Source organism: Podarcis melisellensis (assembly GCF_964234715.1).
Source record: "Podarcis melisellensis genome assembly, chromosome: W".
In the NCBI taxonomy this organism is placed as follows: Eukaryota; Metazoa; Chordata; class Lepidosauria; order Squamata; family Lacertidae; genus Podarcis; species Podarcis melisellensis.
The window spans coordinates 30518956-30590668 of record NC_138535.1 but is presented as its reverse complement, the minus strand read 5'-3'; the positions used below and the strand labels follow the sequence as shown (position 1 = coordinate 30590668).

The window sequence follows — 71713 nt, the reverse complement described above, 5'->3', positions numbered from 1 at the left end:
CAGCTGCCATGCTAACAGCTTTCCACATTTATTTGCCGATTCAAAAGATCTTTGTTTCATTAGCTTAACTTTCCATTCCACTTCCTGATTTATCAATTTAGCATATTGTGCTTGGTAGAGTTTAATTTCTCTTAAAATCTCCTTTGACTTCGGTCTCGATCTTAACTTCTCACATTCTTTAATTTTCTCCAGGATCTTATCTTTTTTCTCATTCTGTGCACTTTTCTTTATGGTGTTCTGTTGTATCAGAAACCCCCTCATAACCGCTTTACTTGCGTCCCAGACGGTTCTTTTTTCCACTGTAGTGTTCAAATTTATCTCAAAGTAGTCCTTCAAAGCTTTTGGGGCCTTTTTGATAATTTCCTGATCTCTAAACAAATTGTCATTCATCTTCCATCTGAAGGAGCCGGTTGGAGTTAGTCTCATATCCATCTCCGTCTTAGGTGCCAGACCTCTAGTTATCCATATTTGGTCGATTCTTGTCCATGTCAGTTGGGCTTCAGAAAAAAATGTTCCTTCTCTTCCCAGGGGATGCTTTGTTCTCCAAATGTCAATCAAGTCCATATTGTCGGTCAGTTCAAAAAATGTTTTAGGTAGTCTGCCATCTTTTGTCACATTTTGACTATGTGACTTATCCATGTTGGTCGATGCCACCCCATTCATATCTCCCATCATGATGATGTTGTCATAGTTCAGATAGTCCAGCATTATCTCATGCAGCTTCTTATAAAATTCCGATTTCCCCTCATTTGGCGCATAAATTCCTAATATCAAAAACTTTTCTCCTTGGTTTTGTATCTCAATTGCCAAAATTCTTCCTTGCTCATCTTTAAATAAAAATTTTGGTGACAGGCTCTCTTTTGCATATATCACCACACCTCTTTTCTTGACTCTGTCCGAAGAAATAAATTCTTGGCCTAATCTTTTGTTTATTAACACTTTTCTGTGGAGCCTGGTCACATGTGTTTCTTGCAGGCAAATAATGTCCAATTGTTCTTTTTTCAATATATGAAATATTCTTCTCCTTTTTTCCGGAAAGTTGGCGCCATTGATGTTCCAACTCAGAAGTTGCAGAGACATCCTGGACAAATCTGTTATTCCTCTAGTGGTGGTATCTTTTCCTCCTGGTCTTCTGACCCTGAAGGTGTAGGTGTAGGTGCAGGCGCTGGTCCAGACCCAGAAGGTCTTTCTATCCCTTTCTGAAGGTCCTCTCCGTAGGCACTCAAAAATTTATCTTTATCCTCAGCTGTTTTAATTTTCACTTTCTTCCCTCTGAAAGTAAAAGATAATCCTTAATAATAATAATAATAATAAATTTTATTTGTATCCCGCCCTCCCCAGCCGAAGCCGGGCTCAGGGCGGCTAACAACAATCAAAACAATCAAACAATCAGATAATTGCACATTCTAAAAATATTTCATTATAAAAATCAATTGAAATCAAATTAATGGCAACTGATTAAGCAAGATTCTGTGCAGGTTGCCAGAGGAGGGAGTCAGGCTGTGCCCTGACCAAAGGTCTGGTGGAACAACTCTGTCTTGCAGGCCCTGCGGAAAGATGTCAGGTCCCGCAGGGCCCTAGTCTCTTGTGACAGAGCGTTCCACCAGATTGGAGCCGCAGCTGAGAAGGCCCTGGCTCTAGTTGAGGCCAGCCTAACCTCTCTGAGGCCTGGGACCTTGAGGGTGTTATTATTTGCAGACCGTAGGTTTCTCTGTGGGGCATACCAGGAGAGGCGGTCCCGTAGGTACGAGGGTCCTAGGCCGTATAGGGCTTTAAAGGTTAAAACCAGCACCTTAAACCTGATCCTGTACTCCACCGGGAGCCAGTGCAGCTGGTATAGTACCGGATGAATGTGATCTCGCAGCGAAGACCCCATAAGGAGTCTCGCCGCGGCATTCTGCACCCGCTGGAGTTTCTGGGTCAGTCTCAAGGGCAGCCCCACGTAGAGCGAGTTACAATAATCCAGTCTGGAGGTGACCGTCGCATGGATCACAGTGGCTAGGTCAGGGCGAGAGAGATAAGGGGCCAACTGCTTAGCTTGGCGGAGATGAAAAAATGCCGCCTTTGTTATAGCTGTAATCTGCGCCTCCATAGAGAGGGAGGTATCGAAGATTACACCCAAACTCTTAACGGACGGTGCTGGCACTAATTGCACCCCCGCAAGAGATGGGAGTTGCCCCCTCAATCCCATATCGTCCCGCCCCAGCCAGAGGACCTCTGTCTTCGAAGGATTTAACTTCAACCGGCTCCCACGTAACCATCCAGCCACAGCTTCCAGACATCTCGCCAGTGTGTCTGGGGCCGAGTCAGGATGGCCATCCATCAACAGATAGAGTTGGGTGTCATCAGCATACTGATGGCAACCCAGCCCAAAACTCCGGACAAGCTGGGCGAGGGGGCGCATAAAGATGTTAAAAAGCATCGGGGAGAGAATCGCACCCTGAGGCACTCCACACACCAAGGAGTGGCGCGATGACAATTCCCCCCCAAGCGCCACCCTCTGTCCCCGACCAGAGAGAATGAGCGCAGCCATTGAAGGACTGTGCCCTGGATCCCCACGTCGGCAAGGCGGTGGTCCAGGAGTTCGTGATCGACCAAGTCAAAGGCTGCTGACAGATCTAGAAGAATCAGCAGCCCCGACCCGCCTCGATCCAGCTGCCTGCGGAGATCATCTGTTAGGGCGACCAGAGCCGTCTCGGTCCCATGACCAGCGCGGAAGCCGGACTGGAATGGATCCAGAGCAGATGTTTCATCCAGAAACCTACCAAGCTGTTCAGCAACCGCTCTCTCAATCACCTTACCCAGGAATGGAAGATTCGAGACCGGGCGGTAATTGGATAGATCTAAGGGATCTAATGATGTTTTCTTTAAGAGCGGACGCACCACTGCCTCCTTCAGTTCCCCTGGGAATATCCCGGTGCCAAGGGACAAATTGATGATATCCCCCAGGGGGGCCCGTACCTCGTCTGGACACGCTCTAATCAGCCATGACGGGCACGGGTCAAGAGGACAGGTGGTGGCCTTTCCAGCTCGGAGGAGTCTGTCCACATCGGCTGGAGATATCCGGTCAAAATGGTCCAATACTGGACCCGAGGACAGTCGAGGGGCCTCCAGTTCCTTTATTGTATCCAAATTGGCAGGGAGGTCATGGCGGAGCAACAGGACCTTCTCCGCAAAAAAGCTCGCAAATGCCTCACAGCTGTGTGTCAGATTGTTATTTAAATTTGGCTGTCCTTCAAGGGACGTTAAAGACCTAATTATACTAAATAATTGTGCCGGGCGAGAGCTAGCGGAGGCAATGGAGGCCGAGAAGTAAGACTTCTTAGCGGCCTTCACTGCCATCTCATAGGTTTTCATAAAAACCCTATAAGATGTTCTTGAGGCTCGGTCGCGGGCACCCCGCCATACTCGCTCTAGCCGTCTGAGGTCCCGCTTCATTTTCCGAAGCTCCTCGGTAAACCAGGGAGCCCGGTTTCTGCGGGGTCGCAGAGGGCGCTTAGGTGCGATCTCATCGATGGCTGCCAGGAGCTGGGTATTCCAGCCCTCAACAAGCTCAGTCAATGAGTCGCCAGGGGGAGCAAGGTCCCACAAGGCTTGACGGAATCTATCAGGGTCCATCAGCCTCTGCGGGCGAGCCCAAATTGGCTCGCCACCTAAGCGGGGTGGGGGTGGAAAGTCAATCCTGGCTTTCAGAGCGTAGTGATCAGACCATGGCACCTTCATCGAAGGAGACATGATCACATCTATACCGGCACCAAAGATCAAATCCAGCGTGTGGCCTGCTTGATGTGTGGGGCCCGAAACAAACTGGGAGAGCCCTAGTGTCGCCATGGAAGACACCAGGTCCAGAGCCTGTGAGGAGGGAGTGGCATCAGCATGGAAGTTGAAGTCTCCCAATACCAATAGGTTAGGGAACTCCAAGGCCCAGCCAGCCACCGCCTCCAGCAGGCCTGACAGGGTGGCTGCTGGTGCGCTAGGTGGCCGGTACACCAGCCAGACAGCCAAGCTCTCCTCGGAGCCCCACACTAGGCCAACACATTCAATGCCGGGGATCGATGGCGATGGTAGAGCCCTGAAAGAACAATCTTCCCGGATTAGTAATGCCACCCCTCCCCCCCGGCCCACAGTCCGTGACTGGTGGAGGATGGAGAAACCCGGAGGCGCCATCTCTCGTAAGGTAACAGTTACCCCTTCGCGCACCCAGGTCTCCGTCACACAAGCCAGGTCAACCCCCTGCGAGGTAAAGAAATCTCGCAGGGTGGCGGTTTTGTTGCCTATAGACCTGGCATTGCACAACACCAGTGAAGGAGGTGAGTAATCCTTGCTCACCCTACCCTCGTCTCTCGGGATGGGGCGCAGATTGGAAGGGGTACGAGCATATCCGTATCTCGATCCCCTTCGCCTATAACATCTGCCCCCACCGCCATACCTCCCTCGCCCCTCCACGGTAGCAATCCCAAGCCTCATAATAACCTCCATTTACAAAATAGAGAAAACAAAACAACCAAAAAACAATTATGCAAAACAGAAACCAATCCCCACCCCACTCAGCATCCCACCCCAAAACAAAACAAGATGGAACAAAACAAAAATACATAAATAAAAACCACCATTCACGGTGGTACAACAAAATAAGCAATAAAAACACGTTTAAAACATCTTAAAATATATAAAACATCTTTAGCATTTGCTGCAGCAGCACCAGTGTCTTTAAAATTATCATGGAGGTGAGCCTGGGCCCCGCCCCCTAGGCCAGATGGAATTAGCCTGAGGAGGGAGAGGCCTTACACTCCAAACGCTCACGATGCAGCAGCAGCGATGTCCCTGGCCTCAATGAGGCCTCTTAAAGCCGTGGCGAAGGTGAGCCTGGGCCCCGCCCCCTAGGCCAGATGGAATTAGCCTGAGGAGGGAGAGGCCTTACACTCCAAACGCTCACGATGCAGCAGCAGCGATGTCCCTGGCCTCAATGAGGCCTCTTAAAGCCGTGGCGAAGGTGAGCCTGGGCCCCAACCCTAGGCCAGATGGAATTAGCCTGAGGAGGGAGAGGCCTTACACTCCAAACGCTCACGATGCAGCAGCAGCGATGTCCCTGGCCTCAATGAGGCCTCTTAAAGCCGTGGCGAAGGTGAGCCTGGGCCCCGCCCCCTAGGCCAGATGGAATTAGCCTGAGGAGGGAGAGGCCTTACACTCCAAACGCTCACGATGCAGCAGCAGCGATGTCCCTGGCCTCAATGAGGCCTCTTAAAGCCGTGGCGAAGGTGAGCCTGGGCCCCGCCCCCTAGGCCAGATGGAATTAGCCTGAGGAGGGAGAGGCCTTACACTCCAAACGCTCACGATGCAGCAGCATCCTTGGGGAAATTCCCACCTAAAGACAATTGAGTTGCTCCTCAGCAGTCTTACTAACTCAGTGTAGGTGGATCTAAGGTCCAAAAGTTGTTTAGGGATATCTTTATAGATCTCTGCTCTTCTGTCCGAAATTTCAAGTGACTTTTCGTAATGTAGGCCTAATATTTTGTCTCTTTCCTCCTTAGATCTCAAAGTAATCAAACAGTCTCTGGGCCTGTCTTTCCTTGTCAATTTTCCCAGTCTAAAAGCAGTCACAATTTTAAAGTCCTTTTCTTCCTCCAAGGGCCAAAACTTGGAAAATTCTTTTGTTAGGAACTCAATTAAATTCCCTTGTTCAAGTTCTAATATTGACCTCAATCTTAAATTATTTTCCCGAGCCCGTAGTTCAATCTCAATAGATTTATTGCATTAGCCGTATGGCCATAGCATAGTATACATAGAAATAACAGCATAAAATGGAGGTGGGGAGGTAAAAGTAGATATCGTCCTGGGCGAATACTTAAAATAATAATAATAAATAAATAAATAAATAAAATGGGGTTAACAAAAGTAACAGGGGATTTAAAACATCAAGTGACAGAGAGAGCCCGTAGTTCTATCATAGACAGATAGGCCTGCTGTTCTCCAATTTGCTTATGCAAAGGTTTTACCTCCTGCTTTAGTTCTTCAGCTTTTTGGTTGGCTTCCTCTGCCAATTTTCGGTTTTCTGCGGTGGCTTCAAATAATTTGCCAATAGATTGTGCATTCAAAGTGACTTGTTCAGTTAGTTTGTTAACACTGGCTGTATTTTGATCAATCTTAGCCGTTTGCTCATCCACTTTTTTATCCAAAGCTTCCAATTTTTCAAAGATTTTATCTAGTACTGAGGTAGATCCTCCTGCTGCCATATCTTCCGGCAAAGGTTGCACAATTCCTTCTTCCCCTTCCAAAACAGCAGGGACAGATGATCTACGCAGCTGTGAAATTAAAGTCAAAGTTGTTTGTTTAGCTTTCGCTTTAGCCGCTCTTGTTCTCCCAGTGCCACTCATTCCAGTTCTGTCTTCTAGTCAAGGTCAAACTGAGTGAGTTCCCATGGGAAACCACCAGCCCAGAGAGTAAACAGCCAAACAGGAGGAAAGGAAAGAGAAAGCAAAGTCACTTACAATTGTAAATCCAAAGTCCTCTAGAGGGAGTTCGAATATATTTTGAGGGAAGAAACCAAGTTGTTAAAATCAGTTGTTCAAAAGTCCAATCATTTCAAAGTTCCAATACTTTTAAAACAATGTCCAAACAGCCATTAATTTCCAGAGAACCTTCAGTTTTCCTGTAGTTGGCAGAGTTGGTCTTAAAAGCACGACAATGTTTCTATCAAGTGCCAGAAAAGATGGTTCAATATAACAGTTCCAGTAACACTCAGCTGTAGCAAACCAAAGTAACAAAGTGTCAAAATTTGCAATCTGACAGCTCTGTTAAACAGGCAGACAGCCTGCCTGGGTCTCTCTGTAAGATTGTAATTCCAAAAGAGGAGGTGAAGCACAGTCCATACTAAAGATTAAGTCACTTAAACAGTTAAATCCTAAATCTCCATAAAAACAGCTCCGGTAGATGCGCAGATTGGTAGCTTTTAACGCCTCATCAAAGGCTCCAAGCTTCAAAGTCCTTTGCTTTAGATCTTGAGCAAAGACGGGAAGACGGACTTCCTGGTTGCGTCTCCCACTTTTAGCCGAATTGTCAGTAATTTAGCCTCCAGTTAATTCTAACTTTTTCTTACTCACGGGTTGGTGATTTTTGGATCGAATGTTCCCAGGAAAAAAGGTCAGCGCTCACCGACAGCGGCCATGCAGCTTCACTCCACGGAAAGAGCGATCGACTCACAGCACCGCGCCAGCCCCTCCGCGCTCCGAAACCCCTTACGGGGTCTCTTCACCGTTTCGGGGGGCGCTTCTGGTGCCCGCCGAGTCCCCACGACCACAGGCTTTCGCTGCCTGTGGGTTTCTGATGCGGGTCTCCGCTTTGCCGTAGCGGACGACCCGTTTCCGCGGAGCTCCCCCTTCACCACTGGAAGAGGGCAGCCATTGCTGTTCGCGCCACCTCCGGAAGCCTGATCATATTTTATTCTCTTGGGAATTCTGCTGTTTTAAATGTGCATTTTATATTTGACTTTACTTAGCAATGTTGGCTTGGGGGGGATGCTTAAGTTTTTTGTTTTGTTTTTGTTAATGTTTTATTCTGAAATCTTTAATATTTCAGTTTTTTGTTAACTATGTTGCTTTAAGTGTATACTCTATATTTGACATTCTTCAGATTGTTTTATTTATGTTTTAATATGCTGTAAACTGCTTTGATTTTTTTCTTGAAAATCTAAAGCGCTATAGAAATGAAATAAATAATAATAATAACAACAACAACAACAATAATGTTCATTGAAATGTTGTGTCCAAAGACTGCAGCCGATGGAGAGATCACCCCTCCCTCAATTTTCTATCAGATTATTTAGATTTGGTAAATAATTCTTATTGCTATTCTTACTGTATTGATTATTATAATTGATTTATGTAGCTCTGACGGTTTAGCTGCCTTGAGCATGAAAATAGAAAGGCAGGATACAAACCTAATCTAATAAAGAGCCCTCCTCCTCCTCCTCCTGAGCCTGGGGCAGGACCGTAGCCTGAGAGAGAGAGGGTTGCACAGTTCCCTGATTCTTTTGGAGGAATTCCACACCACACATTTAAAGCTCTTACACCACTTGAAAGAGTCCAGGCTTTCCCTCAAGAATCCTGGGAACTGTAGTTTGCCAAGGGTGCTGAGAGATGTTAGATCTGTAGCAAACAGAGGTTCCCAGGATGTGTTGGGTGAATCTGTGACTCTTAGTGCAATGCTTCTTGAAATGTGTGGTTGTGACCATTGCCCTCATAACAGCACTGGGGTTCGGATTGTAGTGTGTGTGTGTTGCAGAATGGTTTAATTAGCTCATTCTTCTCCTAGCACATCGTCTTCATTCAACTCTGGCTGTTGAATGAATGCTTTCTTATAATCATTCTGATGTTTAAGTGGGCTTTGGCCTCCTTCCAGACAGCAGCTTGAAAGGGAAGCAGAGGAAAGCTCAAATGATGACAGAAGGCAGGGACATCCCACAACCAAGAGTTTTGGTTTGGATGTGACACTTTTAGACTTCCCCAAGCCATCCCGAAGCCCCCATTTCACTCTGGTCCATCTGAGTATCTCCTTTCCACCCATGCCTCCCCTCCCCCCCAAATATTCACAATTAAGAAATCAGAAAACTACCCCCACCTCTCTTTCGACAGAACTAGATGGAATGATCAGGCATAGCAACTCCTGCAGAGAGAATAAAACCAAAATGTTTCCAAGGGACACATTTATCAAACAAGATATCTGCCCATAGCTCAGTCAGTAGAGTGTGAGACTCTGCATCTCAGGGTCGTGGGTTTGAGCCCCACGTTGGGCAAAATATTCCTGCATTGCAGAGGGTGGACTAGATGACTCTTGTGGTCCCTTCCAACTCTACAATTCCATGATATCCTGTGAGGAGTAGTCAACTGAGTTTTACTCAGAAGAGATGCGTCAAAAACAACACAGCCACGTAATTTGTGCCCATCAATTTAAATAGGTCTGCTGTGGAAAGGACTGATGTTGACTACAACCCTGATGTTTTCTGATTATTTTATAGAGCGTTTCCCTCAATACCAAAAAATGGAGGCAGAGACAATTTACTGAATTTCAAAACCACCGAAGCTTTATTGAATGAATGAACGAATCAGTTTATTACAGCCACAAACCAGAATATGGACTTCTACAGAGATAGAGAACATGTTGTAGAAGAAGAAGAAGAAGAGTTTGGATTTGATATCCCGCTTTATCACTACCCTAAGGAGTCTCAAAGCGGCTAACATTCTCCTTTCCCTTCCTCCCCCACAACAAACACTCTGTGAGGTGAGTGGGGCTGAGAGACTTCAGAGAAGTGTGACTGGCCCAAGGTCACCCAGCAGCTGCATGTGGAGGAGCGGAGACGCGAAGCCGGTTCACCAGATTAGGAGATTACCGCTCTTAACCACTACACCACACTGGCTCTCATATATATGTAGGTTAAAATCAAAATCTATAAGCTAGAACACAGTAAAGAATACAGATGTGAAACTATTAAAATGTGTAGTTTAAGACCTTAACCGCTAATTTAAAATATGCATGTCAATGCTTTATTATAATTAAGGCAGGTAAAATAATTATTACTCTTAATATTATTCATTGCTATGAGGCTTCTTGAAGCAATTCAGAATACAATCAACATTAGCAGAACACTTTCCTTTACAAGGACAACTTAAAAAGCAACAATTTAAAAGCAATAAAAAAGTAATATTGCATAGGAAAGAATTCTAAAACAACAGCAATGATCACAATTAGCAACAAGACGCAATGAAACAGCAAGCAACAATTGCCACTCCATCATCGCTGAGCCTTGAAACTTGTGTCTTCTCCCCATAATCGAAACTGACATCAAGTCTTATGTCATCTGGAAGAGAATGAAGGAGAAGAGAGATGAATTTCTGCCACATTTACTGATTCACCAAATTGACCTGGCCCCCATTTACAAGGAGGCTTCCAGGGCTGGGGTTCTATTTATGGATCCTGTCTTTGGTGGCAACGACTCCTTCCAAGCCTGCAGTTTGGCCATCTTTGTGCTGTGGCAGGATTGCACAGCCACATGACCCAGGAGGTCTGCATCAAGCAAGGATGCTGCAGCTCTCCTTAGTCTGGTGTTACCGGAAAATCCGAGGGCTCCCTTGGACAAAATAAGGACACCAACCAGAGCAATTCAGAGCAAAACAGCAGCCAGTAGGCTCGGTCTTTATTTAAGGAAAGACTGTCGCGACAGGACTCCCACAGCCCACGAGGTGAAGCAAGATGGAAGCCTTGAACAAAAGAAGAGCCCAACTTTTATTAGCTCCTAATCCTCTAAGCTACACCCCTAGAAATACGTCATATTTACATCATGACTATATTAAAAATAGGAGGAGTTGAGGAGGGGCTGCGCAGGTAATCCGAGTATCCTGACACCTGGCCGGAGCCTCCTCTCCCCTCCCCACATGAGTCACTTTTAGGAACAAAGGAAAAGGGCGAAGTTTCCTGCCCCCTGAGGGGAATCCGGCCACGGTCCTTTGTCAGAGTCCGAGTGGAATACACTAGTGTATGCAGTTTATTGTGTTCCTGATAGCCTTCTGTCTGAGCTCATCAAGATGGCTATCAAGGTTGTCACGCCAACTGGGAGAGGCCGCAGAGTACGTGACTGCTCGGTCAAGGGATTATGGCTGTTCAGCATCAGGCCACCCCCCTTTGATAGTCCTTGTAATATGCAATAAAATAAAAGTGGTCCGGTGACAATCCGAGGTACAGCTGATTTATGGTGAATTTATAAAGAATACTGTTCTTGAAGTTCAAAGTACTTTCGCCTTCCGGAAGCAGCTTGCAACATTTTGATTAAATCAGTCACGGTCAATTGAACTCGGAAACTTTGTATTGAGGGCTGTCAAAGGTAAGGGAAAAGAGCGCCTGTAGCCTGCAGTACCTGCGTGGCCGCCGCAAGGGACGCTGTTCGACAATGCTGATTGGTTGAGGTGGCCGGTCTATTCGTAATAAAGATAGGGCGATGCGGAGTGTTGCAGGGAAATATACGAGGAATTACGGGGCTTTTTGAGGAGCTGTCAAGCTAGAGCCTCCTTATTTATGGAAGGCTTTTAGGGGATGTCCCTCTAAAGGGGCATTTCCAGGGTCGGGATGGTGGGAGGTGTGTGTGTGTGGTGCTTGTGCATTACAATGTAATGAAGGGGGGTGTCTCCTGCTACAGTTCCCCCCTTCGGAGATAAGATTGCAAAGGTGGATACCGCACAATCCTTTTATTCTGCACAAGCTAGTAAAAGTCTGAAGTGCCGTACCTAGAGTCCGGATTGTGCGAGGCTCCTAAGGGTCCCATCTCTATGAAGGCGGCGGGAACTCCTGGCGGAAACGTCTAGTGTGAGGTGGACGTGCGGGAGCGGAGGGACGGAGTGCAAGCGCTGCAAGTTTGACAGCAGAGTGGGAAGCAATGGATCGCGCAGCAGAGAAAAGCGATGCAAAGGGCGACGGTGATCAGTATTAAGAGGCCGTTTCCTAAGAGTTGTTTTATCCATGCAGATCCGGGTAGCCAGCTCCAGAATTGATTATCTGACAGGCCTTCATGCTGGATATCCCTAAGTTCATCTGTCAGTTTATGGATATTATTGAGATGACCCGTGATGTTCAAGGTCTGGTCAGAGACGTACGTGCAGCACTCAGTTCCCACGAGGGCACGTACTCCTCCGGTCGACGCCAGGATGTAATCTAAAGAAAGGCGGTTCTGTATCGCCGTCTGTCTGACCTCTGTCAACTCTGTTAGGATGGACTGGGTTGCCGCGTTAGACTCTTCCATAAAAGTTAGTAGAATGTCAGTCAATTTAAGAATATCAACATGGTTGGAGCCCGCACCGTAGGCGGGGAAACGGGCTCGGCCGTAAGTTTCCCCATTGGCGGACACATCCGAAAGCTCTGACAAATCTTTCGCCCTCTTATTGCGTCTCCTTCCAGGGGGAAGGTGTGGGGTGACTCTGATCCCCGGTAGGATAAGTCCGAGGTAGCAGGTGCCTCGGGAGTGGGGGGCTGGCCCATACATATCCGCGATGGCCACACACCCAAAACAGTCCTTGTAGGCAGGAGTCTATGTGGCCGGTGAGAAAGGCTCGGAAAAAACACTGGGCAATGGGGGAGGGGTCCCAGGAATCAGGCAAATCCATCACTTGTTTCCAGGCAGACTACAGATCTGGATGGGGAGAGGGGGTGTCTTGCTGCCACACAGTGATTCTACCCGTGAGGGTGATGTCAATAACATACTTACAAGTACTTTCTCCGATCATCCTATCGTTGCCGCTGAACTTCCGACAGAGGTCACCTTTCGTAGGTCCGGTTAGGTGGATGTATTGGTGAGTTAGGTTTACAGCTGTCAGGTTCCAGGATCGTACGTCAGCAGAGAGGTGTTGCTGTAGAGTAAGGGGTATTCCAAGAAAGGGGATGCCGCTGTGGAGATGAGCTGGGGCATTAGCGCAGATCCAGCAGTCATCGGTGGTCGTTTGTTTTGCAATTTTGGAGATAAGTTTAACGTAGTTGTTGGAGTGCCAAGTTGATAGTAGGTCATCGTTGAAAGGGGTTTGAGATATCAACAGTTCCCCCCTTTGTCGAGGTGCCGTGCCTGTGGGGTGGAGGGGGTCTTGTCGGTGTAGGTAGGTGAGGTTTGTGGTCACACCTCCACATCGTTGGGGTCCGGAGGTATCCCACTGGGTGGGTGGGGTGGCGGGTTGATACCAGCCTTCAAGGTACACTTTGCCATCCCAGGTGGAGGCATAGCCGATGTCCCAGACGCAGCAGTACCTTCGGAGGCAAACACCCTGGAGGTTGGTGGGGCGAGGTACAGTATCTACTCTCTGGCAATAGAATCCATGGATGAGGCGGTCGGTTGCGTGATTTTGGTCAGTGTAAACTGATTCCCTTCCGCCGCTGTCCAAAGTTGTCCAGTTCAGTGATTGTTGTGGCACACCGTCAGAAAATAGCGTATAGGAACCATTTATACAGCGGGCACGGTTCCAAGGGCCATCTCTGCTGAGTATTAGTTTGGATGTAGTTTGGAGAACGGACAAAAAGTTCCCAAGTCTGGTGTGTGTTTAGGGTAGGCAGTATAGAATGGCGTAGGAGGACACGGGTCTCAGGTACACAAAGGTCGAAATCTCCAAGGCGGTCCAAAGTTCCTGGTTTTACCATGTCTACAATCCCGAAATCAAGGTATTGGTGCTCAATTTGTAATCCTGGGCATGAAACATGCGTTGTCATGGAAGTGAGAGTTGCGGTGAGAATGGGAAGCATGAGTAGAGCGGAGGTAGGAGGCATGATGTACGTGTTGGGGAGCATGGCAATCAGGAACAGGGCAGCGGTAGGTTGCAAAGGAAAAGTATCGGAAGGACGAGCTGTCAAAGCGGAGTTGTCAAAGGAGAGTTGTCAAAGCTGAGCTGTCAAAGCTGAGCTGTCAAAGCTGAGCTGTCAAAGGCGAGCTGTCAAAGCTGAGCTGTCAAAGGCGAGCTGTCAAAGCTGAGCTGTCAAAGGCGAGCTGTCAAAACTGAGCTGTCAAACGGTGAGCTGTCAAACTGCAGAGCTGCCAGACGTGTGCGGGGGTGTTTTACGGAATCTGAGGCGGATTGGGGGTCGGTCCTTTTCGTCGGTTGTTGTGATGAGTTCGGAAGACCAATGTGCTGATGTGTGCGGTGTGTCAGGTCTGGTCTGTAGGGCCCGATTCGTGCCCCGGTCAGGTCCGGTCTGTTGGGCCCGATTCGTGCCCCGATCTGGTCCGGTCTGTTGTTCCTTCTCTATGTCGGTGTCGTCGTCTGCTGGTCGGGCTGGGATACAGTAGGGTGTGTTGTCTGAGGCGGGTTCGGGTGGCGAAGTGGGTTTACAGCGGGTGTGATGTATCCAGGCTGTTTTCTCTGCTACCTTAACAGAAGTTGGAGTGGTTAAAAGTACTTGGTAGGGGCCCTCCCAAGTGGGCTGCAAGGGTACCTTATGGTAAGTTTTCGCCAGTATCCAATCCCCTGGTTGGTACGGGTGGATGTTCTCGTCTAGGGGAATGTTTTGGCTCGCGGCAGCGTATCTATGGAGAAGAATGAGTTGCTTCTGGAGCTGTGTTATATATTTGGATAATTCTGACTCACCCACCTCTAATTCCGAAGTAGGAAATTGAGTATTATACACCGGGGAGGGTCTTCCAAATAGTAGTTCATAGGGAGACAGTTTGAGGTTTCCGCGGGGGCATGCCCTTAGATTATGCAGAACTAATGGAAGGGCATTGACCCATTTGATGCCAGGGTCTTTACAGAGTTTTCCCAGCTGAGACTTAAGCTGTTGGTTCATCCTTTCGACCTGCCCGGAGGAAGGAGGATGATATGGGGTATGCAATTTCCATTTAACCCCTAGGGCGCTGGCCACTTGTTGGATTATATGTGAGGTGAAATGTGAACCCCTGTCGCTGTCTATGTGTCTGGGAACTCCGAACCGTGGTATGATCTCTTGTAATAGAATCTTTGCGACAATGTGCGCAGTTGCCCTGCGAGTAGGGAAACATTCCACCCACCCTGTCAACTGTTCAATGATGACCAAAGCATGCTTGTAGCCTTGGCAAGGGGGTAGATCTATAAAATCCACCTGAAGACTTTCGAATGGGACAACAGTCCATGGTCTGGCCCCTGGTGGACATCTGGCGGTATGTTTTGGATTAAAGGTCTGGCAAGTATGACAGTTCTTTACAGCAGCCTTAGCGGCGAGAGTGAGACCTGGGGCATACCAGCAGCGTTGCATTGTAGCGATAAGCTTGTCTCTTCCCCAGTGAGTACGTTGATGGAGAACCCTCATATGTTTGTGTGATGGGACGATGAGCTGCTTGTGCGTAAAATGCAAGTCCCTCAGAGTTTGATCAGGCTTTCAAACCTCTGCCTGTGACGGAGCCCCTCCAGCATGGCTGCGTCAATCACTAGTAGAATCCGAAAGTGGCTGCTTTCGGAAACGTTTCCAACATAAAAGCTCCTTAACGGAAACACGTCGTCTGGCCTCTCGGCGTGACAGTTTCCGTCGAGGTGTGGGTGTCCCTATAGGAGGTCCTGAGACCTCCCCACTGGTTTCGCTTGAAGCGTCTCTGAGCCATCCCTCCGACTCACTTTCCCTTGGAGTTCTTGCTCGCCCTCTACTGGTTCCCTCTTCCGCTGCTACTGCTCTCTCACCCTCAGTGAGCCTTTGCGCCTCCGGCGCTTTAGATGTCAGTTCCCTGACATCCACCTCCCCTCCAGGGCCCCCTTCACCCCCTCCCGTCTCCTCTCCTACTGGCGGTGAGGAGGTAAAACCCTTGAAAGAACCTCCCTCATCTTCCGACGTCGCGAACACTTCCTTCCACTTGTTGCTGTTCCTACTCTCTAGGTACTCTTCGTCATCAGAGTCCACTCCCTCTTCCAACTCCGACTCCGCGAACCCTTCCATTTCCTCTTCCTCATCGGTGGTGCCGAAATACTCCCTCCTAAACCTTGCTATCGGCTGAGGTTTCCTCGGGAACCTTTGATGGAACGTTTCTGTTAAAACCTCGTCATAGACTTCCTGCGCACTTACCCAGGTGTTTTCTGACTCCGGTTCCCCTTCCCACGCCACTAAATACTCCACCTGATTTCCCTTCCACCTGGAATCGAGGATTTCCGCTACATGGTTGCGGCGTTCCCTCTCTTCCAAGGCTGGTCCCCTGACGTGCTCCCCTTCACCTCCTCCCCTGTATGGTGACAGTAACGACCTGTGGAACACTGGGTGCAATTTCATGTGATTGGGTAATCGGAGTTTGAAAGCTACCGGGTTGACCTGCTGAATCACCTCAAAGGGTCCCAATCTTCTGGGCCTCAGTTTCTTACAACCCCCTTTGAACGGCAACCCTTGGGTTGACAACCACACTTGATCCCCCACCCTTATGGTTTCACCTTCCCTTCTGTTCTTGTCTGCCTGCTTCTTATATTGTGCCTTAGCCCTTTCTAAGTTGAGCTGGAGCTGCTGATGGATGGCTTCCATCTCTTCTACAAAATGTTCAGCCGCTGGGACGCTCCATCTCTCCCCTCCTTCCCCTGGAAATGCCCTGGGGTGACACCCGTAATTAGCCAAAAAGGGACTCATCCCTGTGGACACATTCTCCGCATTATTGTAGGCAAATTCTGCCAACGCCAACTTTTCGACCCAATCGTTCTCTCTGTCATTGACATAACACCTAAGATATTGTTGAAGAATGCCATTTGCCCTTTCCGCCTGCCCGTTGGTTTCAGGGTGCCGGGCAGTTGAAAAATTGACTTCCACGTGTAACAAGCTCATGAGCTTCCTCCAGAACCTGGAAGTAAATTGTTTGCCTCGATCTGAGATCACCCTCGAGGGAGCCCCGTGCAACCTAAAGATATGTTCCACAAACAACTTCGCCGTTTCTTCCGCTGTGACTGCATGTGAGCATGCTACAAAGTGGCACATCTTAGTTAACAGGTCTACTACTACCATGATGGCTGTTTTCCCCTTGGACCTTGGCAGATCCGTCATAAAATCTATTGATATCGCTTCCCAAGGCCGTTCTGGTGTGGGTAAAGGTTCTAATAACCCTGCCGGCGCCCTTCTTTCCCCTTTGGCTCGCTGACATTGGTCACACCCTCTTACATACTCCCTTACATCTTCCCTCACCTTAGGCCACCAAAATTCCCTGGTAACCAACCACATGGTCTTGTGTTGCCCAAAATGTCCCGCCGTGGGGCTATCATGCAACTGCTTGAGTACTCTCCCCCTCAATTCACCTTCGGGTATATACAGTGCCCCTTTGTAATACAATGCCCCATTTCTTTCCTCAAAACCTCCGGGGCTCTCGCCCTCCCCCCTGAGACCTCTGAGCTTATCCTGGGCATATTCATCATTTTCCGTTTCCTCCACCAGTTCTCGTTGCCCCACCATCGCCGCCCCACACACCCAGCGGTCCTCCGGGATGACATGTCTCTCTTCGATCACCCCCTCCCCTTCCCAATATTCTGGTTTGCGTGAGAGCGCGTCCGCCCTGACGTTTTCTGGGCCTGGCACATAACAAATCTCAAAGTTAAATTTGGAGAATTCCTGTGCCCATCTCACTTGTCGTTGGTTGAGCACTCGAGCTGTTCTCCAATACTCTAAATTTTTGTGGTCGGTGCACACTTGCACCTTGTGTTGTGCCCCAATTAATAAATGTCTCCACCTCCGGAATGCTTCGTGAATGGCAAGTAGTTCCCTGTCATACACCGTGTAATTCCTCTCGGACTTATTCAGCTTCCGCGAGAAGAAGGCACACGGTCTCCACTCCGACGCACTCCTCCCCGGTTGAAGAAGGACCGCCCCTACCGCCCGGTCGGATGCATCTGTTTCCACTCTCATGGGTTTTCGTAAATCCACATGCAGAAGTTGTTCTTCCGAGGCGAAAGCCCTTTTCAGTTCTTCAAAGGCTCGATCCGCCTCTGCCGTCCAAACAAATTTCTTCTTGCTGCTCAGACAGTCGGTGATGGGCGCCGTCAAGTGGGCAAAGTTCTTGATGAACTTCCGATAAAAGTTCCCAAATCCCAAGAATCTTTGCACGTCCTTCTTGGTCTTCGGTGTCTTCCATTCCAGTACCGCTTGGACCTTGCCTGGATCCATGGCCAATCCCTTGTCTGACAAGCGGTACCCCAGGAATTCCACCTCCTTGGTATGAAACTGGCACTTGTCCAGTTTCACCCACAGCTGGTTGGCTTGCAGCCTGCCCAACACTTCTCGAACGTCCCTCACATGCTGTTCCTCATTTTCCGAATACACCAACACGTCGTCTAAAAAGGCCACACAATTCTTGTAGAGCAAAGGTCCCAGAACGTGGTTTATAAAAGCTTGAAAACACGCGGAGCCCCCTTGTAGACCGAAGGGCATAACGAGGTATTCAAAGGCTCCCAACGGGGTAAACATGGTGGTCTTCCATTCATCTCCCTTCCTTATGCGTATCAGATTGTACGCCCCCCGCAGGTCCAGTTTTGTAAAAATCTTTCCCTTCCTTACTCTGGTCAAAATGTCATCAATTCGGGGCATAGGGAAAGCCAGGGGCTCCGACACTGCATTGAGGGCCCTGAAGTCACACACCAGTCTCGGTTTGTCTGTGTTCTTTTTGTCCACAAAGAACACTGGGCTGCCCCCCACCGCTCGGGACTCTCTGATGAAACCTCGCTTCAAGTTCTTGTCAATGAACTCCCTCAGCTCCTGCATCTCCCTGTCTGACATGGCGTACAGCTTGCCTACTGGGAGTTGGGCCCCTGGGAGTAGGTTGATTTGACAGTCAAAGGGTCTATGCGGTGGCAGTTTGTCTGCTTCCCTTTCGCTGAATACGTTGCTCAGATCTGCGTATTGCGGGGGCACCTTCCCTTTGTCCATCACTTCCATCCCCGCTAGGGTGACTCTGTCTCCTCCCGAAACCTTCCCCTCCTTGCAGTGTTCTAGGCAATGCGCTGACCCAAAGGAGACCACCCTCTGATGCCAGCCCACTAGCGGATCGTGTAGCGCCAGCCAGCTCATCCCCAAAATGATGGGCGCTCCTCCCAGGATGGCCACATTAAACGCTATCTGTTCGGTGTGCCTTGCCACTCTCATTATCATCGGGACAGTCTGTTGGCTAACTTCTCCCCCCAACAGCTCTCTGCCGTCAATCGTAGTCACCTGCAAGGGGTTACTTAAAGGGATAGTCTGTATCTGGTGCTCAGCTGCAAACTCCTTACTCATGAAATTACAGGAGCTGCCTGAATCCAAAAGCGCCTTGACCTTTAGTGGGTGTCCGTTTGGCAGTTCTAGTAACACCTCTATCACTAAAGCGGGTCTGGGGGGTTCTGGCATGGGCACTTTCATTGCTCTTTGGCCTGGCTGCTGTGCCCCAACGGTGGCAGCCAGGCGTTGGCTTTTACTTGCTCCTTGCCTTCCTCTTCCTTTCCCCCAACAGCTCCTGCCATCCCTTGCCATTCCTTTCTTTGTGGGCAAACTCTGGCAAAGTGCCCTGGCTGTTGGCAGAGATAACATCTCTTGGCGCTCTTTCCCTCCTTTTTCCGCCCTTCACTGGGATTTGAAACTGCGCGCGCCCGCGCTGTTCCAACTTCCATCGGCTCTGCCGGCGGGAAAGGTGGCTCTGGAATGTCTGGAATGCGGAACTCCCTCCAACGGTCTCCTTTCCCTTCCCGCTTTTCCATAGCCCTCGCCTCCTGGCGCGCTCCTATGGCCAGCGCAGATTTGGTTAACTGGTCCATAGACTCCGCCCTGGGGCCCCGGGAAAGCTCATCTTTGACGGTTGAAGAAAGCCCCTCTTCGAAAAGCATTTGGATGGGCTCCGCCGATAGGTCCCACCCCAATTTGTGAATCAACATGGTAAATTCAGTCCAGTACTCACGGACAGATCTGCTTCCTTGCTGGCAAGCCATTAACTGCCTTCGCACCACCCCCTGCTCAATATCGCTGGAAAACATCAGGTCCATGGCACGAAAAAACTTCCTCGTGTCCTTTAAGATCTCATTATTCGCTGCCATCAGGGGTCTAACCCAATCTTTCGCCCCGGATTCGAGATGGCCAATCACATACGCCACTCGCGATTCCTCATCGGGGAAGTCATCAAACTGCAAGTTTAGAGCGTATTGCATCTCTGTTCTAAAGGCATGATAGTTCCTGGGATCCCCCCCGAATTTCTGCACCAATCCTGGCACCTTTCTGGCGAGCGGGGTGGTTTTCTCCTTTCCCTTTTCTGCATCCTGAGCCCTCCTCTCCTCAAGCCTCGCCGTTTGCAGCGCCAACTGGATCTCCAACGCCCTGTACCTTTCTTCCAGGCTTGGACCTCCTCCAGCTGCTCCTGCTTCCCCGGTTCCGGCTGGATTGCTCATGATGCTTCTCCCTGCACAAGCTGGCTTTCGGAGACTTTCGGATTGCTGTGATGGGACGATGAGCTGCTTGTGCGTAAAATGCAAGTCCCTCAGAGTTTGATCAGGCTTTCAAACCTCTGCCTGTGACGGAGCCCCTCCAGCATGGCTGCGTCAATCACTAGTAGAATCCGAAAGTGGCTGCTTTCGGAAACGTTTCCAACATAAAAGCTCCTTAACGGAAACACGTCGTCTGGCCTCTCGGCGTGACAGTTTCCGTCGAGGTGTGGGTGTCCCTATAGGAGGTCCTGAGACCTCCCCACTGGTTTCGCTTGAAGCGTCTCTGAGCCATCCCTCCGACTCACTTTCCCTTGGAGTTCTTGCTCGCCCTCTACTGGTTTCCTCTTCCGCTGCTACTGCTCTCTCACCCTCAGTGAGCCTTTGCGCCTCCGGCGCTTTAGATGTCAGTTCCCTGACAGTTTGGGTACCCATAGTCTGGGCATTATGAGCCTTTTGTCTGGAAAGTACCAAACACTGTTGTCTAAGTGGGCTCCTTGTTCTTCCCATCCCTTAATCTCCTCTGGGGTCGCAGTCTTGTACATCTCAGCAAAGTCCACATCTGATAAAACCTGGGGTCCCTGGAACTCATTGTCTGCAGAGAGGGGCTGAAGGGCTGCTTCCTGCGCTGCGCGGTCAGCACATCAGTTCCCTGTTGAGACTGGGTCCCGCCCTTTGGTATGTGCTTTACAATGGACTACTGCAATAGCTTCAGGAAGGTGTATAGAGTCCATGAGGTGCTGCACTAGGGAAGCGTGTGCAATTTGGGTGCCTGCTGTAGTCAATAAACCCCTCTGTAACCAGATCTGTCCGGTGGCATGCACCAACCCGAAGCAATACTTGGAGTCTGTGTAAATAGTGATTCTTTGTCCTGCCACTAATTCGCAGGCTCTGATCAGGGCGATAAGTTTGGCGGCCTGAGCACTGTATTTTGCGTGGACCGGTCGTGCCTCTAGGGTCCCACTATCGGTGACTGTGGCATATCCACTTTTCCGTTCCCCTCCTACAATCTTGGAGCTCCCATCAGTGTACAAGATGAGGTCAGGGTCCGTTAAAGGGAGGTAATCGAGATCTTCCCGTGGTTTTTCTACATGGCGGACTATTTGAGAACAGTCATGATGTGGGGTGCCGTCGTCAGGGAGGGGCAGAAGGGTTGCAGGATTGAGAGAGTTCACTCTTTTTATGGTGACATTTGATGGACTGAGGAGGATGGCCTCGTATCTGTTCAAGCGTTTTATTGTGAAACGTTGGCATCCTTGTAAGCTGAGGAGGATAGCGACAGCATGGGGGACGTTCACAATTATGCCGTGCCCCAGGACAGTCTCTTGCGCTTTCTCTAGGAGCAGAGCTGCGGCTGCTACAGCTCTAAGGCACCCCACATTCCCCAGTACTGTAGTGTCTAGTTGAAGGCTGTAATAAGCGACAGGCCTATTCCTCCCTTGGAAAGGTTGTGTAAGGACACCAGAGGCTACCCCCTTATTTTCATGCACGTATAAGGAAAAGGGTAGTCTATAGTCCGGGAGTCCAAGGGCAGGTGAGGTCCTCAGTTCCCTCTTAATAGATTCGAAGGCTTCAAGTGCCTCTGCAGACCATTGTAGTTGGTCTGGGGCATTGTCGTGTGTCATTGCTGTAAGAGGGCGGGTGAATTCTCCGTAGCGGGGAATCCATGCTCGGCAGAATCCACTCATTCCGATGAAGCCCCGGAGCTGCCTTTTAGTTTTTGGTAGGGGTAATTTGGTTATTGCCTCAATTCTATCTGTAGTTAGTGCGCGGCTGCCCTCTCCCAGGATGTGACCAAGATATTTGACTTCCTTTCTGCAATACTGTATCTTTTTCGGGGATACCTTATGTCCCTTATGTGCTAGTATGTTTAGGAGAGCTATAGTGTCACTTTTGCAGGATTCTAAATCCCGCCCACAGAGTAAGATGTCGTCAACGTAGAGCCTCAGGGCAGAGCCTCCTGGTAGGGTCACATCTGATAAGTCTTGATGTAGTATAGATGAGAAAATTGCTGGGGATTCTACATATCCTTGGGGCAATCGGGTCCACGTTAGTTGCCCTGTCTGCCATGTGAAAGCAAAGAGGAATTGGCTCTCTGGGTCTATGGGGATGCTGAAGAAGGCAGAACATAGATCTATGACAGAGTAGACCACAGTTCCCTCCGGAATGGTGCTTAAGAGGTGGTGTGAGTTAGCGACTACAGCGTGTCTGGGGATGACGAAGGAATTCACGAGCCTGAGATCTTGCACCAAGCGCCATTTGACGGGATTTGTATTGGGCTTTTTGACGGGAAGAAGAGGGGTGTTGCAAGGGGAGGAGCATGGGACTAAAACTCCCATCTTCAGGAATTCGTCAATCATCGGGGCCAGTCCGTCTATTGCTTCTGGGGGAAGGGGGTATTGCTTAGTGCAAGGGAAGGGTAAATCTTTCCTATAGTTTACTTTCACCGGGGTTGCCGACTTTAAGAGTCCCACGGAGGTTGACTCGGTTCCCCATAAGGAAGGGGAAACACTATTTAAAAGTTCGGGCGGAAGATCGATGGTGGTATTGTGGGCTTCTTGTAGGACTCCTTGGAAATTGAAGATGGACTCATTTGGCATGTGCAAATAAATCCCTTCTTGGCCGCATTGTATAGTGGCGTTTAATTTGCAGAGCAGATCCCTCCCCAAGAGGTTGACGGGGCTAGACGTTAATAAGAAAGTATGTTTAACAGATAGAGGTCCAACGGAAACCTTTGCAGGTTTGGAAAGAGGACAGTTCCGAGGAATTCCATCCAGTCCCATTACGGTTCTGGTTTCTTCCCCAGGGGTTAAATGGCTATTTGTGAGAGTGGAATAGGTGGCTCCAGTATCCAAGAGGCAATTGTAGGATTGCCCATCGATTTGCATAGTGCAGATTGGATCGGAAGATGATAGTTGCAAGACAGGACAAAGAAAAGGGAAGGAGGCGGGATCTGCTTCTAGTTGTCAATGAGCTTGGTATTCTTCCATCGCCATTTCATGAGCTGGGTTGATGGTGCGGGTGGTTTAAAGGGGTTAAGAGGATCCTGAGTGGGATTTCTGGGTCTTGGTTGTGGAGGAGGAGGGCCCACACGATATTGTGTTTGGGCTGTAGATTGAATAGGTCCATATGAGGGGTTTGATTCCCTAGGCTTGGAGTGGGCAGGTTCCCGGTAATCTGGTCTGTATGTCTTTGGATCTCTGTACTCGGGTCTTGTAATTTCTGTTAGGAGGGGACAGAATCTCCTTATGTGCCCTACTTCTTCGCAGTTGTAACAAATACACTGGTCTCGGTAGTCGGGTCCCCTTGGTTTGATTTTATCCTTGTAGGGGGGAACCCCTCCTGCATAGGCTAATACCCACGGAGAGTCGGGCTTTTGATCTTTTCTCTGTTGGAATTCTGCCTGGGTCAGAGGAATGTGCCACAGCGTAGGCACCGGCAGATATTCCTTGGCGACCTCCCCGCTGCTCCACTCTGCTGATAAGCAGCCGAGGTCTCGGCGATTCTTCTCAGATGTGTGAGAGGAACACACCGTTCTTCCTCTCTCCCCTTTGGTGTCCCCCAGGGAGGGGAAAGAAGCAGACAGAAATCTATTTACATCTTTTATTCCTGTCTCTTATATCAGTACAGAGAAACATGTCTGCACTCCACAGCAGTAAGAATAAACTCCACCCATGTACTTCCAGTACGGGTCATATGACACACACACTGAGCTAACATCCGGTGCTCAATACAGAATGGACTGCCCCTTTGTTCCCATGGCAACAGTCACAAACATCCTGTCTGGCTTTCCAGCCACAAGCAGCTGCCTTAGCTGACTGAGCTGCTAGAGCCTTTGCTTGCAGCAGCTTTGGTGCTTTATGGTAACATGCTCCCCCTAAAGTATCAATGCGTGCTGCGAGCAAAGCATCATCCAGAGAAGAAAACAAACAGTTGTTATACTTATAACACTCCCCTGTTGTTTCAGTTCCACCCTTGGAACTACCCGCCACTGGTTTCACCAATGTACCTCTCTGGTTGTGTGACTTCCAAGGAATGAGTGCTTCTGCATTACCTTGGTTAGGAACTCTCTGTTGTGCCTTTGTCTCTGACTTAGACACAGCTTCAATTTCTCCTTGGTCGTTTACAACAGCAACACATGCAACAGCTAGGTTAGCAAACTCCTTTGAATACCTCTTGGGTGGTACACCCTTCGTTGTTCTCTCAGACCTACGTAAGAGTTGCTGCTCTTCTCTGCTTTCTGGTTCAGCCTCTGAACTCTCTGGAGAACCAGTACTAAGCTTAATCAGTGGTTCATCCTCCTCTTCTGAGGGTCTAGTCATTATGTGAGATTTCCTCTCAATGACTGTGACAACTGAGCTGTCTGAGCTATCGCTGTCATCATCAGTACTACTGAACTCAATAAGATCAAACTCATCATCATCATCATCAGAATCATCTCCAGTGGGAAATGTGTGAACAATCATTCTCTCCTGTTCAGGAGCACTCTCTAGAAATTTTGTGAGAATCACCTGACCAGATTCAGACAAAATTACTCTGTAGAGACCCTTTTCATAACCCACAAAGATGCCTCTGGCATTCTTTACCCCACTTGGAGTTTCTGTTCTCACATGAGACCCAAAAACCTTGAAATGGGCAACTGAAGGTTTTCTATGGAACAGTTTCTCAAAAGGAGAACATCCCAGCTCTTTTGAAACCTTTCTCAACCACGTATAACAAAATGACATTAGCGACTCCGCCCAGAATTCATTTGGCAGATGCGAACTAAGCAATTGCGCATGCATTCCCTTTTGCAATTCTTTGTTCACCCTAACACAAACACATCTTTTCCAAGCTTCTTCGGAGCTAGCAATTTTGTGTCTTATCCCTTTCTTCTTCAGGAACCTCTGGAAATCCTGTGAAAGAAATAGTGGCATCTCATCTGTACAAAGACAAGCAATATTAGCATCATGCATATTTTTAACCTTGTCACAAAACTCTTTAAACCTTTCCAAGGCGTCTTTTGGTTTCTGCAAAACATAAATCCAGACATAATTTGTGAAAGAATCCACACACACAAGGTAATATTTTGCATTGCCTCTAGATGGCGCTAGAGGACCAATCACATCAGCATACACCCGCTGAAATGCTCTGTCGACCCTCGAGGTCACCTGCTTGGTGTTCTCCTTGGTCAGACCTGCAAAAGAGATCACGTTAGAATCACAAGAATTACATTCCATGTAATCACTTTGATCAAAGGTCAACAAATACAGTCCATCTTTCTCTTTGGCAGATAGATACAACTCTCCATCTTTGTAGATCTTGCAGTTCTCATCATCATAGGACAGTTTTAGTCCCTTCTTGGCAATCTGTGAAACGCTGAGCAGATTGAACTTTAATTCTGGAACCAAATAAACATTGTTTATAGTCAAGTTCAGACTTTTAAGATACACAGTTCCAATCCCGCTCGCTTCCAACTGCTGACCATTGGCGTGTTGCACAGCGAAGCTTTGCTTCTTAAACGTCGAAAATAGTCCTCTGTGTCGACACATATGAACCGACGCTCCAGCATCGATGACGAAGAAGTTCCCCGCTTCTGGTGTGGCTTTTAGCGACATCAGAGCCTTTGCAGTCTTTGCCTTTGGGATGGTGTGACTTTTGTCTGACGCCTCAGACTTTGTGGAGCTCGCCTTGACTCCTTTGTGCTGACGTGGCTTCTTGCAGTACCACTGAAGATGCCCAGTCTGGCCACAATTGTTACATTGGACAACGTTCAAAGCTACAGCATTTTCTCCAGTAGCATCAGCAGTGGGGGTGTCAGAACTCTGTTCTTGTCTCCCCCTGTCCTTGACCTCCAGGGCAGCAAGTCTGTCCTGTTCATTCAGAACCACGGCAAAGACCCTCTCCGAGGTCAAATCCTGCGCTGGGAGGGACCCCAGCTGACTGGCAACGGTTTTGTAAGTCCAATTCAGGCTGTTTATCACCATGAAGCAAAACACTTCCTCCTGCAAACGGAAATTACGTTCCACCATCTGTTGCCGCAGATATTTCATTTCCGTCAGGTGCGCTTGAACATCTCCATCAGGCGCAAGCCTCAGATTGGTCCGCTTCTCAAAATACAGCAACGCTGAAGAACCTGCATCTCTCTGATGTGTCCTTCTCAGCGTGTCCCAGACCTCTTTCGCGTGCTGTAAATCCTGAATATGCACAAGCTGCGAGTCTGACACACACAGAATTATAGCCGTTCTGGCCTTCACATTCTGTGACTCCCAAGCACGCGTTGGTGCTGCAGGAATGGGGTTCTCAATCACTTCAAACAGTCTCTGATTCTGCAGCAGGGCCTTCATCTTAATAGACCAAGATGCATAAATGTCATTGGTTAGGAGGGGTGGAGAAGGCAAGCCTCCGCCCTTCTTAGCATCCATTTTGAGTCCTTGCATTAACTCTCAAACACAAGCCTCTAAAATCCAAAAGCTTGTTTGTTTACACTCTTGTGCACCTGGCAGCTCTGACACTGGCTGCGTTGGAAAGTCCCTTCCAACAGTTCATGAGATACTTAGTCAAAACATTCCATTGTGACTTTCACTTCTCTGACGGGCGTTGCTTAGCAACAGTGCATTCCTTTCCTTGTACAGGAAACCACACGAATGTCTGGAATGCAGGCCTCTTCCCAGTTGGAGCTGTTTTCCCAAACGTTGCTCCCCGTGAACCAGAGAATAACTCAATCTGCGTTCACTCTTTTAAGCCCGAAAATCTCATACCTTGGCTGTCAGCTTCTTCTGGTCAGCTTCTGGCTGCAGAGGATCAGCTTTTTCACCTCAGGCTTCCATGGAGCGATGAAAACAGCAGCTCTGCTACTCTGTTGTTGCAGACTCCCATGGATCGAAGAAACCAGCAACCATCCTCTGCTACCACTGTTGGAATTCTGCCTGGGTCAGAGGAATGTGCCACAGCTTAGGCACCGGCAGATATTCCTTGGCGACCTCCCCGCTGCTCCACTCTGCTGATAAGCAGCCGAGGTCTCGGCGATTCTTCTCAGATGTGTGAGAGGAACACACCGTTCTTCCTCTCTCCCCTTTGGTGTCCCCCAGGGAGGGGAAAGAAGCAGACAGAAATCTATTTACATCTTTTATTCCTGTCTCTTATATCAGTACAGAGAAACATGTCTGCACTCCACAGCAGTAAGAATAAACTCCACCCATGTACTTCCAGTACGGGTCATATGACACACACACTGAGCTAACATCCAGTGCTCAATACAGAATGGACTGCCCCTTTGTTCCCATGGCAACAGTCACAAACATCCTGTCTGGCTTTCCAGCCACAAGCAGCTGCCTTAGCTGACTGAGCTACTAGAGCCTTTGCTTGCAGCAGCTTTGGTGCTTTATGGTAACATTCTCCTCCACTCATCTCTCAAATTAAAGACCGACTTGGCGATGGAAAGGATTTCAGTTATGGTCTTCCCATCATACCCAAGGTGTGCATTTAGGGCTTTCCTTATGTCTGCCGCTGCTTGGTCCTTGAAGAAGCCTTTAACTATGACCTCATGTTGGGGGCTCTCTGGGTCTATCCTGCCCCAGGTTTTAATTGCAGAGACCAAGCGGGTGTAATAGTCGGACGGGTGTTCTTCTGGTCCTTGAAGGACGGCTTGGACTTTGGTCCAATTTACGGTTCGCTGACCAGCAGCCTTAATTCCATCTAAGATGGCTTTTTTGAAAATCTTTAAGCCCCATGTCCCGTCAGTGGTATTATAGTCCCAGTCCGGGTCGTTAAGTATCGTCTGGGCGGTCAGAGGGGCCATAGAGGCAGGTTGATTTGGTTGATAGCCCTCCCGAGTCAAGGCTTCTCCTGCCTTTGCTAATATCTCCCGTTTTTCCGCCTCATTAAAGAGGGCCCCAAGTAGCATATGTACATCTGCCCACGTGGGGTTGTGGGTCGAGAAGATGGTGGCCACCTGGCGGTGACATTTATCGGGGTCATCTCGCAGGGAGGGCATCTTGTCGGACCAATTCATCAAATCCGACATAAGGAAGGGTTGATGCGTGAAGACCATGCGGGGTGGGTCCCCTGCCCTCACCGGTGGTATGGGCAGTGCCCTTAAAGGAAAAGCGCCCTCTATTTCCCCGTTTAGTAGGTTTTCCCTAGTCCGGGTCCTACTGGAAACTGGTCCATCTGGTCCCTCATTAGTATGTTGTCCATTCGGGAGGGTCGGTACATCTACATTGGGATGGCCCTCTCCTGTCCTGGATGTACTCGGGGAGGGGTCGGGCCGTGATACAGTCGCTTCTCCTCGGGAAGGGATAGTGGCTGGAGGACTGGTTACATCTTCCCCGGACCCGGTGCTCCCTCCACCAGTTCCCGCCCTGGCTCCCGGTAACTGGGGCTCTCTAGGTTCAGGGTAGTAAAAAGGAACAAGAGTTCTATCCATTTGTTCTTCTTGGGCCCTGATTTCATCATACGGGGGAGGTCTGGCTGTTTTTAAAGCAGCCATTTGGCGGACGATTTGAACTTGCTGACGTTGGAATAGCTTGCGGGCCTCAACAAAGAGGTTAAGGTAGTAAAGTTGGCGAGGCTTCTCGTCGGCTAAATAGGACTTAAGTGCTTGCATCCTCACAAGGTTGAAGGAACCATGAGATGGCCATTGGGAGGGTGGTTCCAGATGGTGGGTAAAAGCGACCCACGAGATGTTGCAGAGATCCCTCAGCTTGGACTTTGAGAGTCCCTTTCTCCCTCTCAATTCTTTCCAGTTAATTGTAGAGGGGTATCGGAGTCCTCTCCAGAGCGGAAAGGCTTCATAGAGTGTTGAGAAGCGTGGGCTCCCATTACTCTATTATACAAAATGGGGTATTTCGCTAGCGATGTGTACTAAAAGACAAAAAGGATGGACAGACAAGGGAAAAACAAAGAGGGGAGAGAGGGTAGAGAAAAATAGTATTCTTTCAGTAATTAAGGTACCTCTGTTTATCTCTATTTAAACTTAATCCTGCCTACCATCGAACCTTAATTAACTTATCATCTATAAACCTCAAACATCAGCCTCAAAACCACGGGTCTCTCTCTCTACCCGATACACAACCACGGATCCTGGAATTCTACCTCAGTACTACTTGCACAACTGGTCCTAGTGTGGGGCCCCAATTCGTGAACCGCCCCTTCTACCCTCCACGACAGCCTCCTGCCTAGCCTTTGAGACTAAGTTCGGAATCCCCTACTGAACGCTTGCGCAATGCAATGCCAGATCAGGGTCCGAGAAAAGACCAAGGTTTGAAAGGAAACAAATGACCTTGCGTTCTCACGTACCCGGGTCATCCCCAACAAGGTTCGCCAGGCAGGAGGGGCAGCTTCGTTTGCATAATTAGGACAGAGAAAGTACTTTGAAGGATGCCTCCGGACGACTCCGAGGGAGGGACGTCAGAGAAACAGTAAAAAGAGCCACGCTTTCCCGGACCCAATTCCAAGACGGAAAACGGGGGAGAAAAGGAGAGAGGGAGATTTTGAAGGACGCCTCCGGACGCCTCCGAGGGAGGGACGTCAGAGAAGTAACAAAGGGCCACGCTTTCCCGGACCAAATTCCAAGACGGAAAATGGGGGAGAAAAGGAGAGAGAGAGATTAAGACGTTCCCGGACGACTCCGAGAGGTAACGTCGGAAAACAGTAAAGGTGCCACAATTTCCCCGGCCACGCTCCGTAAAAGAAATTGGGGAAGAGAAAGGGAAAGTTTTAGACGTTCCTAGACGACTCCGAGAGGTAACGTCAGACAGTAAAGTTCCGCGATCTCCCTGGCCACTGTCCGAGGGGGAAAATCGGGGAAGAAAAGGAGAGAGCTTAGGACGTTCCCGGCCGACTCCGAGGGGCAACGTCAGAAATGAAAGAAGGAAGATCTGGCTGTCGTGGGGATGTTACTTTTCCACCCCCCTCCCAATGTATTTACTTCAAACCATACTCACGTTTGAAGATGTCCCCCGCAGATCCCGGGATCCTTTTCTTTAGCCGGCTTTACCTCGCCTTTGCTCTCTCTGGTTGGGCTTCTGGTGACGGTTGATTACCGCCCACAAAGAGGAGGCAGGGAGAGGAAAAAAGGATCCCCGGGCTAAGATTGCTCAGTGGCGCCCGATCCCCTCTATCTCCCCTCTCACCTTTGCAGGAGAACCAAGTGTCCCTGAGCACGGTCGCCAAAACTGTTACCGGAAAATCCGAGGGCTCCCTTGGACAAAATAAAGACACCAACCAGAGCAATTCAGAGCAAAACAGCAGCCAGTAGGCTCGGTCTTTATTTAAGGAAAGACTGTCGCGACAGGACTCCCACCGCCCACGAGGTGAAGCAAGATGGAAGCCTTGAACAAAAGAAGACCCTAACTTTTATTAGCTCCTAATCCTCTAAGCTACACCCCTAGAAATACATCATATTTACATCATGACTATATTAAAAATAGGAGGAGTCGAGGAGGGGCTGCACAGGTAATCTGAGTATCCTGACACCTGGCCGGAGCCTCCTCTCCCCTCCCCACATGAGTCACTTTTAGGAACAAAGGAAAAGGGCGAGGTTTCCTGCCCCCTGAGGGGAATCCGGCCACGGTCCTTTGTCAGAGTCCGAGTGGAATACACTAGTGTATGCAGTTTATTGTGTTCCTGATAGCCTTCTGTCTGAGCCCATCAAGATGGCTATCAAGGTTGTCACGCCAACTGGGAGAGGCCGCAGAGTACGTGACTGCTCAGTCAAGGGATTATGGCTGTTCAGCATCAGGCCACCCCCCTTTGATAGTCCTTGTAATATGCAATAAAATAAAAGTGGTCCGGTGACAATCCGAGGTACGGCTGATTTATGGTGAATTTATAAAGAATACTGTTCTTGAAGTTCAAAGTACTTTCGCCTTCTGGAAGCAGCTTGCAACATTTTGATTAAATCAGTCACGGTCAATTGAACTTGGAAACTTTGTATTGAGGGCTGTCAAAGGTAAGGGAAAAGAGCGCCTGTAGCCTGCAGTACCTGCGTGGCCGCCGCAAGGGACGCTGTTCGACAACGCTGATTGGTTGAGACGGCCGCCGATTGACCCAGAGTTCAGGCGGCCAGTCTACTCGTAATAAAGATAGGGCGATGCGGAGCGTTGCAGGGAAATATATGAGGAATTACGGGGTTTTTTGAGGAGCTGTCAAGCTAGCGCTTCCTTATTGACGGAAGGCTTTTAGGGGATGTCCCTCTAAAGGGGCATCTCCAGGGATGGTGGGAGGTGTGTGTGTGTGGTGCTTGTGCATTACAATGTAATGAAGGGGGGGTCTCCTGCTACACTGGAAAGTGCGACTGAGGGAATCCGCTGGCTCAGGGGGTATGACCAGCCCTATTTATCGTTGGCGTGGCTGGGGATCTCCCTCTTTTGCCCGACTTGGTTTTTCGCCCGGGCGGGGGGGGGGGGGGTTGCCAGTTGATGTGCATCAGCAGGACTCCCCCTACTGGTGGTTAACCCTTCCCGGACCTCAAGCGGACGGGCTGAAGCCGGATAGTCGGTTAGGACCAATGCCTAAGCCAATGCCACTCATCACCTGTAACCAATAAAGTTGTGGCCATATTTAGCCCATTAACCTTAAATAATTGTGTCATGTGTCTTTATTTCCACTTGGGGGGGGGGCGGGAACTCACCACACAATAGGGCTCTTTTTGTTTTTTTATGCACCCACAGACCCCAAACGGCTCTCCACAGGAACACAGTGGTGCATCTCATGTATTGGGGGGGGGGATTCCAACACTCCCCCCACCCCCATCCCCAGCAAAGCAAAGATAAGGGAAGCATTTCCAGCATTTAAAAGAGCCCTCAGCACAATGCTGTTAGGACAGCAGCCCTGCCTGGAGAGCGAAGGGGGCTGCTAGGAAGTTAAGCTGTTCAGGAAGGGGTTGAATTCCATGGGGATGCTGGCCGTGTGGGGGACCCCAAGCCCTCGCCCCAGAAGATTAAAAAAAAGAAGCAGAAGAAATCCTACTTACAGATTCACGATGCTGGCCATCTCTTCAGCTGAAATCCCCTCCTGTTTAAACTCAACTGCTTTAAAATGCTCACACAACACTAACTCTGAACCTTGCCTCCAACCCTATTGCTACTCCTCTCTGTCTAAAATATAACATTCTTTTAGCAATGTGTCCTTGTGTATCTGCTACCTTTGCTTACAGAATTTCTCCTGAGGGGCGCTTTGAACAGGTCCTGTAATACATGTGGATAAAAGGAATCGCCTTTGTTAATTTCAAAAGCCATTTTATTTCTTCCATGATTTTCCTCTCTTGTTAATTTATTTTGTAAAAGCAAGTGGGGTTTAGTCACCAGAGAGGTGGAGTCTGTGGTTTTGCTCAATAGGTCATGGTCATTTCAAGAGCCATAGGGCCTGAGATGGTTCCAGCTCTAATTTTCGTGTAAGATTAGGAGTCCAAGAATGTGGAATCAGTACTGCAGAAGGTCAGTTCTGACATACTTCCCCCCTAAATAGTGGGTGAAGTCCTTTTGGAAAGGTTTCAAAGTGTCAAGTTTTGCTGTACTGAAGGACTGTCCATATCTAATCTATTAGAACATTGAGCCATCCTCCCCACTCCAGGAATTTTGCTATCCAAAGTGGGTTTGAATTTGGATAATAAAAGTTTCCAGTCAAGTAGATTTATATATTTTAGTGAAGGTAAGCAACTTAAAATGACCCCAGACCCAGTAAAACTCATTACAAAGAGAAGAGAAACAACATTTAAAAGCAGATACAAATAATGAGGCATTATTCTTTTCTCAAGAAGCCAGCAAAATTTCATCTTTCCTGTTTTATTTTAAGCATGCTTTTTATTCAAGTTTTTGACAAACAACAAGGTGGTAAGCTGCTGACTATAGGCAGACCATCCTTTCTCAAGGGCCATTCCAAATGTGTACAATGGATGGCTCCAAAGTAAGCTGCACCCTGTGAGTCCAGAGGGCAACTGGTGCCATTTTCCCTGTTAGCATTTTGTAAGAAAGGGCACCAAGATTTCATCAAGCTGTCTGCCTTGATGAGACTTGCAGTGAGGATCCCTTTGATAAGCCATCGGCAATGCATAAAGGAGGGCAGGTGGCTTGGTGAGCAGGAAAGTCTTTCAAAGATTTGGACCAGCGATGTGCCTTTGCTTCGGGCAAAGGGTGATGGTGGATGGATCATAGCTACCTAACTCAGCACTGTCTGTACTGATTGGCAGTGGCTCTACAAGGTTCCAGGCAGGTGATGTTTTCAGTTTCACCTGGAGAGGCTGGAGACTGTTCTGGGACCTGCATCACCAGCGAGCTCTGGTCCTCCCTTAAGGAGTTAGGCGGCTCAATGGTCTGACTCTGTGGAAGGCACCATGCTATTCCCCTTTAAATTAGCCATGTATACAGAAAACATGAGAACTGGAATTTTGCTCTTGAATGGATTTTTGGATCGCCTGCATGCCAAGCACATACTTCTCCCACTGGGCCAGCACCCTTCCTCAGTGACTGAGCTCTCATTGCACACAGCCATCCAGCAAGCAAAAAAATGTTCTTGTTAGAAGGGCAGAGTGGGGAGCAAGAGATTCAGGGGCCGGTTTTAGACCCACAGTGCTCGGGTTTATTCTGCTGCCTGCTTGACATTGTGCCTCCTTTCCTCCTACCTTTTATTCCTATGAAAGTTTCACAGTGTCGCTGCTTGGGATTCTGGATAATCTATGGTGTTTTTTCTTTTCAGTTTTTTTAATTAATTTTCTAAAAAATATTTAAGACAAACAAACAAACATCCTAATTGTAATTAAACCAATCTTGATAACATTGTTAAGTGACTTCCTCAAATCCCCCTGGTTGAATTTCATTGTATTTCATTTTAACAGTTTCCTAAAATCAATCTTCTCAAAAAAAAAATTAAAAAAATTAACTTGATCACTTCACATCTTTCATTCTTTCTAATCTAGCTTGAAACATCTTAATTCCTATCCTTACATATTTAAATCCTAAGCCTATCTCGTATTTGCAAGCTTTTCCAATTAGGTTATCTTGACATATTTAGCTAAATAATCTTTGAATTTTGTCCATTCTTCCTGGTACTCCTCCTCCTTCTGGTCGCGGACTCTTCCCGTCAGGTTGGCTAGCCCCGGGATGTGACTAGATGCTTGTAATGTATGCCAGGCAATCGGGCACAAGTGGGTAGGGTTGCCATCCTCCCGGGATTTGGCCGTTGGAAACAAGTGTCCATGCGGGAAACGCTTGAATGTCCAGGAAAATCCAAAGGTATAGCAATTCTACACGTGGGGAGTAGGGACGCAAGCGCAAATCAGAATAAAGCAAAGGCTGGGAAGGTTCGAACAGAAACACACACACACTATTCCTCAAGATTTATGTTTAAGACACAGGATCATAGAATTGTGGAGTTGGAAGGGACACCGAGGACCATCTAGTTCCCTTATTCCCAATCAGGGGTCCATGGCCCCATCCCTTGCCTCCCTCCAACTAATTTTCTCTCATTTTGGCATGGCAATAGCATACATTTTATGGGCGGTCTTGTTGTTTTTAGTATACCTAAAATCCTTTGCTTATTACCCCACATTTTGTTCAAAAAATTGCTTTGCAGAGGTAACTACCATAGAGTTATCAAATTTTTCAAAAGTAGGGGGTCTGCGGATTGGCTTTTGCAAAATAAGGGGTCCTCAGTAATCAGCCAATTAGGAACCACTGATCTAGTTCCATCCCCTACAATGCAGGAATAATGCAGTTGGCCTATACAGGGATCAAACTTATGACCTTGGCATTATCAGCACCCCGCTCTGAACATCTGCGCCACCTTCAGAGTTGTTGTTGTGGGAGCTGTAGTTCACCAAAGTAAATATTGAAAGGACCCTCTTTTCACATCAAGGACAGACCATGCCAAACATCTACCTTATGCACAAAATTGACTCCCCAAGCTCTTCTTGTGTTTTAAGACGCTGGGATGTGGGGAGCCGGAAATTCCACTGGGCTGGCAGAAGCCCCTTTTGTGACTCAATCGAGCTCTGTCTTCAACCCCAATTTTAGTTTGGAAAACTCCTCCCTTTTCCTTTAACACACTCCCCTCCCCCCACTTTCCTGCACTCCACTCTTTTCCATATTGAAAGCAATTTCTAATGTCCACTGCCAGGACCAGCTGAGGATGTTTTTGCTTGAGGCAGAAGCACCCTGAGCCCTGCCTCTGCTTCTCCTTTAGGAAAGGAGGCTGGAGAGGAGCAGGTTGTTTTGGCAAAACCCTCACAAGGGCCTGACCGTGGTCACAACAGTGGCATGGCAGCAAGCATGGTGCTCTATGGACCTTGATCTGCCCCCCCTTGAGCCAATGGCCTCGCAACGCCTCATGCGCAGGTTGGCTCTGCCAATTCCTAGGGTGCCCAGTTGGATTATTTCAGTGGGGAAGGGGGAAGTTCCCAATCCCGTTCCACTGCTCTCCGCCTGCTTCCCCCGCCCAAAGTGATCCATCTAGCCTCCACTCCATCCCACTTCAAATGAAAATACTGTAAGTAATAAAAGAGCTCCCATCCAGACTCTGCAGTCTCCATAGCTGCTCTCAGAGCTCCAGTCTCCTTTGGTCATTTTGGGGACTCCCTTGAGAAGAACAAGTGGGCATCTAGGAGTTGCTGTTGGTGGTGGTGGCGGGAGCAGGGCTCACCTCCTCCTGCTCTTAAGTGTGCTCTGCTCAGTTCTGCAGCCTTATCCCTTGGCACCAGGTGCGCATATGCTCTCATAACCCCCTCAAGCCAAGCCCAGTTCTTTTTCTACCTCTGTTCTCCCTCCTACCACTGAGCTCTGGAGACAAAGCTTAATGGGGAGAGGGGAGGGCAGACCTCCCCTCAAGAGTCTATGCAATAATTCGCAGCCAGCTGCTGCTGGGCTGAAACTTGCAAGCTGCAAGCAGTATGAGGAAGGAGAGCAATTGAGAAACACCTTGGGGAAGCTTGCACCTGCAAGCCTTGTTGTGAAGAGCGAAGTCAGATTCCATGGTATCTGCACGACCTGATGCCCCACAGCCTCTCCCTCATGTGTGCTGCGAGGGCCCAAGGCGGCTGCATTTGGAAAGTCTGGCTGAGCTTCAGAGCAGTGGAGAAACCAGCAAAGGCAAGTGTAGCTCCCCTCCAAACACCAGAACAATCTCTGCACAACGGATCTTTCATTTTGAAACAACCGTTTCCCAATAAATTAAGAGTGTGTGTGCACCAAGTACAGGAACCCAGGACAGAAAAGCAGAAAGACAAAGTTGCAGAACTTGGGGTCGGGTGGGGAGCCCAACCCAACCCAGCTGTGCCCACTGCCTCAGCTCCCCTCCTGCTGCCCAGCCTGCACCCCCTCCTCCTCCCTGGTCCCTTTAGGCAGTGCTTAGTGTTTCATGAAGAATGAACACCCTAGAACTCTACTTGGCAGAATGGGGACAGATAGCTGAACTATGGAGAGCAGGCTAAGGGGTACGTGGGCCACAATGGCTGCCCTGCCCCTTCTTGATGAGCATCAAGGCTGGGGGGACAGAGAAAGAGGTCCTGCAATCCCAGGACAGGACAGGAATCCTTATGCCTGGTACCCACCAAGAGTAGCACATGCTCAGCTGCAGCAGAAGGGGAGAGCGTGGACTACTGCGCAGGGACTGAGAGCAGCAGTGGTGGTAGTAGGATGGGCAGGGGAATGACTGTCCTCCAACAGGGTCCCTCCCCAAGCACCCTGAACCTGCTGCCAATGCCCTGGAACCATGTGGAAAGCCAAGTGTGCAACCGTGTCAGGAGTCAAGAGGAAAAGGTGGAAAGGGCGAAGCACAGGGAAGGGAGCTGGCACATGGCAAGATGGCACAAGGGGAAGGGCAGGCAGCAGAGAACAGAGGCTGGGCCTTGCCTCTTCCCTCCCAACTTCGTCTCCAGTCATGCTTGGCACCTTTCATAGTCATCCGGCCCCAGCAGGAAGCCCAGGAGGAAGCCGGTGGCACTCGGCAGAACGTTGGGCAGAGGCCGTAGCAGGAGGCTGGCGAAGAGGGTGGCTGCAGGGAAGCGAAAACATTTGCATGAGAGGAGGCGGGAGCAGGAGGAAGGCCAGCTCCCAGCCAGGACAGGCAGGCCTTACCTAGCATGTTGCCACTGACGTTGTTGCTCTCAGAGTATTTCAGCAGCTCCCGCAGGAAAGCCACCAGGAAGCGGAACACGTTCTGGTGCGACCGCGGCAACTGGCAGATCACCTGCAAGACAGGGAGGGGCGGTTTGGAGTTTCAGTGCAGAGCTTTGCTAGAGGAGGGGCATGGATCACTAGCACGGTGTACTTGTTATGTTTGCAGGTTTAGACCTGGCATAAAAAAAAGAATGTTTAAAATGGTAACCGGACTAGAACTCTGCTGGGAACTTTGGGGAATAATACAACTGTAGAGTCGGAAGGGACCACGAGGGTTAACTAATCGAACCCCCTGCAATGCCTAAGGTGGGACTCGAACTCAGGACACTGAGATGAAGAGTCTTATGCTCTACCAACTGAGATATCTTGGGGGAAAGGCCATAGCTCTGCAGTAAACCACCTGCTTTTCATGCAGAAAGTCTCAGGCTCCACCCCCAGCATCTCCCAGGAGGGTAGGGAACATCCCTTGTCTGAAATCCTGGAGAGCCACTGCTTGTCAATTTCGACAATACTGAGCTAGATGGCCCAGTATATGGCCGCTTCGAGGTTCACTGAAACAGGTGGGCTATTGTTACAAGTCCTGGTCAGAAAGCAAAAAGGCAACATGTGCGCACCCCACCCCCCTCCACAACCGAGAGGGATGGTTATCAAAGGAGACATCAGCAACCTCTGCAGTTAACAAGGCTTCCCAGACCAGACTAGCCCTCCTGCCAGTGTGCCGGTTTACTGGCTTTCAGGGATGTTTTAGTGGATCTCCTGTTACTTGCGGCAACATTTGGACTAGATGATTTTGGAAATCCCTTCTGATTCTATGCTTCTGTACACACCACAGACCAGCCAGGAAGAGATGGGGCTCTGGGGCCGACCTGGCGACAGAGGTGGCTGTCATGTGAGCACTCAAGGCAGCGCTGATACAGTTCATAGCAAAGGACTGGTTCTGGCACTGCCTCCAGGAAGATGAGCAGAGCTTCGGCCACCGAGTGGTCACTGCCAGCTATTGACAGCCTGGCAAGGGAAGTGTTCTGTCCTGTTACCTGCAGCCTGCCTCCTTCCCAGGCTGGTCCAAAGCAAGAAGCTTGGTCCTTATACATCTGGGCCCACCTTGCAAGTTTCCCCTTTTGGCGCAAGGTGGACCTTGAACCCACAGCCCTGAGATTAAGAGTGTCACGCTCTACCAACTGAGCCACCCCACTGTAATTATCCCACACCTCCCCTCTTGACGAAGCTGCCTGCAAAGCTGATCTGCTGAGGAAATGTCCTTCTGCAGGCATGGTTTCAATCCAAACAACAAATATTAGTGGTCAACTCCAAAAGTGCGGTCAACAAACCCTGCTTGCCAAAGAACAATTGAACGCACCCTTGAAGCTCCTTTGCAGCCATGTCTCCACACCTGACACCACGTATGATGCTAGATGTGGGGCCTGTGGGCCTGTCAAGATTCCCCACCTCTGCTCTATCTAGCCAGGCTGATGTTTTTGTTACGATAATGAAGCAATGCAGCTGCAAAGTCCTAGCTTGAAGTGTAAACATGATGGGAATGTTGGGACTGCTGTGGGAACAGAGGGGCAGTCATTTCACAGTGCGCAGCACCGGAATTACCTCACAGTGTAATATGAGCTGTACAGGATGTACAGGAAGTTTTAGTCACAACACTGCTGGAGTTTGAAGATGTTAGGGTGTGAAACCTAAGACGCTGGCAAGTTAGCAATGTCATGTGACTTTAAGTAGTCAAGCTCGTTAAGTTGTTAAGTTGCTCAGTATATAAAGAGTGTTTGTTTTCTCTGCCTGTGGGGCGTGAAGCAAAAATGTCTGAAAGCTCCAGAGGTCTTTCTGTTATCTTTCTGCAATAAACCTGTCTTTGGAAAGACAGGCTTCCCTGTGTTGTTATTTCTTTGCTGCTGAGACTTTGAAGCTTGTATTGCAACAAGAATCTCTGCACTGGTCTTAATTAATGCTCTGCAAAGAGGACTGTTGCTGGTTGCGCAGTGGAAGCGTTTACTGGACCAGTACACAGACTCTCTTAGAAGAGAGCAGTCCTGTTTTTTGTAACGCTGCAAAGACAGAAATAAAAGCATGTAAATACGTTTCTGTCTATCTCTTTCCCCTGCCTGGGGGAGGCAGGAAAGAGGGGTGTGTTCTTCTCACGTTTGAGAAGAATCGCCGATCGAGACCTTGCCTGCGTCTGCTGGGGAATGCAGCCAGGGAGGTCAACAGGGAATCAAGCCGGGTGCCTGGACTGCTGCCAGCTTATCATGAGAAGGGCTTGAATTTCCAACAGTTTTCAAATGGGGGTTAAAGCTGTGGAGCTGTTTGGATGCATGACTGGACTTGACTGTGGGCATTTCATTGTGCTGTGTCCCAGAGCCTTAAGGATGGGCTGGCCTAGGAACCTAAGCCACCAGGCATATAAAAGTGAGGTCCACTCCAGCCTAGAGCGAAAGAAAACCACCAAGCAGCCCTGCTCCCCAACAATGCCCCCCAAGAGGATACGGATCGTCTCGGGAATGCTGGTGTCCAGGCACTCAATTCTCTCCTGCAGCTCGTCCTGCGTCCCCGGGGTCTGGAAGAGGTCCTCCTGAAGCAGAGTATCACCCATGCGTTCGGAAGGGATGAGGTACATCCTGGATAGCATGAAGAACAATCCAGCCCTGGGATGCATAACGTGAGGTCGAGGAATGCCACAATGGAGAGAAGCCCCTCACCAAGAGAGCTGGCACAAGGGCTGAGAATTGTATCCCCCCTGCTTTCCACAGTAGCATTCCTACTACCCTTCTCCTGATTTGGGGCAATGGGAGAGTGAAATCATTCCCCGCGTCTTCTAGTGGCGAGTCTCAGAGAGCCGCTTTGCTAGGGATAGACAGACAATGGTTGGGAACACTCGGGTTCTTCTGAGCCGCTCTAAGGCCGTATGCTGGATGTCCCACCCGCTGCGCTCCACCAAGGTGCCACTATACTCACAGCAGGAGCTCGTAACAGCGAGTCGGTAGCTAAGATATAAATCAATTGGGACGTTTGGAACCTGCACACCCCAAAACTGGTACTGGATTCCAGCCCACACCCATCCTTTCAATGGTACCGTCCCCCTCAGCTCACCTGGTGGCAGGCATTCTTGAAGAGGTGGTCCACCAAAAGCCAGATCTCCTTGGCCACTCAGTGGAGTCATCACCATCCTGGGGTACGATATCCAGAAACTGCTTCTCCTGGAGGTCCAATGACAAGCGGGACTGGCATGAGAGCCTGACAGAATGTGTGCCTGTATGCATTCTTTCCTTGCTCCAACTGGGTGGACAAGTCTTGCCCTCTGAGGCCAGAACTAGGGCTGGGCGATAGCTGGCTTTCAACACGGTGATATATCACTAGCTAAACATTGCAATACACCAATATATCACGATGTCTGAAATAAGATGGAGCTATGTAGAGGCATTGGCTGGCTTCACGGTTTCCCCCGCATTGTGATTTCGGCTGCCCCCTGCAGGAGGGCAGGGGAAAGCTGAACCGGCAGAGTCCACAGGGGCTGCAGGAATCTAAAGAAGCATTGTCTGGCTTCACAGTTTCCCCCCACATGGTGTTTTTTGCATAGTACACACACACACATCATGATTCGCAATATATTGCCAGGTCAGAAATTATGAAACCAGTCTCACTATCTAGACTTCAAGCTGATTTGAAAATATATCGCCCGGCCCTAGCCACAGCAAGCATCTCAAGTGGGGAAACAGAAAACTAATTGCTCGCACCCCAAATCCAAGCTCCCCCTCCCCCTATTAATATGCAGCTAGTAATCCTGCCACTCCGGATGTGCAGTTCACCCAAAAGCTTACTGAATATGCAGCTGTGGACATGAGGTTTGGCTAACATTTTATTTAAATTGTTGGAACCTGCCCTGGGACCTTAGGGTGAAGGGCAGGAAATAAGTAACAAAAACAGCAACAGAACATGGATGGGCCTTCATAGGTTGATGGGCTGCAGCCCCAGCCAGCATGATGAGATGAGGGGGTCACATGTTCACCACCCCTTGTCTAGAGCACGTTGCAGAGGCAGGGGTAGAAACTGAGCAACAGCTGGAGCCCCAGCCCACGACTTTGTCTGGGCAATGCAGCACACAGCAGCTGGTGAACAATGCCTCCGGCCTCCTTCCCATCTTCCTCTCCAGGAATGTTCAGGGTGGTTATTTCTATCTCAAGCTACCACATTCAAGAGAAAGAGAAAGAGAGGAGGGGGAGCAAGAGAGCTTTAGGAGCACAGCAGTGGCAAGCAGCCCATCACTGAAAGGAGTTGGCAAGGATGGAGAATTTGATCCCCTCATCCCCAGGGCAGCTGTTGATTAGGACCCAGTTCATCCCCCTCCCCCCCCGCCAATACTCCCCGCCCCTGGAGAGAGAGAGAGAGAGAGAGAGAGAGAGAGAGAGAGAGAGAGAGAGAGAGAGAGAGAGAGGAGAGAGAGTATTGGTGTGGGGAATGACACATGCTTAGTGCAAGAGTAGCTGGTGCATGCTAAAGAACACAGGAGCCTCGCTGGGTTAGATCAGCATTCTGTTCCCACAATGGCCAACCACATGCCCTTGGGAGTCCATAGGGACACGGGGACAAGAGCACTCTGTCCATCATGTTCCCCAGAAACTGGTAATCAAAAGCATGTGGTTTGTGATAATAGTGGCAAGAAATAGCCCTGACCGGAGCCACTGATCAACATATCCTCCATGATTCTAAATGTCTACAGCTGTCCAAATTGACAGTCACCACGGTCTCCTTGTGGCTAGGATAATACACCCAAGTCGATTTGATTTCGAGAGGAGTGACATTTCCCTGAGCCACCCCAAAGCAGCCACTACCGCTTCCCAAATGCCAGTGCTCAGGTGGTGAGAGTAAGCCAGAGTGGCACAGCCTGTGCAGCAGTTGCTGAGCACAGAGACAAGGAGAAAACTGGCTCTTGGGGCCAGAGGGGGCTGGCGCCTGCATCATGAGACTGGGCTTTCTGCCTCCCGTGCTGCCAATCGCAAGCGGACCCAGAGTCAAGCAGCGATGGCAAATTCTGGTTTCGTCTCCGTTCTCCTCTGCCGAGTTCTACAAGGGCCACGTTGAGACTAGGGGAGAGACCAAAGCAGAGAGCTAGAGCCACCACCTGGACTGGATTTGAGTCAGAAGGCAGGCAGGTGCGGGTACCTGAGAGGAAAGTCCGGTTGGTGGGGTAGTGCCTGGTTTGCCCTAAGGGACCAGCTGCCACTGCATGGAGCAGCTGCTGATCGTTGACAAGGGCAACTCCATTTACGTGCCTTCGAGGCACATGCACACTGCCGCAGAGCTGGAAGGGGCACTGGAAGGGGCAAAAATGTCCCCCCCAAGAGCACAAGAGTACCTCGGAACGCAACCCCCGTGTAAACCTGCTTTGAGCCCGCTACAAGAACATCTAGAGGATAGCAAACCAACTGTTACCTTTTCTAGGAAGCCGTCTTCTCCCTGAGATCAGAGGAGGAAGGCAAGAGCAACAGACAACCAAGGGTGTTAATGGCACAGGCCCTGAGAAGAGAAAGAAACAGCCCGTTGGCTGAACAGAATCTGGGCAGATGGCAGGGAAATGCACACGGTTCAGTGGCCCTGCGAAAGGGCAGGTGGGAGGACCAGAACCTGGGATGACTCAGTCAAGGCAAACAAAGGGCATGAACAGCACACAGGAAGCGGATGCAGAGCTACAGAAGCTGAAGCTGAATGCAGCGGAGGACCCCCAGCCCCCACATTGCTGAGTGGAAGAGCAGCTGTTTTCCAAGCAGGCAAGCAGAGTGGGAAGGGTAGACATCCAGCACATGAACCTGCCAGGTAAATCAACCCCTTTCCCTACCAGGTCAATAAGTCTGGTGACGGGAACTCCGCCAAGCGGCTGCCTCATCCAGCACAAGGCTTCCAAGGAGGTCCCGAAGCAGCTTGGTAGGTAGCTCCCACCGATGGTGAGGAAATAGTCCTTGCCAGGGTCAAGGTGAAGGACAAAGATAGCCTCAATCTTCTCTTCCTTGCTGACGTACACATCCAGGGAAATGTCCACCGTCTCACCTAAAACGGGAGGAGGTCAGGTAGATACACTCTTGGGCACAGCCAAGTTGGCTTGTCTGTAAATTAAAAGTGAAGACGGTGAAGAATTGAACAGAAGGACACAATAGGAGGCTGCTGGATCAGGCCAACGGCCCATCTAGTACAGCATCCTGTTCTCACAGGTGTATGGGGCAAACCTTAACTTCAAGAATTAGGAGAAGAAGCGACTCAGTTCCCACCCCCACCCCACTTTCCTCTCTAGTCCTCCAAAGCAGCAGCTGCACAGAAGATGGTGACAGGATACTGGGGGGTGAGAGAAAGTGATCCTAACAAAAGAATATCAAAAGGGAAAGGATTTTTGCGCCCCCAATGTAACTTTCTTTTTTAGTTTACATTTCATTGAGTTTTTAAAAGTTTGGCTAGTTCTATATGTTCCCCATGATATTTTTGTGCCTCCACAACATAAAAATACGATTATTATTTTTTTAAAGTAATTTTTGGATGGACTGCTCTCACTGGTTCCCTGCGATGCCAAAAGGCGTTTGGGGACCCTCCAGCATTGCTTGGCTTCAATTCATTTGTGTGTGTGTGTTTGTTTAAAGCTGGTCACACACACTTTTACATTTTGGGCTCAGCTGCTTTGACGTGTGGCCCTTGGAGGCTTGAGCATGGGGCAATGCAGCCCACAAATGTTAAGCCTCCAATACTGGCTGTCACTGAGCTTGGGGATAAAGGAGAAGTGGAGGGTGACCTGCCCGTTGTTTGTGATCTGGAACCTCTCCTTCTGCAGCTGCCGGAACTTCACATTCTCAAACGGAAACTGCAGAGCAAAACGGGGGGGGGGGGGGAGGAAAGAGAGTGTTTGCCTTCAGCAGAGGCAAGGAAACATGCTCCAGGGGGAAGTTTGTCCTTGGCCCCGGCCTCTCATTTAGGGGACTGCACATGCCACAGGTCCACGTGGGGCTCTCCAGATATTGCTGCACTTGCCACTGGCCATGTTGGCTGGGGATGATGGGAGTTGTAGTCCAGCATCTGGAGGGCACCACGCTGGCGACCCCTGGAGTCTTTGCCTGCGAGGAAGAGGAAGAGGCTGCCGCTCAGTGGAAGGGCATCTGCCTTGCATGCAAAGGTCCCAGGTTCTATCCCCAGCATCTTCAGGTAGGGCTGGGAGAGATCCCCCGGAAATCCTGGGGAACCGCTCAAGACTAAGCTAGATGGGCCAAGGGCCTCTTCCCCCCCTGGTCTTTTTGCAGCAAACCCTCTTTAAGGGGTTGGAGAGGATCCTTTTTTTAAAAAAATAATTTTATTCAATTTTTTTCCAATATAAAATTTATACAGTTCATACATCTTTTTTATATCCCTTCTCTTTTTTGACTTCCCTCAACCTGGCTGATACTCCTTCCCTTCTTGATTTCTTACACATTTCTAAAACCTTACTTCTATTATTTTTATAAATTAAATCTTATTTTACTCATATTCTAACATTTCTTTTTACAGAGCTTCATTGAAACTTACAAGCGTTATTTGATTATCACTTAATTTATGCATATATTCTGTAAACTTTTCCCAGTCTTCTATAAATCTCTGATCTCGTCGATTTCGGATCCTTCCCGCCAGTCTATCAAGTTCTGCAAAGTCCGTCATCTTCACTCTCCATTCTTCTAATGTAGGTAGCTCCTCTTGCTTCCATTTCTGAGTCATCAGTATTCTTGCTGCAGTCACCAGGGTTCGCTCTGATTGTTTAGAAATACACAATCGCTTTGAGGTCCTCTCCCCTAGCATGGAAGACAAAGAGCAGACTCCATTTGAGGATCTCTCCCTCATTACAGTCGATCAGGTATATGAAGACGAGCAGCAAAGTCAGTCCTCAGGGAATGTGCAGGTGACCTTGGAACAGACAGCTCATGGAAGAACCCCAACCAGACCTAAGAGGAGGCGTGTAGTGGTGATAGGGGATTCCCTACTGAGGGGAACAGAAGCAGTGATCTGTGGGCCTGACAAGATGTCTCGGGAAGTGTGCTGTCTCCCCGGGGCTAAGATCCAAGATGTAACTGAACGACTGCAAGGAATCATAAAACCCACTGACAAATACCCCTTCCTCTTGGTTCATGTGGCAACCAATGACACTGCAAGCAATAGCCTCCAGAAGATCAAAAGAGATTATGAGGATCTGGGCAGGAAATTGAAGCAATTAAATGCACAAATTGTCATCTCATCTGTCCTCCCAGTTGAACGACGTGGCCCAGGGAGAAAGGGGAAAATAGTGGAAGTGAACAACTGGCTTCGCAAATGGTGTAAACAGGAACGGTTTGGATTCTTAGATCACGGACTGCAGTTTCTTGAAGATGGACTTCTGGCAAGCGAAGGGCTGCACCTCACAACGGTTGGGAGGAATGTTTTTGCAAAAAAACTCAGAAACCTCATCAGGAGGGCTTTAAACTGACTAATGTGGGGGAGGGAGACAGTGCTCCTGAAGGTAGGAGTCTATCAATTGATGAAGATGATCATCTAAATGTCATAGACCAAATGGAGCAAATAGCACGCAGACCTAGTGGTGGGAGGAAAAAATCCTTAAATAAGAGACACAGGGGAATGATTAATGGACTTCAATGTCTGTACATTAATGCGCAAAGCATGGGAAATAAACAAGATGAGCTTGAGCTCTTGGTACAGCAAACTAAATATGACATAATAGGCATCACTGAAACCTGGTGGGATAAGTCCCACGATTGGAATGTAATAATGGAGGGATACAATCTATTTCAGAGAAACAGACCAGACAAGAAAGGAGGAGGAGTGGCGTTATATGTCAGGGATGTGTATACCTGTGAAGAGATCCAAGATTTAGAACCTCAAAGCCAAAGTGAGAGCATTTGGGTCAAAATTAAGGGAGAGAAGAATAACAGGGACCTCATTGTGGGAGTTTACTATAGATCCCCAAGCCAAACGGAGGACATAGATGATGTCTTCCTGGAACAGATGGCCAAGCATGCAAAAGGAAGGGAGATAGTAGCAATGGGGGACTTCAATTACCCGGATATTTGTTGGATGTCAAACTCAGCCAAGAGCATAAGGTCAAACAGATTCCTCACTGGCCTTGCAGACAACTTCATTGTCCAGAAAGGGAGAAGCAACAAGAGGAACAGCCATTTTAGATCTGGTCCTAACCAATGTTGATGACCTGGTTAGTGGGGTAGAAGTGGAAGGATCATTAGGCGCGCGTGATCATGCTCTTCTGAAGTTTATTATACAGCGGAAAGGAGCAGCCAAACATACTAGGACTCAATTTCTTGACTTTAAGAAAGCCGACTTCATAAAACTTAGGGAAGTGCTAGGTGAGATCCCATGGACAGTAATACTAAAAGGAAAGGGAGTTCATGATGGCTGGGAGTTTGTTAAGAGGGAGATAATAAAAGCACAACTTCAGGCAATACCAATGAGACGGAAACATGGAAGGTGCCTAAAGAAGCCAGGGTGGCTATCTAAAGAACTTTTAACTGAGTTAAGATTAAAAAAGGATGTGTACAAAAAATGGAAAAGGGGGGAAACCACCAAAGAGGAATTCAAACAAATAGCCAGCACGTGTAGACACAAAGTCAGAAAAGCTAAAGCACAGAATGAACTCAGGCTTGCTAGAGAGGTTAAAAGCAACAAAAAAGGCTTTTATGGGTATGTTCGTAGCAAAAGGAAGAACAAAGAAACAGTGGGGTCACTCAGAGGAGAAGATGGTGAAATGCAAACAGGGGACACAGAAATGGCTGAACTCCTCAATGCCTTCTTTGCCTCAGTCTTCTCCGATAAAGAAAACAATGCCCGACCTGAAGAATTTGGAGCAAATGATTCAGCAGAGGAAACACAGCCCAGAATAACTAAGGAGATAGTACAAGAATACTTGGCTAGTCTAGATGTATTCAAGTCTCCAGGGCCAGATGAACTGCATCCAAGAGTATTAAAAGAACTGGCAGATGTGATCTCAGAACCTCTGGCAGTCATCTTTGAGAATTCCTGGAGAACAGGCGATGTCCCGTCAGACTGGAGGAGGGCAAATGTTGTCCCTATTTTCAAAAAGGGGAAAAGAGAGGACCCAAATAATTACCGCCCAGTCAGTCTGACTTCAATACCAGGGAAGATTCTGGAGCAGATCATTAAGCAAACAGTCTGCGAGCACCTAGAAAGGAATGCTGTGATCACCAATAGTCAGCATGGATTTCTGAAAAATAAGTCATGTCAGACTAACCTGATCTCGTTTTTTGACAGAATTACAACCCTGGTAGATGAAGGGAACACAGTGGATGTAGCCTACCTTGATTTCAGCAAGGCATTTGACAAGGTGCCCCATGATATTATTGTAAAGAAGATGGTAAAATGCGGTCTTGACTATGCTACCACTCAGTGGATTTGTAACTGGCTGACTGACCGAACCCAAAGGGTGCTCATCAATGGTTCCTCTTCATCCTGGAGAAGAGTGACTAGTGGGGTGCCACAGGGTTCTGTCTTGGGCCCGGTCTTATTCAACAGCTTTATCAACGACTTGGATGATGGACTCAAGGGCATCCTGATCAAATTTGCAGATGACACCAAACTGGGAGGGGTGGCTAACACCCCAGAGGACAGGATCACACTTCAAAACGACCTTGACAGATTAGAGAACTGTGCCAAAACAAACAAGATGAATTTTAACAGGGAGAAATGTAAAGTATTGCACTTGGGCAAAAAAAACCGAGAGGCACAAATACAAGATGGGTGACACCTGGCTTGAGAGCAGTACATGTGAGAAGGATCTAGGAGTCTTGGTTGACCACAAACTTGACATGAGCCAACAGTGTGACGCGGCAGCTAAAAAAGCCAATGCAATTCTGGGCTGCATCAATAGGAGTATAGCATCTAGATCAAGGGAAGTAATAGCGCCACTGTATTCTGCTCTGGTCAGACCTCACCTGGAGTACTGTGTCCAGTTCTGGGCACCACAGTTCAAGAAGGACACTGACAAACTGGAACGTGTCCAGAGGAGGGCAACCAAAATGGTCAAAGGCCTGGAAATGATGCCTTATGAGGAACGGCTAAGGGAGCTGGGCATGTTTTCAGCCTGGAGAAGAGGAGGTTAAGGGGTGATATGATAGCCATGTTCAAATATATAAAAGGATGTCACATAGAGGAGGGAGAAAGGTTGTTTTCTGCTGCTCCAGAGAAGCGGACACGGAGCAATGGATCCAAACTACAAGAAAGAAGATTCCACCTAAACATTAGGAAGAACTTCCTGACAGTAAGAGCTGTTTGACAGTGGAATTTGCTGCCAAGGAGTGTGGTGGAGTCTCCTTCTTTGGAGGTCTTTAAGCAGAGGCTTGACAACCATAGGTCAGGAGTGCTCTGATGGTGTTTCCTGCTTGGCAGGGGGTTGGACTCGATGGCCCTTGTGGTCTCTTCCAACTCTATGATTCTATGATTCTATGAAAAATAGCTTCCTTTCTTTCCTATTTATCTCATTCCCTGTAATACCAAGTAAAAACGCTTCTGGTTTCTTAACAAAAGTGTACTTAAACATTTTCTTCAATTCGTTATATATCATTTCCCAAAAGCTTTTTACTTTCTTACACTCCCACCACATATGATAGAATGTACCCCCTTTTTCTTTACATTTCCAACATTTGTTACATCCTTTATACATCCTTGCTAACTTCACTGGTTGCCATCGATACATCATTTTCATCACATTTTCTTTTATTGTTGTACATGCAGTGAATCTTAAACCTTCTTTCCATAATTTCTCCCAATCCTCCATTTGTATATTATATCCAAAATCTTTGGCCCAGTCAATCATAACCAATTTTACCTCTTCATCCTTTGTATACCATTCTAATAATATCTTATACATTTTAGCCAAAACTTTAATATCACTGTTTATTATTTCTTTCTGAAATTTCGACTCTTTATCCTCAAAACCTCTTAGTTTTAGATCTTTTTTAAACATTTCATTGATTTGAAAATAATGCAGCCAATCATTAACATGTTCCTTAACTACCTCAAACGACTTCAGCCTCCATTTACCTTCTGTTTTTGTTATTAGGTTCTGATATGTTGCCCATCCCCCTTTCATATTGATTTTTTTCACACTCAGTGCCTCTAGTTGTGACAACCAATACAGAGTTTTTACTTCCAACAAGTTTTTATACTTTTCCCAAACCTCTATCAAAGACCTTCTTATGGTGTGGTTTTCGAAACTTTTATGTACTCGCTTTTTGTCATACCATAAATAAGCATGCCACCCAAATCTATTATCAAAACCTTCTAGATCTAGCAAATCAGTGTTTTCTAATTTCATCCATTCCTTCAACCAGCAGAGGCAAGATGCTTCATAATATAATTTCAGGTCCGGCAGGGCGAAGCCTCCTCTTTCTTTTATATCAGTCAGTAGCTTAAACTTTATTCTCGGCTTCTTACCCTGCCATATAAACCTTGAAATTTCTCTTTGCCAATTTTTAAAGATAGCTGCCCCCCTGATTACTGGAACGGTTTGAAATAAAAATAACATCTTTGGTAGCACGTTCATTTTTATTATTGCAATTCTTCCCCAAAATGAGAATTTCATTCTTTCCCACACCTCTAAGTCTTTTTTAATCTTACTCCAGGTTGGTATGTAGTTATTCTGATACAAATCAATACTTCTGGGTGTTAACCAAACTCCTAAATATTTAACTTTCTTTACCACTTCTATTTCTAATTGTTGCTGCACTTTATCGATAGTTTCTCGATCCATATTTTTACTAAACATTTTTGTCTTTTTCTTATTCAAAATAAATCCCGCCAATTGGCCAAACTGTTCTATTTCATTCAAAACTTCTGTTACAGTATTTGTCGAATTTTCCAAAGTTAGTACCAAGTCATCGGCAAAGGCCTTAACCTTATATTGTTTACTTCCTACCATTATCCCTTTTATCTGTTCATTGCCTCTTATTGCTCTTAAAAGGACTTCCAGTACCGTGATAAATAACAGTGGTGAAAGTGGACATCCTTGCCTAGTACCTTTGGTTATTTTTATGTTTTCTATTACCACATTGTTAACTATTAATTTTGCTCTTTGGTCTCTATATATTGCCCCAATACCATTCATAATTCCTTGTCCAATATCCATCATTTCAAAGTTTTTTAACATAAATTCCCAAGAAATATTATCAAAGGCCTTTTCCGCATCCACAAATATCAACATAGCTGTCAGGGAACTGTCATCCGAGGAAAAAGTGGTGGACAGGCTCCAGCAGAATAGGAGAGACTCTGCAGCAGCGGAGGGAACCAGCAGGGGGAGTGCCAGAGTCACTGCGGAGGAAGGGCTCTGGGACACTTCCAGTGGAAACAGTGAAGAGGTTACTAGACCTCCCTTAGGAACTCCATCCCTTCGCCGGAAACTGTCACGCAGAGAGTCACGAAGGCGCATGTCTGTCAAACAACTTTTATGTTGGCGTAAGTTCCGTAGCCGCCCACTGTCAGATTCTACCAGCGACTAGCGGAGTCATGCTTTGGGGGAGCTCCGTTAGTGCCTGGGTTTGGATGACCAGCCAAACCCCAGCGGGATCCAGCTTTTACGCGCAAGCAGCTCATCATCCCATCATAGCAATCTGACAGTCTCCGAAAGCAGCTTGTGCAAGCAGAGGGCATCATGAGCGAACCAGCCGGAGCAGGAGGAGGAGCGGGAGCAGGTCCAAGCCTGGAAGAAAGGTATAGGGCGTTGGAGGTCCAGCTCGCACTGCAAACGGCGAGGCTAGAGGAGAGGAGGGCTCAAGATGCAGATAAGGGGAAAACCACCCCACTTGCCAGAAGGGTGCCTGGATTGGTGCAGAAATTTGGGGGGGATCCCAGGAACTATCAAGCCTTTAGGACAGAGATGCAATATGCTCTCAATCTACTGTTTGATGACTTCCCCGATGAGAACTCTAGAGTGGCGTACGTGATTGGCCATCTAGAGGGAGGGGTGAGGGACTGGGTTCGGCCCCTGATGGCAGCCAATAACGAAATCTTAAAGGACACAATGAAGTTTTTTCGCGCCATGGACTTGATGTCTTCCAGCGAGATTGAGCAGGGGGTGGTGCGCAGGAAGTTAATGGCATGTAAACAAGGGAGCCGATCTGTACGTGAGTACTGGACTGAGTTCACCATGCTGATTCACAGACTGGGGTGGGACCTTGCTAGTGAACCTATTCAGATGATGTTTGAAGAAGGTCTGTCTCCGTCAGTGAAGGATGAACTTTCCCGGGCACCTAGGGCGGAGTCTATGGATCAGCTGACTAAAGCAGCGCTGTCCATAGGATCACGCCAGGAAGCTAGAGCTATGGAAAAGCGGGAAGAAAAGGGGGAACGTTGGAAGGATTTCCGCATTCCAGAGATTCCGGAGCAGCCTTTCCCGCCAGCAGAGCCGATGGAACTGGGAACAGCGCGCACGCGCGCAGTTTCAAACACCAGGGAAGAGCGGAAGAAGGAGGGAAAGAGCGGCAAGAGATGCTATCTCTGCCAACAGCCAGGTCACTTTGCCAGAGTCTGTCCGCAAAGGAAGGAATGGCAAGGGATGGCAGGAACTGTTGGGGGGAAGGAGGAGGGAGAAATGAAGGAACAAGTAAAAGCCAACGCCTGGTTGCCAACATCAGGGCACAGCAGCCAGGCCAGGGAGTAGTGAACGTGCCCACGCCGGAACCTCCAAGACCAGCGCTTGTGATAGAGGTGTTGCTGGAACTGGCAAACGGACACCCACTAAAGATAAAAGCGCTATTGGACTCAGGTAGCTCATGTAATTTCATGAGTAAGGAGTTTGCAGCGGAACATCAGATACAGACTATCCCATTAAGTAAGCCTTTGCAGGTTACCACAATTGATGGGAGGGAGCTGTTGGGAGGAGAAGTGAGCCAACAGACTGTACCTATGATAATGAGGGTGGCACGGCACACAGAACTGATTGCGTTTAACGTAGCCACCTTGGGAGGAGCCCCTATTATCTTGGGAATGAGCTGGCTGGCACTACACGATCCGCTAGTAGGCTGGCATCAGAGAGTGGTTTCCTTTGGATCAGCACATTGCCTAGAACACTGCAAGGAGGGAGAGGCGCAGGCAGGTGCCAGGGCCACTCTAGCAGGGGTGGAAGTGATGGACAAGGGGAAGGTGCCACCGCAATACGCTGATTTAATTGACGTATTCAGCGAAAAAGAAGCAGATAAACTGCCCCCGCACAGACCCTTTGACTGTCAAATCACCTTACTCCCAGGAGCACAATTGCCAGTGGGCAAGCTGTATGCAATGTCAGACAGTGAGATGCAGGAGTTAAGGGAGTTCATTGACAAGAATCTTAAGCGAGGTTTCATCAGAGAGTCACGAGCGGTGGGGGGCAGTCCAGTGTTCTTTGTGGACAAGAAACACACGGGCAAGCCCAGACTTGTGTGTGATTTCAGGTCCCTGAATGCAGTGTCAGAACCAGTGACTTTCCCTATGCCTAGAATTGATGACATTCTGACACAGGTGAGAAAAGGGAAAATTTTTACCAAGCTGGACCTTAGGGGGGCATATAACTTGATACGTGTGAGGAAGGGGGATGAGTGGAAGACCACTATGTTCACCCCCTTGGGGGCCTTTGAGTACCTCGTTATGCCCTTCGGATTACAAGGAGGCTCCGCCTGTTTTCAATCATTCATGAATCACGTCCTGGGGCCATTGCTCTACAAGAACTGCGTAGCGTTCTTAGATGACGTCCTGGTGTACTCAGAGAATGAGGAGCAGCATGTGCGAGATGTAAGAGAGGTACTGAGCAAACTTCGAGAAAACCGGCTGTGGGTGAAACTGGAGAAGTGTCAGTTTCATACCAGGGAGGTGGAATTCCTGGGGTACCGGTTGTCTGACAAGGGATTGGCCATGGATCCCAGCAAGGTTCAAGCGGTACTGGAATGGAAAACACCAAAGACCAAGAAGGACGTGCAAAGGTTCCTGGGCTTCGGAAACTTCTATAGGAAGTTCATCAAAAACTTTGCCCATTTGACTGCGCCCATCACGGATTGTCTTAGTAGCAAAAAAAAATTTGTTTGGACGGAAGAAGCGCAGCAGGCGTTCGAACGCCTAAAGCAGGCGTTTGCGTCGGAAGAGCAGCTTCTGCACGTGGATCTACAAAAACCAATGAGAGTGGAGACTGATGCGTCAGACCGAGCGGTGGGGGCCGTGCTTCTCCAGCCGGGAAAGGATACGTCTGAATGGAGACCGTGTGCATTCTTTTCGCGAAAATTGAACAAATCCGAGAGGAACTACACGGTGTACGACAGAGAACTGCTCGCCATTCATGAAGCATTCCGGAAATGGCGGCACTTGCTGATTGGGGCGCAACACAAGGTTCAAGTCCGAACTGACCACAAAAACCTGGAATATTGGAGAACAGCTCGAGTGCTGAACCAGAGACAAGTGCGATGGGCTCAGGAGTTCTCCAAGTTCCACTTTGAGATTCGTTACGTGCCAGGCTCAGAGAACGTGAGAGCGGATGCCCTTTCCAGGAAACCTGAGTACTTAGAGGGGGAGGGAGCGCCTGAGGCAAGGCATGTAATATCTGAAGACCGCTGGGTGTGTGGGGCGGCATTGGTGGGGCAAAGGGAACTGATGGAAGGGACGGAGAACGATGCATACGCCCAAGAGAAACTCAGAGAACTCAGGAGGACAGAAGAGAACACAGGGGGGTTTGAAGAAAAGAACGGGGCGTTATATTACAAAGGGGCACTGTACATACCAGATGGGGAACTGAGGGGGAGAGTACTCAAGCAGTTGCATGACAGCCCCACAGCGGGGCATTTTGGACAGCACAAAACCATGTGGTTGGTTACCAGGGAGTTTTGGTGGCCCAAGGTGAGGGAGGACGTGCGGGAATATGTCAGGGGTTGCGACAGGTGCCAGCGAGCAAAAGGAGAGAGGGTGGCGCCAGCGGGGCTATTACAACCCTTACCCACGCCAGAGAGGCCATGGGAGGCAGTATCCATAGATTTTATGACGGATCTGCCAAAATCCAAAGGCAAAACAGCTGTCATGGTGGTGGTAGATCTATTAACCAAAATGTGTCATTTTATAGCATGTTCACATGCGGTTACAGCGGAAGAGACCGCCAAGTTGTTTGTAGAGCATATTTTCAGGTTGCATGGCGCCCCCTTGAGGGTGGTCAGTGATAGAGGCAAACAATTTACTTCCAGGTTCTGGAGGAAACTTATGAGCTTACTGCAAGTAGAACTCAATTTCTCCACTGCCCGACACCCAGAAACTAATGGGCAAGCGGAAAGGGCAAACGGGATTTTACAACAATACCTGAGGTGTTATATAAAGGACAGAGAAAATGATTGGGTAGATAAGCTACCGCTGGCCGAATTTGCCTACAACAACACGGAGAATGTGTCCACAGGAATGAGTCCTTTCCTGGCAAACTATGGGTGCCATCCCCGGGCATTCCCAGGAGAGGGAGGGGAGAGGTGGAGTGTGCCGGCGGCGGAAATGTTTTTTGAAGAGATGGAAGCGATTCACCGTCAGCTCCAACTTAACTTAGAGAGAGCCAAGGAGGAATATAAGAAACAAGCAGACAGAAATAGGAGGGAAGGTGAAACCATAAGGGTGGGAGACCGGGTGTGGTTGTCAACCCAAGGTCTACCGTTCAAAGGGGGGAGTAAGAAGTTGAGACCCAAAAGATTGGGACCCTTTGAGGTCATACAGCAGGTCAATCCAGTAGCATTCAAACTCAGACTGCCCAGTCACATGAAATTACATCCAGTATTTCACAGGTCATTACTGTCGCCGTACCGAGAGGGACGGGAGTGGGGGGAGCGTGAGAGAGAGGCCACCCAAGCGCCCGTGATAGAAGAGAGAGAACGCGACATGAACGTGGCAGGAATCATTGATTCCAGGTGGAAGGGGAATCAGGTGGAATATCTGGTAGAATGGGAGGGGGAAGTAGAGTCGGAAAACACTTGGGTACCAGCAGAGGTAGTCAAGGACGAGGTTTTAATAGAAACATTTCACCAGCGTTTTCCAAAAAAACCGCAACCCGTGGCACGATTTAGAAGGGAACACTTTGGGACCACCGATGAGGAAGGAGAGTTTGAAGGGTTCCCAGAGTCAGGGGTGGGTGAGGAAGCCGACTCCGACGAAGAAGAGGAAGACGGGGAGAGAGACGGTACGCCTTGGTTAGAAGTGTTTGAATCCTCGGATGACGAGGAGAGCTCCTTCAGGGGCTTTCCGCCCTCACCGCCAGTGGGAGAGGAGGTGGGGGGGTGTGAAGGGGGCCCTGGGGGGGAGGTGGATGTCAGGGAACTGTCATCCGAGGAAAAAGTGGTGGACAGGCTCCAGCAGAATAGGAGAGACTCTGCAGCAGCGGAGGGAACCAGCAGGGGGAGTGCCAGAGTCACTGCGGAGGAAGGGCTCTGGGACACTTCCAGTGGAAACAGTGAAGAGGTTACTAGACCTCCCTTAGGAACTCCATCCCTTCGCCGGAAACTGTCACGCAGAGAGTCACGAAGGCGCATGTCTGTCAAACAACTTTTATGTTGGCGTAAGTTCCGTAGCCGCCCACTGTCAGATTCTACCAGCGACTAGCGGAGTCATGCTTTGGGGGAGCTCCGTTAGTGCCTGGGTTTGGATGACCAGCCAAACCCCAGCGGGATCCAGCTTTTACGCGCAAGCAGCTCATCATCCCATCATAATAGCTTGCTTATCATTCCTGGCATTCAAATATTCCAAAACGTTAATTACATTCCTAATATTGTCTTTCATTTGTCTGCCAGGAAGAAAGCCTGCTTGATCTTCATGTATCAAGCCCTTCAACACTTTTTTCATCCTATTTGCTAATATATTGGCAAACAGTTTATAATCATTATTTAGAAGCAAAATCGGCCTATAATTCTTAACTTGAGATAAATCTGAGTCTTGCTTGGGTATTAAGGTAATATATGCTTCTTTCCAAGTTTCTGGTATCTCTCTTTTTATTAATATATCATTCATTACTTCTCTCAGTGGTACAACTAGGATGTCCTTCATTTCTTTGTAAAATCTTGCACTGAATCTATCCGGCCCTGGGGTCTTTCCACTTTTTAATTCTTTAATTGCATTTCTTATTTCTTCTATTTCTATTCTCTCATTTAATTTACTTCTCTCTTTCGTCGGAATTTTCTGCACCCCTATCTCTTTCAAGTATTTTTCTATTTTCTTTAGATTATCTTTCTCCTTCTTCTTGTATAGTTGTCTATAAAAGTCCACAAATCCTTTCCTTATTCCTTTCGGGTCATCAATCTCTTTATCTTCAACCACAATCTTATGTACCATACTTTGTTCTTTCCTTTTTTTAATCTGCCACGCTAGTAGTTTCCCAGATTTATTTGCATTTTCAAAATACTTTTGTCTCATCCTTTTGATGTTCCATTCCACTTCCTTGTTTATTATCATAGAGAATTGCGCTTGTAATGTTCTTATGTTAAGTTTCAATTTTTTATCATTAGGTTTCTTCTCATTTTCCATAATTTGTTTTAAAATTTCTTTTTTCCCTTTCTCTCTATATTTGTTTTTAATTGCATTCTGTTGTATAAAAAAACCTCTCATGACTGCTTTGCCAGCGTCCCAAACTATACTTGTTTTTGTTCCTTGATTCATCTTAGGTTGTATTTCGATCTTTAAGATTCTTGTTGTAAGGTCATTTGTTATCCATATTTGATCGATTCTTGACATTGATTGATTTGCTTCTGATTGATAGGTAAACTGTTTTTCCAATGGGTGTTTCAATCTCCAGATATCAACTAAATTGCAATTCTCTACCATCGAAAAAAAAAGTCTTTGGTAACTTCCCTTCTTTTGATTTTCCTGATGCTCTTAATCTATCCATCTCCATTGAGACCAGTGCGTTCATATCACCCATTATTATAATTTTTTGATCAATATATTCAAATAATTTCTCTTCTAAGTCTCTGAAAAAATCCATTTTATTTTCATTAGGTGCATACACTCCGACGATTATTATTTTTTCACCTTGCCATTTGACTTGTACTGCCACAATTCTACCTTGTTCATCTTTAAAAATCTGGTGGGCTTCTATTTTATTGTTAATATATAGAACCACTCCTCTTTTTAAAATTTTGTCCGATGAAATAAATTCATTCCCTAATTTTTTATTCACCAAAATTTTTCTATGTCTCCTCATCACATGAGTCTCTTGCAAACAGATAATGTCCAAATTTTGTTTTTTCAAATGTTGAATTTTGTTCCGGTTTTTTCCCCTCATTTATCCCATTAACATTCCAGGTCCATAATTTCAACGCCATAATATCTTCTGTTTAGTTTTTAATTTATTTTCCCCTCTTCTTCCTCTTCCTCTACCTTCTCCTCATCCGAATCTTGCGAGTCTTCTCCTTCAGCTCCTGCCCCCATTGGTGCAGTTTCTTCACTTCCCAATTCTTTGTACCTTCTCAAAAATTTGTCCAGTTCATCCAGTCTTGTTATTCTGTGTCTTTTCCCTTTGTAAGCAAATGAAAGTCCTTCTGGGAACTCCCATCTAAATTCAATATTGTTTTTCCTGAGAGCTTGCACTAACTGTTGGTATTGATTGCGTTTTTTCAACAAGCAAAGTGGGACATCTTTAAAAATGATTATGTTATTCCCCCCAATATTCAATCTTCTCTCCCTGTTTTTTTGCAAAAATTAAATTTCTCATTTCTCTATCTTTAAATATTACCAAACAATCTCCTGGGAATTTCTTCACTTTATTTGTCCTTACTTTGATTCTAAAGGCATTATGTACCATCTTTGCCACATCTTCTTCTTGCATCTCCATCCAAATAGCAATTTCTTTAATCAATTTCTCCTTTATTTCTTCTTCTTGTGCTTCTGGGACCAATCTGAATCTGAGATTAGTCTCCCTTTGTCTCAGTTCATTCATTGCAATGTTGTTGTTGTTGTTTAGTTGTTTAGTCGTGTCCAACTCTTCGTGACCCCATGGACCAGAGAACGCCAGGCACCTCTGTCCTCCACTGCCTCCCGCAGTTTGGTCAAACACATGCTGGTAACCTCGAAAACACTATCCAACCATCTTCATTGCAATAGCATCCCACAATTCCTCTTGAGTTTTGTTAACTTCTAACACCTCTGCTTTAATTTGTTTTCTCCCCCTTCTTCAGTTCTTTAATCTGTTTTATTCTTTTTAGCCCCCTCTTCTAAATTTTGTGTCCTTTTTACCATATCTTTCATCTGACCCTTAATTTCATTAATAGTTTCATCTATTTTTTCCACCGTCACATCTATTTTTTTATCCACTTGTTCCAATTTTGTCTCAATATTTTTCTCACTTTTGTGTATTTCTGATTTAAGCTCAGATTTAAGTTCAGTAAACATCTTTATTAATTCTCCTTTAAGATCAGATTCTTGTCTAGAACTTTTCCTTTCCTATTCGTCTTTACCTCCCTCCAGGGAGGGAAGGAATTCGTTCTCCATCCTGTCCATCAACTGAACAATATCCTCAAACACTTTCTGGTACCGTCGGTCATCCACAACCTTCACCTATTGGGGGGGGGCAGAGCACATTTGTTGGAGCTATGGACTAAAGGGGGGGGTATGAGTTAAGAGCAGAAAGGCCTGATGCACCCCCCTGTTCCCAACCGTGAAAGAGGCAGGGTGGTGTAGTGGTTAAAAGCGGTAGTCTCGTAATCTGGGGAACCAGGTTCGCGTTTCTGCTCCTCCACATGCAGCTGCTGGGTGACCTTGGGCCAGTCACACTTCTCTGAAGTCTCTCAGCCCCACTCACCTCACAGAGTGTTTGTTGGGGGGGGGGAGGAAGGGAAAGGATGTTAGCCACTTTGAGACTCCTTAAAGGGAATGAAAGGCGGGATATCAAATCCAAACTCTTCTCTTCTTCTTCTTCAAGCCAAGTACCACAAAGCTCCATTGCATGAATGGAGCCAACGGTTAAGGTATACAGTTCAGCCCATGTGGTCTGCCATGCCTGCAGGAGCAGCGTGTACTCAGAACAGTGGAGAATGGAAGCCTAGGGATTTAACAGAGCCAAAACCTGTCCACTCCTTGCACCGGAAGTCATTGGCCAAGGAGGAGCTCTGTGGAAAGGGGCCTGGTTGTTGGTCAGGGCCTGCCCAGATTCGAGGAGGTGCCACGTAGCAGGCAACTAAAAAGCCTGAATAGACGATAGCCCTGGCCAGGGCAGGTGTTACCCTGTGAGGAAGAGGGAGCTGGCGGGCTTGTGGTCGCTCCTTTTCAATTCCATGTGGCTTCGGTAGCTGAGCTGATTCACGCTGCCTCCTCGCCAGAGGATTGGCTCACACCATGCTGGCACACGGCACTTCCCACTGCAAGGAGACAGTTGGACTGGCTGAGGCAACACACAAGGCTCACACAGTCAAACTTTGGCTCCACACACGGCCTGTGATCTTGACCACGGTCAAGAGCTGGAGATGATGGGGCTTGGGAGTCCAACTTCTGAAGGGGCGGACCTTGCAGGTGTGCAGGCATTTTGCCTCATGGGGAGAGTTGTCAGGAAATCAAAAGCTGCCTTCTACCAGGTCAGAATGATTTTCTGACCTCCCCCAGTTTGGATTCCTACATTGCAGGGGGTTGGACGAGATGACCCTCGTGATCCCTTCCAACCCCACAATTCATTAATTAAGTCTCCTCTGGCTGGCAGCAGCTCTCTGTGGCCCAATCCTTTTTCAGGTGGAGGTGCCTTTCAACTTGAGACTCTGCATACAAAGCATATGGCACACCACCAAATGATGATCCTTCCCCAAAGCAAGGGGCCCCGTTATTCTTGTTCAGACACTATTTTTTCAGTGATCCAAAAGACCCTTTCTGGCACCTGAAATGCTGCCCAAAGGAGCCTGCCGTTTTCCGGCTTCGTCACTACATGTTCCGCCTGTCCTTTTGATTTCCCCATTACCACAGCAAGAGCAATGAAACTAGCAGGCCTAGGTGGCTTCTGACAGTTGTCAAGAACCACAAGAATATGCCACATCCTGGATGGTGAGGCTCAATGGCTACTAGCCATAATGGCCAGAGAACATACTCCACCAAGAGAAGCAGTATGGCTTGGAGGAGGGGAGCGTGCTGTTGCACCCAGGTCCTGTTTGTGGGCTCCCCGAGAGGCATCTCATTGGCCAATGTGAGAACAGGATGCTGGGCCAGATGGACCAATGGCCTGATCCAGCAGGGCTGCTCTCATGCTCTTATGCCCTGGCAGACTCATCTTGAGAGAGCACCAAGTCTCATTCCCAGACTTCCTTGACACAAACAGGATTCTCTGCTTAAACACGCCATGAAACAGGATGCTGATTATCAGGACAAATGTGGGGGAAAGGCTGCTTGTGGAAAAGGAGCCAAAACATTTCCAGAGACTTTGAGCAGGGATGGCTTGAGGAAGACAACATATCACAGCCTTGCATTTCACAACTCGCCTAGCAGCCTTTGGCAACCGGGAATTCCATGCAAGCAAAGTGAGCAGGTGAAGGAGAGCTGGATCTCTCTCTTCCTCCGTGGCTTGGTGTCCATTCTGGCTGCAGAGGAAAGGAAGTCCGTCCAGCCCTCAACTCTAGCCCTCCTCCAACAGCTTGCTTAGCAGAAAGCCATGTTTAAAATATATGTTTTACTAGCCTGCTCAGGAGGATGGAAAGGCAGGACACTACTAGCATCTCAGCAGACTAGGAAAAACAAACAAGCCTTGCAGAAGAATGATTGAGAGGACTTACTTACAAAGGCTCAACTATCAAGCAGGATCTGTTTTAGAGTCGAATTTGTACGTCGGGATGAACTTGATCTCTCCCTCTGTGAAATCAGCAAAAGCTGTCTTTTGGGTACGCTGAATGTTTAGCTAAAGCCAAAAAGAAATTGCTTATCAGCAGAGAAGCAGAAGACCCCCTGTTGCCTGACAATGGAGTCTATTAACAGCCACTGTTGTGCTGGAAGACCAAGGTGAAGTACTAGTAGGTTAAAGGTAAAGGTAAAGGGACCCCTGACCATTAGGTCCAGTCGTGACCGACTCTGGGGTTGCGGCGCTCATCTCGCGTTATTGGCCGAGGGAGCCGGCGTACAGCTTCCAGGTCATGTGGCCAGCATGACTAAGCCGGTTCTGGTGAACCAGAACAGCACACAGAAACAGCGTTTACCTTCCCGCCAGAGCAGTACCTATTGATCTACTTGCACTTGGACGTGCTTTTGAACTGCTAGGTTGGCAGGAGCAGGGACAGAGCAAGGGGAGCTCACCCCATCACGGGGATTCGAACCGCCGACCTTCTGATCGGCGAGTCCTAGGCTCTGTGGTTTAACCCACAGCGCCACTCGCGTCCCTACTAGTAGGTTAGCCAAGTGCAAAAAAGGGGTATGCCTGCTGAAATCCTATCTTATACCCAATTCTTAAAGGTACAGGATGCTTGTGCATTTTTGCCCCGTGTCATCTTAAATTACTTTGCTGCATCACACGACAGGAAAATCCTCTAACTCAGGAGTAGCAGACACGTGGCCCTCACAATGCTGCAGAACTACAATTCCCATCATCCCTGATTACTGGCCATGATGGCTGGAGCCAACAGGAACTGCAGCTCAGTAACATCCGGCAGACCACAGGTTAGCCATACCTCCAATAGACAATGTTATATGTACCAATAATCCATACAAACTGTTAACAACCACCAGAATATACCCCCGACACTATGAGCAACTGCAAAACCACCCTTTTGCATCCTACGTTGGCTCCCAGGACGTTTCTGAGCACAATTCTCAGTGTTGGCGCCAACCTTTAAAGCCCTAAATGGCCTCAGCCCTGAAAGAGTGTCTCCATCCCCATTGTTCAGCCCAGGCATCAGGGTCCAGCACCGAGGCCCTTCTGGCCCTTTCCTCACTGTGAGAAGCGAAGTTACAGGGAACCAGGCAGAGGGCCTTCTGAGTAGTGGCACCTGCCCTGTGGGACACCCACCCCGATCACTGGAGAAGTTGCCCACATTTGCTATAATCTCATCTAATACATCTCTGCCACTCGGTTTATGTTGCTCTCTTTAGATCCGCTGCTATTAAGGTACTGTTTAAATGCTTTAAATTATCTTGAGGTGCATTTCTGATTATTATTTTAAATTAGCCACTCTGGGGAAGAAATCCCCACAATAAACAGAAATTAATGAATGAAGCCCAGCACTCGCTTCCACAGATGTTTAGTATCTGCCTGCTCTGAATGAAGCAGGAGCCTACAGTGCTGGGCACTTCTGGCTGCTCTAGTAGAAACCTTAGTGGTGCAGCTGCAGCAGCAGGGATCGCCGACACTGCACCCTCCTGGTGTTGCTGAAGTGGAACTCTCATGAGCCCGTCAGCAAGGCCAATTCTTAGCAATTATGGGAATTTTGGTCAATCAACATTTGGAGAGCACAATGCTGCCTGCCATAAAGAAGGCTGATCACCGAAGAATTGATGCTTTTGAATTCTGGTGCCGGAGGAGACTCTTGAGAGTCCCAAGGACTGCAAGAAGATCAAACCTCTCCATTCTGAAGGAAATCAGCCCTGAGTGCTCACTGGAAGGACAGATCCTGAAGCTGAGGCTCCAAGACTTTGGCCACCTCATGAGAAGAGAAGACTCCCTGGAAAAGACTCTGATGTTGGGAAAGATGGAGGGCACAAGGAGAAGGGGACGACAGAGGACGAGATGGTGGGACAGTGTTCTTGAAGCTACCAGCATGAGTTTGACCAAACTGCGGGAGGCAGTGGAAGACAGGAGGGCCTGGCGTGCTCTGGTCCACGGGGTCACGAAGAGGCGGACACGACTAAACAACTAAACAACAACAAATGCTGCCTACCCTGAGCTACACACAGGCAGGAAAGTTACAGAAACATGACTCAATTTGCTTCTCCAGATAGCGGAGACCAGCAAGTTACATCAGCCAAGGCTCTCTCCCTCCAAGCCCTCGAAACGCACTCGTGTTTCATGATTGTCAGCTGCGGCAGACCCTGGTCAGGGGGCAGGAAGATCATCTGGGCACCGATATCCTTGTAATCCTGGTTTCGGCGCCCGAAGTCTTCCACGTGGGCAGCAAGGTGGGAATTGACCATGCAGAAGCTGGTATTGTTGCAGACAAGCCTCACGGCCACACACCCCTTGTTACCCTGCAGGGGCGGAGCAAAGATGGCTGTTAGTGAGCAAGCAGGAAAGAGGGGGAACTGGTTGGCAGAGATTAGAAAAACAGATAGACAGACAGACAGACAGAAAGATCGACGTAGGGAATTCTGCTGTCAGGGTCTACTCCCCATCTTCCCCATGATGCCTGTGGCCACTGTCTCCCTCATCACTTCCTTGATGCGGCTGAGCTGGTCCTTCCTGACAAAGATGAGCACCAGCTGCACCTAGAAGATGCAAGGTACTGGGATGTCTACCAGCTCTGTTCATTGCTTGCTGTCCTGGGCCGGCTGGATGCAGATAGGAGTGGCAGGTGGCACCAACTGGGGATCCCCCAAGGGAAGAAGGCTCAGAGCCAGGGAACTGGTGGGGGGACTGTGGGATGTAAACACAGGAGCAGTCAATGACAACAACAACAACAACAACAACAACAACAATATTTATTACGGCCATAGGCCCATACAAGTAAAAACAACACATAAATAACAGCTTGTGTACGTGGGAAGAAAAAAAAAAAACAGCCGCTAAAACACCACAATAACACTAAAATACTATAAAATAGAATGGCATACTACGCCTTAGTTAGCTTGTAGTGCTCCTTGGCGTCGCTTTTGGGTAAGGACAGCGACCAGGAACCTTGCCACTTTCAGGGTCGTATGAGTATCCTTATCCTGCAAGATTTGGGCAAGGTGGAATTTTGGTGGGGTACCCTCTAGTTTCTGTATGATTGATCCCAACAAATTTGCCCGTGGCACATTGAACAGGGGGCAAGTGAACATGATGTGCTGGAGCGACTCCGGCGTCTCCTTATCACATTCGCACGTGGCGGGGGCTTGGCCCTTTGAGAATCTATGTCTCAGGACGTTGGAGGGAAAAACGTTGAACCTCGCTTTGGTGAAGGCCAGTCTATGGGCAACAGTCGAAAGGGAGGAGAGGTATGATGGAACGCAGTAAGTTAAAGTGATACCAATGTTCTGGGGCGAACAAACACCTCCCCCCAGCATATAGTTTCGCTGTAGATCGATGTCATCCAGTCTTTGGCGGATCAGTCTTTGAGCAGTAATTTGGTCTAGTTTTAGGGAATCTGAAGGAGAGATTCCGTAACTCAGGAGTTTGGCATGAATTCTACTAGTCCAAAGGCTAGAGAATTCATCTCGCCATAAGCATTGGACAAGGTAGTGGTTTGGTAATCTATGCCACAATGATAACCAATAATTGAAGACTTGCTTCCACAGGCAAGTTTCTAAGGATGCGATCTTCAGTTCTAGTCGCATGGCTGCATTGCTTACGCACAGGGGGAGCATTAGGAGCCGACGCAGGAATTGATTTTGCAGTGTCTCAAGAGGAGCAAGGTCTGTCATCACAGCCCAAAGCGGGGCAGCATAGGCAAGCACGACAACCACTTTTGCCTTGAACACCTTTAGGGCCGAGGGAACATGCAAAGCTCCATCCGAAAAAAAGAATCGGAGGAGCGCATATGACAGAGTTTTGGCCTTGTTAAGTAGGTGTTGAATTTGAGCTTTCCACCCCAAATTGTGTTGAAAAATAACTCCTAGGTATTGAAATTTTAGGACTTGCTCAATTTTTGCTCCGCCAAGCTTCCATTCGTATAATCTCCGGCTTCTGGAGAAAATCAGAATCTTGGATTTAGCATGGTTGATGGTTAATTGGTTGAGTTGAGAATACGTGGCAAAGATCTTCAAAGCTCTGGTTAGTCCAAGATAGAATTACCGCGTCGTCCGCATATAAAAGGAGAGGGCAGCGGTAGTCCGCAAGTCTAGGCGCGTGTGTACTTGGAGATGAGTTAACTAGGGATGCTCGCATGTCGCTGATGAATAGGTTGAATAGACAGGGAGCCAATATACATCCTTGGCGCACTCCCTTGTTTATTGGTATCGAATTAGTGAGGTCGCCCGCAGGAGTAAGTCTCACTCTAGCAAGGTTACCTTCGTGGAGCTGACTTATAAGCCATAGGAGTCTTCTATCAATGCCCTGTTTCGCAAGTTTCTCCCATAGAATATTTCTAGGAACGCTGTCAAAGGCTGCCTTTAGGTCTAAGAAGGCAGCACAGAGGTAGCCCGGGGGGGGGGGGGGAGAGGAGTACTTTCGTGCCAGATGGTAAAGAACTATCGCATGATCGGTTGTAGAGTGTTTAATTCTGAACCCTGCTTGTTCGTGGCCAATCTGATTAGTCTCATCTACCCATCGCTGTAGTTTAGTCAGCAAAAAGCTGGCATAAATTTTCCCTATGATCGAAAGGAGGCTGATGTTACGGTAGTTTTCCGGCTCCATTGGAGAACCTTTTTTATGAATTGGTACTATAATGGCCTCCTTCCATATTTTGGGGATGAGGCCAGAAGCGTTGATTGCATCGAAGGTTTTGGCCAAGATGCCAGCCCACCATTTTGGGTGTAGTTTAATGGCTTCAGCAGGGATCAGATCGGGCCCTGGGGCTTTACCCGGTTTCAGCTGAGCTATTAGCTTGGCTATTTCGTCAGGATCAGTGGAAGGCCAAATAGGTAGGTGGGTAAACAGATGCGTCAGGTGGTCGGAGGGAGCATCTGCCTGTGAGAAGCATTTCTTCAGGAACAGTTCCCATGTCGGTGCAGGGATGACTGCCCTTGGGTATTTCCTCACCCTTCTGTTGATCAAAGACCAGAATTCCCTGGATCTGTGTGATTTTGCAGCAGTAATCAAAGCCTGCCATCGATTGTGTTGCCACTCACGTTTGGCAATTTTCTGCGTGCGTTTGTAAACTGGCTTGGCTTGTGCATAACTAGCTGGCAGAGTAGCTGCATCGGAGGTCTTATATACATTATATATAGCACGGAGGCGCTGTCTTGCTTGTTTACACTGAGAATTATACCAGGGGGCACCGTAAGTATATTCATTTCGATTTAATATCTTGGGTGGTAGCCTGAAGAAGGACGTAAGGTCAGTCGTATGATGGTGGAAGTATTTCAGCACTATGCTATGCTCGTCTGAGGCAGAGCCTATGTTGGGATGGGGCCCGAGGATTACTTTTTGAAAGAATTCCTGGTACCTTTGAGCCTGGGTCTCCGACCATTTGATTCCTCTTACTTGGAGAGATTCGTTGGTTACCATCTGGGTCGCATGTCTATGAGCCTCTGACTGCCAGTTCAGGGAGAGCTTGGCTACAAGGGGAAGATGATCACTAGATTGTATATTCTCGATCTTAAAGGTGGAAATGCACTTAAGTAGATCCCTGGAGACCAACAGGTAATCGAGGACGCTGTTTGATTTAACGCTCAGGTGGGTAAAATCCCCAGGAATGTCAGGGAGACATGTGCCATTTAAAGGGACCAGATTTAAACGGATGGCCATTTGATAGAGGAGTACTCCAGCCTCATTTGCTCTGTGGTCTTTAGAAGTTCTCCTCATGATATGTTCCAGATCATAATTATCAAGGTTTGGAGTAACCCACCATTTGGCTTTGGTCAGCGAGTCCCAGTTTGCTGCTGTGCGGGCGTTGAAATCGCCACCTATTATGGCCGGGGTATTAGGAAACTTAACGTAGCATGAGAGCAGATGCTCTTCTAGCGAGCCCCATTTAGAGCCAAGTTCGGGGGAAGAACCCCCAGGTGGCAAGTAGACATTTGTAACTAGAAGTGAGATCTTTTCCCCCGCAATGAGCCCGGTAAGGGCGTAAGGAGGCAAGGCCTGCACTAGGGTAAGTTTAGAATGTAGGTTGAGGGAGATGCCTATTATTAGGCCCCCTTTAGGGTGGCCTCCTTTCAGGGAGGGGCAGGCAGGGAGTTCTAGAAGCTCAAAGCCATTTAGGACAATTTTCTCTACTTCCCACGATTCTTGGAACAAGATGATATGAAACAGGTTAATATACTCCAAGAATTCTGGATCAAGTTTTTTTCCCCTCCAGCCCGCAATGTTCCAGCTGAGGACTGATGGGGGGAGTTCCTGTTGTGTCCAATTCGCTGTCATTTCAGGGAGAGATGTGTGTCCATAGGGGGCAGGGCAGACCCCACAAAAAAGTCAGTTATTTTACTTTGCACGGCTGGCACCTGCTGAGGGTACCTAGTCTTGAAGTTGGTAGTGAGGTGTTCTGACTGGTGTAGCAGGACGGGTCTCCTGCTGGCTGACCCAAGGGCGGACACTTCAGTGGGAAACTCCACAGGATTTGCTGAGACTGCCCCACCGCGAGGTCTAAAGATCGCCGATGAAACCATTTGATTTATATGTCCGGCCGGGTCTTCAATCAAATCCGGGCCATTTTTTGATGTAGGTGGAACACTCCCCTGGCCTGATGCTAGCGAAGATACTGGGGATACTTGGGGTACTGGTACCGTTTGTATGTCGGGTCTATGCCGCTCAGGGGAATATGAGGACTCCAGTTCCGGCATTGATGGATTAGTTGGTAAGGAATTGTTTTGGTGGAAGGAACTCTGGGCTACACTCTTCAGCGGGGAACTCTTGGAGGGCGAGTCAAAGTTCATCAAGAGTAGAGATGAGGGGCCTAATTGTGAGACAAAACCTGGGTCTGCCAAGCATCGGTGGGCTTTGCCCTCAAGTGGGGGAGGCATGGGTTTAGGAACTGGACTAAGGTAAGGAAGACTTCCTGCTTCCTTAAAACACGGCTCCGAAGAGCTGGCAGGATTATCCAGAGAAGTGAGCAGGACTTTTCCGTTCTTCTGGACATGTATGAGCTGATGATTAAGTACTTCTAGTCTATCAATTATTTCTTGTTGTTCCCTCGGTGGGAGGTCGCCAAAGGTGGCTAAAAGCTCTCTTTCCTCCGGCGGGGTCAGAAGATTACTTGCACCAGTGGGTTTCTTTAGAGCTCGTGGGGGCGTAGAGTAAGTCCGGTTTCGGTGCGGATGGATGTCCTCCGGGAGAGGAGGCTCGATGTCCCGAGGTACTCCCGACCTCTCCGACAGAGTCCGCTCCTTGCCGTGACCGGCGAGTAGAAGGGGGTGGATCTTACTATCCATAAAAACTCTTGTTGGGGTGATATCGTACCTAGCCAAGAGTGATTTCTGCCTGATGATAGCTGAAGGGATCCTTGGAGAGTAAAACGCAAGCATCACTTTCTGTGGCCTGAAGTGCTGGTTCAAAGGTAATACTGCAATGAGATCACATTGTGTGGTTTCTATGTTTAGGAGATTGCTTAGATGCTTTTTGACCCCATCCAGAGTGAGCCACCTTGCTGACCCTGCCCCAATGTTTAGGCAGATTTTCTTAGGTTGCAGGGACAATGCTTGATGTTTCAGTGCAGGATTTGGTCTATATTTAGGAATCACACTTCCTTTTTGGGTTGAGGGTAAGGCTCTCCGGAACTTCAATTCCCCCGTATCTACAGATGGCTTAGGCTTTAACCAGAGGTTATCAATTTTCTGTTCGAGGTTACATAGCTGGGAGGATAGCACATCAATCTTCTTGAATATGCAATTTAGGGTTCTGACCACAAGATGGAGATGTTCATGTTGTTCTTGTCTTGCGCAGTCCTCAGTTCCGGTGACCTGTACCACCTTCAGTGGGACACTCCTTCCTCCTCCGTTTGTAGTTTTAATCTGAGGTGAAAATAATTCCTCCAGTGTTGACGTTGTTTCTGGGGACATTAGAGGGTAGAAACGGTTCTGGGTTTTCACCCTATAGCAGTGTTCTGTGGGGTCACTCCATTTGCCAGACACGGGGGGGTCGGTTTTTGATTGTTTGGCTCTTGGGGAGGGCAAAGCCTCGTCACAGTCTCTTAGGCGTTTGCCTTGACCCATCGTTATGAGTCGTTTAAAATGAGTCGTTTAAAATGAATCGTTAAAAATAGCAGTGGTTAAAAGGTGATAAAAAGTAATAGAAATAGCAATACAGCTGAATGTGAGCTGGCGGGAGACCAGTGAGTCGAAGGCTGCTTCCGAGGCTGCCGGAGAATACAATTATCTGCTCATTAAAGCTGATTTACGATGCAGGCTTCACAGTTATCGGCAATGTGAACTCCTAGCATGGACTCCAACACCCTGGTACAATCTTCAGCAAGAACTTGAAAGGCTGGGAGCCACAACACAAATTTAAGGAGGATTCAAGATGAGCTCCGGCAAATGCGTCTTACCTCATCGCCATCTTGGAGCCAACCCCCCAGTCAATGACAACATTCCTAGAGTGTACATGTTAGAACATGGGGAGGGATGTCAGTCCAGCAAGCAGGTAAACGTCCTGGGACGGACTTCCTCCGCATGTGACCAGAGGTGGGTGTGGCCTCACCTGTGCAGGTAAATGATAAAAGCACAGGGCAGGCAGCCATCTCTCTTTCTTGCCTCTTGCCTCTCTCATCTTCATCTTTCGAAGAAGCAGGATGCCCTCTTGGCTCTCAGCCAAGAGAGGAGGAAAGGACTATCTTCCTATAGATAGATTCTAAATGTATTTTACCTTTTTAAGCCTGTCTGCCTTCTAGGATCATATTGTGAACAGAATGTGAGTAAACTCTTTTATACTTTTATAAAGACTGTGTTGTGTCTTGAATTTTAAGAGGGATCAAAAGGGGGAAATTACCAGAGTAATTATTATAGAGGTTCTAGCGAACCTGTGCACACGTTACCGTTGCGAACTTAAAGGGGAATTTTATAAACTCTGCTGATATTTTGGGAACTTGTTAGCACAAGTTGGATAAGGATATAATTAGTCAATATATCCTCTCCTGTACCCTGAACATTCCCACAAAGGGTTATGGGCCCAGTATTGCATATTTCTGCGTATTTCTGAAGGATTGCATTGGATTGTGATTTTGAGTTGAGTAGTATTTTTCTGAGTTAACTTCCTGGTAAGCACATGGTCCTTTGTTCCATTGTGCAGTGGGGATTAAGCAACCCCCCCCCTTCCCTCAGAGTTCACAGTGACCCAAGGCAGTGAAGGACTGTTTTGTATTTTGAGATTTTTGAGATTTTGATTTTAAAATTTTGAGAAATTTTGAAATTTTGAAGAATTTTGAAGAATTTTCAAATTTTGGATTTTAAGATGGCTAGAGCAGCTTTTGATAGTGATGCAAAGCTAGGAATGCCTGTGCTGAATGAACACAATTTCATACACTGGAAGCAGCGCTTGATAGCATGTTTAGATTATAAGGACATTTTGGAAGCTTTAAAGCCTCAGCCTACAGGATCATCTGGGGAAGCTTTAGCCAAGATAAGTGGTTGGAAATGCATGAACAGCAAAGCTAGACACATAATTTTGAGTGGACGTCATGATGAGCAGCTATCATTAATAAATAGTACAGATGATGCATCTCAAATCTTAAGAGATATTGAGCGCGTGTATGGAGAATCTAGCATAAACTGCTTCAGAAACCTGGTGTGTAAATTAACCAGATTGAGGATGAATTCAAAAGAGGAATTCACAGAGCACATCAACAAGTTTACTGAGATTATTCAAAGCATTGATCTGACTCCCAAAGCTTTGGATGAAGATACAAAGATAGCATTTTTGTTATCATCACTTGGACCACGCTTTAGCGCATTTGTAAGTTTGATGGACCATAGACAAGGTCTGACTTTTAAAGACTTGATTGGTTATTTAAAAGAATATATATATATATATATATATATATATATATATATATATATATATATATGCTTTCGTAGATTTTCACGGGTACAGGAATGCAGGTTTTGGTGTCCTCGGGTGTCTTCCCGTGTAAAAGTTGGGGTGTCTAGGCGACGTTTCGACGAGGTCTCACTCGTCATCTTCAGGCTGGTGCTTTCGGCTTCTTGTTACTGGAACAGAGCAGGATCTCAGTGTTTGAGTTCCTATAAATACTGTTGAGGGGGTGTGGTGTATAGCCTCCAATGTTCTGGGCAGAGAGGAAGTTCCCAGGCTAGTGTGCCTTTTCTTCTTTTGTTCCTTAATTACTTGAGGGATATCTTGAGTGATTTCTTGAGTGATATCCTGAGTACCACTTAGGTGGGTCATTAGGTGTGGATTGGTTGCTAAAGTCTTTGTGTCTTGACCTCTTGAACTTTGTGAAGAGTTTTTCTGAGAAGATGGCTGTACTGCACTTAGTTGTGCTCTGGCTTGGCTTCGTGTATAGGGGCGAGCTGTGGTTTTGTGGCCTGTGTCAGCCAGATCTGTGTAGGGATTGCAGGGGGGTGCAGGGGGATGCTGCACCCCCCTGCAATCCCTACACAGATCTGGCTGACACAGGCCACAAAACCACAGCTCGCCCCTATACACGAAGCCAAGCCAGAGCACAACTAAGTGCAGTACAGCCATCTTCTCAGAAAAACTCTTCACAAAGTTCAAGAGGTCAAGACACAAAGACTTTAGCAACCAATCCACACCTAATGACCCACCTAAGTGGTACTCAGGATATCACTCAAGAAATCACTCAAGATATCCCTCAAGTAATTAAGGAACAAAAGAAGAAAAGGCACACTAGCCTGGGAACTTCCTCTCTGCCCAGAACATTGGAGGCTATACACCACACCCCCTCAACAGTATTTATAGGAACTCAAACACTGAGATCCTGCTCTGTTCCAGTAACAAGAAGCCGAAAGCACCAGCCTGAAGATGACGAGTGAGACCTCGTCGAAACGTCGCCTAGACACCCCAACTTTTAC

General features: G+C 48.0%; 1 pseudogene across 1 annotated transcript; it reads right to left on the bottom strand.

Moving 5' to 3' along the window:
* Nucleotides 1-35685: 35685 nt before the first annotated feature.
* Nucleotides 35686-66239, bottom strand: LOC309361242 (inositol polyphosphate 5-phosphatase OCRL-like; annotated as a pseudogene). The gene is made up of 13 exons: nucleotides 66216-66239; nucleotides 60755-60848; nucleotides 59200-59353; nucleotides 58424-58534; nucleotides 43713-43823; nucleotides 42816-43016; nucleotides 42413-42436; nucleotides 40073-40179; nucleotides 39470-39554; nucleotides 37846-37973; nucleotides 36938-37049; nucleotides 36752-36854; nucleotides 35686-35740 (listed from the first exon to the last, which is right to left on the bottom strand). The product of its transcript is annotated as an inositol polyphosphate 5-phosphatase OCRL-like (transcript).
* Between the last annotated feature and the right edge of the window lie 5474 nt (nucleotides 66240-71713).